Genomic DNA, 72,089 nt, shown 5'->3' with positions numbered 1-72,089 from the left:
CAAATGCCCCTGGGTTCCATCCCCAGACCTGCAAAAAAAAAAATAATTTTGCATGTAATAATTTTTTTTTGTTTTTTTGGTGGTACTGGGGGTGGAACCCAGAGGCTTTCTACCTCCGGGCTATACTCCCAGACCTTTTTTATATTTTATTTGGAAACAGGGTCTCACTAAGTTGCTGAGAGCCTCACTAAGTAGTTGAGGCTGGCTTCAAGCCTGTGCGATCCTCCTGTCTCAGCCTCCCAAGCACGGGGATTACAAGCGTGCGCCACCACGCCCGGCTGTAATAAATATATTTTATGTTTAGATTAACAGGCACCATTTTGAGAGCAAAATTGTGTGTGTGTGTGTGTGTGTTTTGTGGTACTGGGGATGAAACCTAGAGGCATTCTACTGCCAAGCTACATCCACAGATCTATTTTTTATTATTTATTTATTTTGCGGGTCTGGGGATGGAACCCAGAGGCATTTGTTCTCCGAGCTACACCCCCTGCCCAATTTTTTCTTTATTTTGAAACAGAGTCACTGAGTTGTGAAGGGCCTCCCTAAGTAGCTGAGGCTGGCTTTGAACCTGTGCAATCCTCCTGTTTCAGTCTCCCAAATGCTGGGATTACAAGCGTGAGCCACCATGCCCAGCTTATTTTCTATTTTGAAACAGGGTTACACTGAGTTGCAAAGGGCCTAAGTAGCTGAGGCTGGCCACAAACTGCAATCCTCCTGTTTCAGCCTCCCAAAGCCAGGATTACAAGCCTGTGCCACCATGCCTGGCTCAAAATTGTTGTTTTTTAAACCAATAAATAAATTACATTCAAGAAAACAAGGTAGCCGGGCATGATGGCGCACGGTTGTAATCTCAGCATTCGGGAGGCTGAGATTGGAGGATCACGGTTCGAGGACAGCTTCCCCTACTTAGTGAGGTCCTACACAACTCAGTGAGACCCTGTTTCAAAATAAAGAATAAAAAAAAAAATAGGGCAGGGGGTGTAGCTCGGAGGTCGAATGCCCCTGGGTTCCATCTCCAGACCCAAAAAAAAAAAAAGAAAGAAAGAAAACAAGGTGTTTATATCTGACATGCATCTTACAATGCATTTATGAACTAAACTTTTAAGTCACACATCTCTTCCACCTGTGTTGTTTTTTTTTTTTTTTTTTTTTTTTTTTTCCGGTACTGGGAATGGAACCCATGGGCTTTCTACCTTTGAGCTACACCCCCAACCCTATTTTTTATTCTTTATTTTGAAACAGGTCTCACTCAGTTGCAAAGGGCCTCAGTGGGTGAGGCTGTCCAAGAACCGTGGTCCTCCTGTCTCAGCCTCCAAAATGTTGGGATTACAAGCTTGTGCCACGATGCCTAACTGTGACATCCTTTTTTTTTTTTAAAAAAAGCTGTTTTTATATTTTAGAAACAGAGTTTCACTCTATGAGTTGATGTCAACCCCCTGGACTTAAGCAATCCTCTTGCCTTTAGTGTGGCTAGGACTACAGGTGTTTATCATCACTCTTTTGCATCATATTCTATCGTGTACATAGGTCGGCTGTAGTTCAGTTCAGAAGAGAAATATACAAGGTAACGACTAGAAAGAGATGAAGAATATCAGGGTTCATCTTGGTGGCCAGCATCATAAACTTTGTGGATGATTATAAATCTATAGCCTTTACTTTGAGTGAAATGAGAAGTCATTGAAGGGATCTTAGCAGAGAAATTGTCTGATTTATGTTTTAGGAAGATAACTCTTGCTGCTGTGTGAATAGACTACAGACCAAGAGAAAGATGAACTTGATGGAGTAATGGTAAATGATAAGAATTAGTGATATTCTGGATAGATTCGAAGAGAGCAAGGAGAGGATTTGCTGATGGATTGAATGTGGGATATGAGAAAAAGGAATTAAGAATGACTCCAAGGCTGGGCATGGTGGCTGCATGCTTGGTAATTCTAGTGCTTGGGAGTCTGAGACAGGAGGATTGTGCAGGTCCTAAGCCAGCCTCAGCTACTTAGTGAGACTCTGTTTCCAAATAAAACACAAAACAGGTCTGAGAGTATAGCTCGGAGGTAGAAAAGTCCCTGGGTTCCACCCCCAGTACCACCAAAAAAAAAAGAGAGACAGACAAAAAAAAAAAAAAAAAAAAAAAAAACAACTCCAGATGGCATGGTGGCTCACACTTGTAATCCCAGCATTCCGGAGACTGAAACTGGAGGATTGCGGTTCTCAACAGCCTCAGTTACTTAGTGAGGCTCTCTGTAACTCAGTGAAACCCTGTTTCAAAATAAAGAATAAAAAATAGGACTAGGGTGTAGCTTAGGGGTAAAGTTCGTCTGGGTTCCATCCCTAGTACGGAAAAAAAAAAAAAAGGGCATGGGGTGTAGCTTGGAGGTTGAGTGCCTCTGGGTTCTATCCCCATACCCACACACACAAAAAAGGGATCTTAGAGTCTTGTGTGGTGGTACATGCTTGTAATTCCAGCATTGCTGAGACCTGATGAAACTGGAGGATCATGGTTCATGGACAGCCTTAGCTAATTAGTGTGGCCCTCCCTCTATAACTTAGTGAGACCCCAACTGGGGATTTTAACTCGGGGACATTCTACCTCCAAGCAACATCCCCAGCCTATTTATTATTTATTTATCATTTATTTGTTTGTTTGTTTGTTTGCTGTACTGGGGATTGAATCCAGGGACATTCTACCTCTGAGCTATCCCCCCAGCCCTATTTTTTATTATTTATTTAGTTAGTTTGGTGGTACTAGGAGTGGAACCCATGGGCATTCTCCTCTTCTACCTCAGAGCTACACCCCCTGCTGTATTTTTTTTTCTATTCTTTGTTTTGAAACAGGGTCTCACTAAGTTGTGGAGAGCTTTACTAAGTAGCTGAGGCTGTCGGCGAACAGCCATCCTCTGGTCTCAGCCTACTGAATGCTGGGATTGTAAGCATGCGACACCATGCCTGGCTTGTTTATTCATTCTCCCCTTCTCTTTCTTTCTTTCTTTCTTTCTTTCTTTCTTTCTTTCTTTCTTTCTTTCTTCAGTACTGGGGATGGAATCCAGGGCCATTCTACCTCCAAGGTACACCCCCAGCCTTATTTTTTTAATTCTTTATTTTGAAACAGGGTCTCACTGAGTTGCAAAGGGCCTCCCTAGGCTGTCTGAACCGCGAACCTCCTGTCTCAGCCTCCCGAATGCTGGAATTACAAGCATGCACCACCATGCCTGCTGTGCAAAACATTTTTAAATGTATAATATGTTACAGTTTGAGGAAACTTTCCTGGGGACCCCTGTTAGGGTCCTAGACACAATTTCCCTCAAACCACAATAAGATAAAAAGATTTAAAAAGGCAGGTTCTTGTCCTGCGCTAAGGGTAAATACACATTAGCCCAGACTCTTGCTGAAGATTTAAAGAAGTTTATTAAAAAGATAGAAATAAGCCGGGCGTGGTGACGCACGCTTGTAATCCCAGCATTAGGGAGGCTGAGACCTGGAGGATCACGGTTCGAGGACAGCCTCAGCTACTTAGTGAGGCCCTCTGCAACTCAGTGAGACCCAGTTTCAAAATAAATAATAAAAAATAGGGCAGGGGGTGTAACTCGGAGGTCAAATGCCCCTGGGTTCCATCCCCAGACCCGCAAAAAAAAAAAAAAAAAAAGATAGAAATACAGAAGACAGTTAAAGCCCCATGCCATTCAGAAATGGCACTGGGGGGGGTGGTTCGAACGAATTCACCAAAAATCCCTGCATGTTGAGTGTTCTTATCCTGATCAAGTCTTTGGCAGGTCCTTTGATATGTAGATATCCTGCCCTATCTCTAACCCAGGTATTCTGCTCTGTCTCCAGCCAGCCAGACCCACCCCCTCTGAGGCAGGGAGGGACAGCTGTGTCTTCTGCACAGACCCCCACACCCTTTGTTACACTCCAAAATGCATTGAGTTGGTTCTCCGGAATCTGGAATTTTCTTACATCCTTGATGAACTCTGCCTCTCTTTAGACATGTAAAAAGGCCCCTTTTTTTCTGAGGAACTTCCTCTCTCTCTCTCTCTCTCTCTCTCTCTCTCTCTCTCTCTCTCTCTCTTTTTGCGGGTCTGGGGATGGAACCCAGAGACATTTGACCTCTGCGCTACAACCCCTGCCCAATTTTTTATTCTTTATTTTGAAACGGGGTCTCACTGAGTTGCAGAGGGCCTCACTAAGTAGCTGAGGCTGTCTGCGAACCACTATTAGAAATGTAAAAAGGCCCTTTTCCCTGAAGCTCCTGACTTCTTTTACTACCAAAGATATATTTTTAAAATTGGAAATCTTTCTCAACACTGGTACATGAATACATTTTTAAATCTCTTCCCCAATACTGGTACATACTTCAGTGATGTGATGTGCATATTCAAACTGTTGTGCAACCATTATCATTATCCATCTTCAGAACATCATTATCTTAGGTGGCACTTAAATTTGACCTTTTGTTACAGAACACAGTGCTTTTTGCTATGTAATGTAACTAGTTACTTCTGTGTGTGCCTTATCTTGTTTATGTTGTAACCTCATTTGTGGTGTAAATCAAAACCATTTAATTCCTCCACATGCTTAGAGTCATTATTTTTTTCCCTGCAGTACTGGGGATGGAACCCTAGGGCATTCTACCTCCAAGCTATACCCCCAGCCCTATTTTTTATTCTTTGTTTTATTTTCTTATTTTTATTTTTTTATTTTTTGGTGGTACTGGGTGTGGAACCCAGAGGCTTTCTACCTCCAGGCTATACTCCCAGAACTATTTTTATACTTCATTTAGAAACAGGGTCTTACTAAGTTGCTGAGAGCCTCACTAAGTAGCTGAGGCTGGCTTCAAACCTGTGCGATCCTCCTGTCTCAGCCTCCCAAGCGCTGGGATTACAAGAGTGTGCCACCATGCCCGGCTCCTTATTCTTTGTTTTAAAACAGGGTCTTACTGGCTAAACTCATACACTGGAGAAAAGACAGCCTTTTCAACAAATGGTGCTGGGAGAACTGGCCATCCATTTTAGAAAGATGGAACTAAATCCTTACCTTTCACCATACGTAAAAATCAACTCGAGATGGATCAAAGACTTAGAAATTAGACCAGAGACTGAAGTTATTAGAGGAGGGCATAGGCTTAACACTACAACATATAGGCACAGGCAGTAACTTTCTCAACAAGACCTACAAAGCACAGGAAATTAAAGCAAGAATTAACAAGTGGGATGGCATCAGACTAAAAAGTTCTTCTCATCAAAAGAAACCATCAAGAAAGCCTACAGAGAAAGCCTACAGAATAGGAGAACTTTACCAGCCACCACTCTGTTAGGGGGCTAATATCCAGAATATACAAAGAGTTCAAAAAACTCTACACTAGCAAAACAAATAACCCAATTAGGAAACAGGTAATTGCCAGGCATTATGGTGCACTTCTAGCTGGGCATGGTGGTGCACGCTTGTAATCCCAGCATTCGGGAGGCTGAGACCTGAGGATCATGGTTCACAGACAGCCTCAGCTACTTAGTGAGGCCCTCTGCAACTTAGTGAGACCCTGTTTCAAAATAAAGAATAAAAATAGGGCAGGGGGTGTAGCTCGGAGGTTGAACACCCCTGGGTTCCATCCTCACACCTGCAAAAAAAAAAAAAAAAAGGAAAAGAAATGGGAAACTGAACTGAATTGACACTTCACAAAAGAAGAGATACAAATGGCCAATAGATACATGAAAAGATGTTCAACAACCTTAGCCATCAGGGAGACTCAAATCAAAACTAAGCTGAGATTCCATCTAACCCCAATCAGAGGGACAAACATAAAGAAATTAAACAACAACAATTGCTGGTGAGGATGTGGGGAAAGAGGAACTCTTTTACACTGTTGGTGGGAGTGCAAACTAGTTCAGCCACTATGGAGTTCAGTGTGGAGATTCCTTAGAAAATTGGGAATGGAAGCTGGAAGTGGTGATGCACGCTTGGAATCCCAAATTTTGGGAGGCTGAGACCAGAGGATCGCAGTTCAAGGCCAGCCTCAGCTACTTAGTGAGGCCCTTTGCAACTCAGTGAGACCCAGTTTCAAAATAAAGAATAAAAAGTATGGCAGGAGGTATAGCTTGGAGTTAGAATGCCCCTGGGTTCCATCCCCAGACCCACACACACACAAAAAAAAGAAAGAAAATTGGGAATGGACCCACCATATGATCCAGCTATACCATTCCTGGGTATCTTTACAAAGGGGTTGAAATCAGAGAACTTCAGTAACATATGCATACCCATGTTCATAGCAGCACAATTCATAATAGCCAAAATATGGAAGCAACCTAGGTCTCCATCAACAGATGCATGGATTGCAAAATTATGGGAAATACACACAATGGAATTCTACTCATCAATAAAGAACAAAATCATGTCATTTGCAAGAAGATGGAAAGACCTGAGGAATATTATGTTAATTGAGATCAGCCCAGCACAGAAAGAGAAGGGACATATGTTTTCTCTAATATGCCCAAACTAGGGAGTTTTAGGAATACCAGAGGGACTTCAGATACTGGAGGGGAAACCTCAGCAAAGCTAGAATGGAAGAGTAGGAGAGGAAGAAGGTTGAGGTTGATTAATGGAGGAGCTACATTTGAGTATGTGTAAAAGTATGAATGTAGCAGCTTAACATGGACACTCATTGTTGGTAGGGGGAGGAGAAATGGGGGGTGGGAGAGTGCACTATGCACAGTCTGAATGTATGCCATTTTCAATATGATCCACACAAAAATAAAAATAATAAATAAAAAAACAGGGTCTCACTGAGTTGTAAAGGACCTCACTAAGTAGCTGAGGCTATCCATGAATCACGATGTTCCTGTTTCGGCCTCCCAAATGCTGGAATTACAAGCATGTGTCACCAGGCCTGTCTTTATTTTTTATTTTGATGCAGGGTCTCACTATGTTGTGAAAGGCTTCACTAAGTAGCTGCGGCTGACTGTGAACCTGCCTGGCTTTTATTTTTATTTGGAAACAGGGTCTCAGTAGGTTGATGAGAATCTCATTACTGGCTGAGACTGTCCTGGAACCTGTGATCTTCTGTTTCAACCTCCAAAGTATTGGGATTACAAGTGTGCACCACCATGTCTGGCTCTCAAATTCTCTTTTGGTAAATGTCAGAATCATTTGACAATGCTGGTGATAATTATGATCTGCCTCTTCAAATGAAACAATTCAGGGCACATCATCTCACTACACTAGCCCCTAAGAGCCCAAGTTTCTGTAACAAAAATTGTCAACCTGACAATCTTATAGCATATTTAAAATAAACATAGGTTTTGACAGTATTTTATGTACAAAGACTTCCTGTTTCCTTTCTGTGTGCTTTCTCTTCTTTTAATTTCCCTTCTTCCTATCCCACTCTCCCCCACTCCTTTTCTTGTCATTTCTTTCAACTTTTTCTCCTAGGAAACAAATCCAATTTTAATCTCAGTTCCATTATTATTTTTACACTTGGTACAGGGGATTGAACCCAGGGGTATTCTACCTCTGAGCTACACCCCCCCCAGAACTTTAAAACAATTTTGTTGTTGCCAGGCAGGTGGTGCACGCTTGTAGTCTCAGTATTTTGAAGGCTGAGACCGGAGGATCGTGGTTTGAGGACAGCCTCAGCTACTACTTAGTAAGGCTCTTTGCAACTCAGTGAGACCCTGTTTCAAAATAAGGAATTAAAAATAGGGCAGGGGGTGTAGCTCGAAGGTAGAATGCCGGTGGGTTCCATCCCCAGTACACAGGGGGAAAAAATGTAGTTTGTGGTAATGGGAATTGAACTTAGGGGCTTTGTACTTCTAAGCTACATCTCAGCCCTTTTCAGTTTCATAATAAGAGCTAAGAATAGAAACTTTCTATTAATGAGACCTTAAAGAGGATTTCATTAAGTTGCTGAGACTGGCCTTGAACCTGTGATCCTCCTGTCTCAGCCTCCCAAGGACTGGATTTACAGGCGAGCACCCCCGCATGTAGTTTAATTTTGGAACAGGGTTTCACTAAATTGCTGTGAACTTATGATCCTAATTAAGCCTCTCAATTACTGGGATTACAGGTGTGCATCACTGCACTCAGCTCAGTTCTCCCATTTATATCTGGGTAATCCTGGGATAGTTAATTCTCTTTAGGCCTCAGTTTTGTCTATTAAATTGATTTTTTTCTTTTCTTTCTTTTTTTTTTTTTTTTTTTTTTTTTTTTTTTTTTTTTGCAGTAGTGTGGATGGTACCCAGGGACATTCTACCTCCGAGGTACACCCCTAGCCCTATTTTTTTTTCTTTGTTTTGAAACCGAGTCTCAGTAGTAGCTCAGACTGTCCCCGAACCGCGATCTTCCAGTCTCAGCCTCCCAAATACTGGGATTACAAGGGTACGCCAACGCGCCCGGCTTTATTAAATGGATTTAATAAAGAGAAGGTGTATCTAACAGGGTTGTCAAAATTACAACAAAAGCACATGCTACAGGCCTTGCACAATGCCTGATCTGTGGTGAAAACTGAACATGTTCGTTCTCTATTCTTTTACCTCTATTCTACTGTTCAACCTCAAAGTCCAGCAGGTAGGAAGTCGTGGGAAAAAACACATCCTCCAAGCTAAAAGAGGAAACGCCAGAGCTAGGGGCGGGGACTGCAAGAGGCCCACTGCGCATGTGCGTCCCTTCGGTCAGATCTGGTTTCCCACTGGGGGGGGGAGGTGCGGTGGGGGGGGGTGAGGGGGACTTCGTTTTTTTAAGCTGCCCCCTCCCAGCTCCGGGAAGTGGCGGGACGTCGGCGGAGACCGGAGCGGGCGGGCGCGGCGCTGGAGCAGCGACGCCCAGGCGTGAGGGGTAAGTTCAAAATGGCGGAGGGGGGAAGAAGGAGGGGCCTTGCTGGGCGGAGGCTGACCTCCCAGAGGGGAGGTGGAGAGGAGACTGTTGGGCCCAGTGGCTTGGCCCGGGCCCTGGAGACTGACAACCTGCGCCTGGCGTTGCCTCAGAGGCCCTGACGTGGACGGACTGGAGGTTTCCCAGCTCCGCGTTCCTTCGAGGGACCGGCTGGTCGGTGGAGGCAAGTGAGGGAGACGGGGGACTTCCGTTTCCTTGTAGGCAGGGGCCCGGGCGCTGAGCGCAGTTGGCATCTCCAGATTGGTGCTGCCGCCTCGTCTCCGGGACCCTCCCCTCGGGACCGCGCGGATCGCCGCGGGCGGTTGGGGCGGCTTGCCTGGCTCGGTGGGTAGCGCTCGCGCGGGCTTCCCCTCCCCCCCGCGGCCCCGCGCTGCTAGGGAGGGCGGGAAGGCCGCGCCCGCGCCCCGCGGGCTGCCCGGCTGTGTCTCCAGGCCCTGGTTTCCGGACCACGCAAAGGAGGCATGGGTTGAGGGGCGGTAGCTTCAGGTCTGCTTCCTTGGACCCCATGACATTTAAGGTAAATCGAGTCAAAGAACTTTTAATGAGATCAAAGACCCCCCCCCCCCCCAGTCCGAGATCAGTGGCTTGTCTGGGGAAGGGTGGAGCGTGTCTGGCAAGCGCTGGTGAAACGGAAAGAATGGGGGCCAAAGAGCTTCCGGAAAAGGAAATTAGCAAGTAATTCTTTCCAACCTTTGCTCCCCGGGTCACCTCCCCGTCAGAGTCTCAAAACAAAACGTCAGATTGACCTCTAATTTCAATATTTTGAAAACTCCACAATTCACTTAAATTGTTTTTTGTTTATGTCCAGGGAGAGGAGGCATTGCTGAAACTAAGCAATAGCCCTCTCCACCTACAAGAGAAAAAAGTCCTTCAAAGCTTTGTAAAAAACCTATCATATTTTAATAATTTACTACTTGGCCTTCAAATACAATTGTGGCACGAGTTCTGTGGTAACTCTACCTTGATATTTATTTTTGCGGTACCGGGGATGGAACCCAGAGGCATTCTACCTCCGAGCTGCACCCCCAGTCCTATTTTTTTATTCTTTTTATTTTGAAACAGGGTCTCACTGAATTGCTCAGGGCCTCAGCTGAGGCTGTCCGCAAACCCGGATCCTCCTGTCTCAGCCTCCCAAATGCTGGGATTACAAGCGTGCGCCACCATGCCCGGCTACCATTTATTTATTCGTTTATTTGTTTTTGCAGCACTGGGGGTGGAACCCAGGGGTGTTCTACCTCCAAGCTACACCCCAGACCTATTTTTTATTCTTTATTTTGAAACAGGGTCTCACTGAGTTGCAAAGCGACTCACTAAGTAGCTGAGGCTGTCCATGAACCACGATCCTGTCTCAACCTCCTGAATGCTGGGATTACAAGTGTGTGCTACCACTCCCAGCTTAATAATTAACTTTTTTTTTTTTTTGGTGGTGGTACTGGGGTTCCTGGAAGCCCTTCTACCTCCGGGCTACACTCCCAGACCTATTTTATATAATTTTTTATTTGGAAACAGGGTCTCTTAAGCCAGCGAGGCTGGCTCCAAACCAGCGCAATCCTCCTGTCTAGCCTCCCAAGCACAGGGATTACAAGCGTGCGCCACCACGCCCGGTTTAATAATTAACTTTAAAAGGTGAAGGATCTGAGGATGTAACTTGGTTCGTAGAGCACCTGCCAACTGTGCACAAAGTCCTGGGTTCAATCCACAGGAAAAGTCAGTAGTGATTAGGAATTTAGTTCTTTAATTTTTACAAATAGATTAAGATCCAGAGATGAAAATGTGAACTGCCCAAAATTAATAATAATTAATAATATTTGATTATTATATTTTACTTAAAAAAAAAACTTGGGAATCCAGGCATGGTGATGAAGGCTTATAATCCCAGTACTTCGGAGGCTGAGACAGGAAGATCTCAGGTTTGCAGCCAGCCTCAACAACTTGTGAGGCCTTCCAAAACTTAGTGAGACCCTGTTTAAAATAAAAATTAAAAATTAAGGCTGGGGGCATAGCTCGGAGGTAAAATGCCCCTGGGTTCCATCCTCAGAACTGCAAAAAAAAAGGGGGGGGGAGTATTAGGGATAAAACTGGGCATTTTACCCCAGAATTACAGCCCTTTGATTTTATGTTTTGAAACAGGATCTAAGCTACCACATGCTGGCCTCAAATTTGCTATCCTCCTGTCTCAGCCTTTCAAGTACTGGAATTACAGGCATGTACTACCACTCCCTGTTTAACATCTGATTATTAGCAGAGTTTGGACTATGGTCTAGGTTCTAGTCCAGTGTCTCTTGTACTCCACCTGTAATTTTATTGTTTTCTAGTGCATTCAATAATTCCAACTAGGCTAACAAAAGTAATGCTGACTAAAGGTTAGTCAGACCGATTTCAAAGGGCAAGAATTATTGTAATTAATGTACCAGTTAATTTGTGTAGTTTTTTGTGGTACTTGGGGGTGAACTTAGTGGTATTTTACCTCTGAGCCCTATTTTATTTTATTTTGAAACAGGGTCTAAGTTGCTAAGGGCCTTGCTAAGTAGCTGAATCTGGCCTTAAACCGGCTATCCTAACTAGACTTGGTGGCGCTTGCTTGTAACTGCAGCATTTGGGAGGCTGAGACAGGAGGATCGTGTTCACGGACAGCCTCAGTTACTTAGTTAAGCCCTTTGCAACTCAGTGAGACCCTGTTGGAAAAAATAAACAATTAAAAATAGGGCTGGGGGGTGTGTGGCTTGGCAGTGTGGAATGCCTCTGGGTTCCATCCCAGTACTGCAAAAAACAAAAGCAAAAACAAAAAAAAACCCTGCTATCTTCAAGTCTCAGGCTCCCAGGTTCCCAGGTACTGGAATTACAAGCAAGAACCACCACATCCCGCCTTATATTTTATTTTGAAACAGGGTCTCCCTAAGTTGCAGAGGCCATCACTAAGTTGTTGAGGTTGGCCAAGAACTTGTGATCTTTCTTTCTCATCCCTGTAGTATTCAAAATATTTTATTAGCAGGGCGTGGTGGCTAATGCTTGTAATCCCAGTGCTTGAGAGCCTGAGACAGGAGAATCACACAGGTTCAAAGCCAGCCTCAGCTACTTAGTAAGGCTCTCAATAACTTAGTGAAATTCTTTTTTCAAGTAAAATATAAAATAGGAGCCGGGCATGGTGGTGCACGCTTGTAATCCCCATGCTTGGGAGGCTGAGACAGGAGGATCGTGCAAGTTCGAAGCCAGCCTCAGCTGGCTTAAGAGACCCTGTTTCCAAATAAAATATAAAATAGGTCTGGGAGTGTAGCCTGGAGGTAGAAGGCCCCTGGGTTCTATTCCCAGTACCACCAATATATATATATATATATATATATATATATATATATATATATATATATATATATATATATATTAGGATAATAGGATATAATAGGTCTGGGGGTATAGCCCAGTGGGAGAAAACCCCCTGGGTTCCATCCCCAGTACCACACACAAAAAAATTTATTAGCTGGGTGTTGCGGTGCAAGCTTGTAATCCTAGTACTTGGGAGGCTGAGACAAGGAGGAACACAGGTTCCAGGACAGCCTCAGCAAGTAGTGAAACTCTCATCAACCTAGGAAGACCCTGTTTCCAAATAAATAAAATGGGGCCAGGGTTGTAGATTAAAGGTAGAATGACTCTGGGTTCAATTCCCAGTAACACACACGCACAAAAAAAAATTTATTAACATCGATGTTAGTAGCTGGACATTCATAGTGCATGTTTGTAATCCAAATACTTGGGAGGCTGAGACGGGAAGATCTGGGTTCGTGGTCAGCCTGTCAGCCTCACCTACTTAGTGAGGTCCTTTGCAACTCAGTGAGATCCTGTTTCAAAATAAAGAATAAAGAATAGAGCTGGGGGTAGAGCTCGGAGGTAGAATGCTCCTGAGTTCCATTCCCAGTACCACACACAAATAAAAGAAGGAAATATAGGGCAGGGGGTGAAAATTGGAAGTAAAATGCCACTGGGTTTCATCCCCAGTACCACAAAAAAGAATCATGTTACCCCTATGTTTCATTGTAAACATTATTTGTTTAGTAAATCCTCTGTTTATATTAATGCTTGGAGGCCTCAAAAGTAATGTTGAGATTTCACTCTTTTTCTTTGATCTAATATTTCTATCTCGTAGCTAGGACTAGCAAGGAAAAACCGCATGATTTATTTTAAAATAAATATATATTGAGCTTCTACTTTGTGCCAGACATTGTAACTTGTAGTCAGTCTGGTTCTAAGGATAAATATGGTAATATAGATGTCCTTGTTGTTTTGAGGTTAGGAGATTATCATAAGCTGTCAATTATTAAATTTTATCTCTGTGGTGTAATCTGATAATAGTATTATAAAATATAACCTGTTAGTACTATTTAAGGTCACTCTGTGAGTAGATTTCAGTAGATAGAAATGGTAGTGGTATATGATAATAAATTAATATTGAATTTAACAAATACATGGTACAGTAGAAAGTACCCTGGATTAGATGCCAAAGAACCTGAGTTTTGTGATTGTACCTCTCTTATTCAGAACATTTTTTGGGGGGGGGGGTCTGAGGCTGGAACCCAGAGGCATTCTACCTTCGAGCTACACCCCCTGCCCTATTTTTTTATTCTTTATTTGAAGATCTCACTAAGTTGCAGAGGGCCTCACTAAGTAACTCACTAAGTTGCAGAGGGCCTCACTAAGTAACTGAGGCTGTCTGTGAACCTAGATCCTCCTGTCTCAGCCTCCCAAATGCTGGGGTTACAAGAGTGTGCCACAAGCCCAGTTGGTATTTTGAATATTTTAAGCAATAAAAGAGATGTGTTAGCTGGGCGTGATGGTGCACACTTGTAATTCCAGTATTTGGGAGGCTGAGACAGGAGCATCCCAATTTGTGGACAGCCTCAGCTACTTAGCTACTTAGCTTGGAGGTAGACTGCTCCAAGGTTCCATCCCCAGTACTGCAGAGGGGTGGGGGGGGGAGACGGACGGAAGGACAGAATGAGAATGAGAGAGATGTGTTGCCTGTCCTGGTGAGGATCGCATAGGTTCAGAGCCAGCCTCAGCTACTTAGTGAGGCTCTCAGCAACTTAGTGAGACTGTTTCCACTCCAAATAAAGTATAAAATAGGTCTGGGAGTATAGCCCGGAGATAGAAAGCCTCTGGGTTCTACCCCCAGTACCACCAAAAAAAATAAAAAGACGAAAATTAGGGCTGGGGTGTAGATCGGAGGTAGAATGCCCCTAGGTTCAATCAATCAATCAATCAATCAATCAATAAAATTTAAGCCAGGCATGGTGGCTCATGCTTGTAATCCCAGCATTTAGGAGACTGAGACAGGAGGATCGCAGTTCACGGCCAGCCTCAGATACTTAGTGAGGCCCTCTGCAACTCAGTGAGACCCTGTCTCAAAAAATAAAGAATAAAAAATAGGGCTGGGAGTGTAGCCCAAAGGTAAAATACCCCTGGGTTTCATCCCCAGGTGTGTAAAAAAGGAAGGAAGGAAGGAAGGAAGGAAGGAAGGAAGAAAATTGAGCCTGTGATCCTCCTGTCTCAGCCTCCTAAGAACTGGGATTACACGTATATGTCATCATGCCTGGTTTAGCTTAAATTTTAAATAGTTTTCCATTAAATGGAATAAGGTAGAACAGCAGAGTGGTGCATGCTTGTAATCCCAGTACTTGGGAGGCTGAGACAGGAGGATCACAGGTTCGAAATCAGCCTCAGATGCTTAGTGAGGTCCTCTGCAACTTAGTGAGACCCTGTACACCCTTCTCTGTTTCAAAATAAAATAATTGGGCTGGGGAAGTAGGATGCTTCTGGGTTCAATACCCAGTACTACACACACACACACACACACACACACACACACACACACACACACAAAAGCATAGGGTATAATAATGACTAGTAGACTCTTGAGCTGGAAACCTGTATATTATTTATGCAAAACATTTTTTGGTGGAACCTGATCCCAAAATTTGTTGAAAAGATGAAGAAAAATAGCCAGGCGTGGCGATGCATGCTTGTAATTGCAGCATTCAGGAGGATGAGAAAAGACAAGAAAAGAAAATATTCTTCATGATTTCAAGAACTTCAGTAGTGTAAAGGAATAGTTTGACTAAAAGTTGGTCTTTTATGTAAATGTATCATTATATAAAAGCTGAATTTTAAAAAATGATCTGTGTGAGCCGGGCGTGGTGGCGCACACTTGTAATCCCAGTACTTGGGAGGCTGAGACAGGAGAATTGCATAGGTTCAAAGCCAGCCTCAGCTACTTAGTGAGACTGTCAGCAATTTAGTGAGACCCTGTTTCCAAATGAAATATAAGCCTGGGAGTGTAGCCTGGAGGTAGCAGGCCCCTGGGTTTCATCTACAGTACAAAAAAAAAAAAAAATGGGGTTAGGTGTGTAGATCAGAGGTAGAATGCCCCTGGGTTCAATCCCTAGCACCATAAAATGTTATGTATGCCCTTTTTGTTCAGGGCATATAGTTTTAAAGTCTACCTTTTTATACAATGATTTATTTCCATAGATACAATTTCCCAGATACTGCAACAATGTTTATTTTGTAAATCAAAATGCTATTTCTAAACAGGGAACCTTCAACATTAAGATCATTAAAAGAGGAATTAACCTCCATTGGGTCAGGAAGAATGTTGCTTATTCAATAAGTATCTCTATCCTAGATCTTCTGTAAGGAAAAAAGGAGACTAATGAGGAAAACATGTAATATTTCTGCTAGTGATGAGCAAAGACAGAATATCAAGATAAATTTAAAATTATAATCTTTTTTGGCATTTCTGAAGATAGAACCCAGGGGCATTTGACCTCTGAGCTATATCCCCTGCCCTATTTTTTATTCTTTATTTTGAAACAGGGTCTCACTAAGTTGCATAGAGCCTCACTAAGTAGGCTGTCTGCGAACCGCAATCCTCCAGTCTCAGCCTCCCAATTGCTGGGAATACAAGTGTGCGCCACCATGTCAGACTTTAATGGTGCATTTTGATTAACTAAATTTTTTTGTTTCTATAAAATTTTAAGTACTATATATATATATATATATATATTTACAATTCTATGGATTGAGCTCATGGGTTCTTTGCCACTGAGCTATATACCTGGCCCTTTTTATTTTTTATTCTGAAAAAAATCTCTGTGAATTGCATAGGTTAGCTTCAAACTTGTGATCATCTTACCTCAGCCTCCTAAGTAGCTGAGATTACAGGCATGCACCACCATGCCCAGGTGAATATTGTCCAATTTGTGACTTTAGTTTTTGTTTGTTTGTTACATACTGGGAATTGAACCCAGGGACATTCTACCTCCAAGCAACACCCCCAGCCCTATTGTGTGTGTGTGGGGGGGGGGTGGGTACTGGGGATGGAACCCAGCAGCCTTCTACCTCCTGGCTACACTCCCATACCTATTTTTATATTTTTATTTTGGAAACAGGGTCTCACTACATTGCTGAGAGCCTCACTAAGTAGCTGGGGCTGGCTTGGAACCTATGTGATCCTCCTCAGCCTCCCAGGTGCTGGGATTACAAGCATGAGCCACTATGCCCGGCTCCCCCAGCCCTATTTTATTTTTTATTTTGAAACTAGGTCTCACTAAGTTGTGGAAAGACTCACTAAGTAGCTGAGAACCTGTGATTCTCCTATCTCAGCCTTCCAAGTACTGGGATTCTAAGAGTGCACTATTATGACAGCTCTCAGTCTTTGTTTCTTATTTATTTATTTAGTTTTGGGTGGGGGAACTTGTAATATTTCTGGAACTAGGAATGGAACCCAGGAGCATTCTACCTCTGAGCTACACACCCAGCCCTTTTTTTTTAATTCTTTTGAAACAGGGTCTCACTGAATTGCAAAAGAGCCTCCCTAAGTAGCTGAGGCTATCTTCGAAACATGATCCTTCTGTCTTAGCCTTCCAATTGCTGGTATTGCTGGGGTTACAAGCGTGGGCCACCACCCCTGGCTCACAGGCGTGTGTGTGTGTGTGTGTGTGTGTGTGTGTGTGGTACTAGGATGGAACCCAGGGGCTTTTCTACCTCTGGGCTATACTCCCAGACCTATTTTATACTTTATTTGGAAACAGGGGCTCACTAAGTTGCTGAGAGCCTCACTAAGTAGCTGAGGCTGGCTTCGAAACTGTGGGATCCTCCTGTCTCAGCCTCCCCAGCACTGGGATTGCAAGCATGCACCACCACACCCTGCTTTCCCAGGCCTACTTTTTTTTGTGTGTGTGTGGTACTGGGAGTAGAACTCAGGGGCTTTTCTACCTCCAGAATATACTCCTAGACCTATTTTATACTTTATTTGGAAACAGGGGCTCACTAAGTGGCTGATAGCCTCACTAAATAGCTGAGGCTGGCTTTGAACCTGTGTGATCCTCCTGTCTCAGCCTCCCAAGCGCTGGGATTACAAGCATGTGCCACCACACCCGACTTTCCCAGGCCTGTGTGTGTGTGTGTGTGTGTGTGTGTGTGTGTGTGTGGTACTGGGAGTAGAACCCAGGGGCTTTTCTACCTCCAGGCTGTACTCCCAGACCTATTTTATATTTTATTTGGAAACAGGGTCTCACTAAGTTGCTAGCTGAGGCTGGCTTCGAACCTGTGCAGTCCTCCTGTCTCAGCCTCCTAAGCACTGGGATTACAAGCCTGTGCCACCACGCCCTGCCCCAAGCCTATTTTTAATTCCTGGTTTTTTTTTCTAGTGGGGATTGAACACCCTGGAGTATTTTACCTCCAAGCTATACCCAGCTCTATTTTATTTTTATTTGGAAACAGGATCGCACAAGGCTAATGAGAGTCTCACTACTTGATGAGGCTGTCCTGGAACCTGTGATCCTCTTGTCTCAGCCTCCCAAATACTGGGATTAAAAGGGTGTGCCACCATGCCAGCTTGTTTGTTTGTTTAATTACAAAAGAATTACATCATTTGGGTTGCATATTATTTCTTAATTTAGCCACATTTTGTAGGAAAAGTGACACATGAACAGTTTTTTTTAAAAATATTTACGGCAGTCCAGGGATGGTGGTGGGTGCAATGTGGGATATATTTTTTAATATTCACACTGTCCAGGGATGGTGATGGGTGCGATGTGGGATAACAAGAGTAGCCTAATAGAGGTGATTCAATATTCATTATTTTGTCTAACATTTAGTAAGCATTTTCCTGTGTCATACATGGCTATAGGCTTTGGAAATACAATATAATAAGAAATGGCCCTTGCCATAAGGGACTGTCATCAATCTAACAATGATGCACATACTAGTTTACATATATGCACACAGAAATTACTAAATCTTATTCTAATATAACTTGGGTGATCAGAAAACTGTATAGATCGCTGGGCGTGGTGGCTCACGCTTGTAATATCCGGGCTTGGGAGGCAGAGGCAGGAGGATCGCGCAGGTTGGAAGCCAGCCTCACTGGCTTAAGAGACCCTGTTTCCAAATAAAAATATAAAAAATAGGTGTCTGGGAGTGTAGCCCGGAGGTAGAAGGGTTTCTAGGAACCCCAGTATCACCAAAAATAATTAAAAAAAAGAAACTGTATATATATGTGTACAAAGAGTAGTAATTTTTGTTCTTTATTTTATACAGCCAGGCATGGTGGCACATGCACATCACAGGTTTGAGGCCACTTGGTAAGACCCTGTTTCAAAATAGAAAATAAGCCGGGCGTGGTGGCTCACACTTGTAATCCCAGCATTTGGGAGACTGAGACAGGAGGATCGCACAGGTTCAAAGCCAGCCTCAGCTACTTAGTGAGGCCTTTGCAACTCATTGAGACACTGTTTCAAAATAAAAGAATAAAAAATAAGGCTAGGGGTGTCACTCAGAGGTAGAATGTCCTTGGGTTCCATCCCCAGTACCACACACACAAAAAAGATTGAAAATAAGGCTGGGGTTTTAACTTGGAAGTAGAATGCCCCTGGGTTCAATCCCTAGTAACCACAAAAACAAAATTTAAAAAAGGAGTCATTTACTGAAGTGTGTGTGTGTGTGTGTGATTGAGAATTGAACCCAGAGGCATCCATCTCTTTGCAACACTCTCAGATTGATTTTATTTCTTACTTCGAAACAGGATCTCACTAGGTTGCTCAAAGCCTCACTAAACTTCTGAGTCTGTCTTCAAACTTGCTATCTTCTTGTCTCAGCTTCCCAAGTACTAGGATTACAAGCATGTGCCACCACACCCAGCTCTACTGGAGTTATGAGAGGAAGAAGCAGCAATGATGTCATAGATGAGATTTTAAAAATACATATTTTCTGCTGGGTACAGTATCATACTCCTATAATCCGAATACTTGGGAGGCTGAGACAGGAGGATCTCAGGTTCTAGGCCAGCAACTTAGCGAGACCCTGTTTGTTTTTCTTCCTCTCTTCTTGCAGTACTGGAGATTAAACCCAGAGTCATTTTACCTCTGAACTACACCCCCAGCCCTATTTTTTATTCTTTATTTTTAAACAGGACCTCACTAAGTAGCTGAGGCTGGCCATGCTGAGATTTACAAGTGTGTACCACCATGCCCAATGTGAGATTCTGTTTCAAATAAAAAGGGCTGGGTGTATAGCTCAGATAGATTGCCTCTGGGTTCAATCCTCAGTTGCAAATAATAGCAAAATATAATAATAATACATATTTCCTGAGTTTTCAACAAATAGCTTTAATCACGTAGTGTATTTCATTCAGCATAGTAATAGAATAGAAACGAATAGGTTTATGTCACTCGCGTAATTCCTGTGTGTGTGTGTGTGTGTGTGTGTGGTACTGGGAATTGAACCCAGAGGCATTCTACCTTCAAGGTACACCCCAGACCAATTTTATATTTTATTTTGGAAACAGGGTCTCACTAGGTTGCCGAGGATGGCTTTGAATCTGAGATCCTCTTGTAGCCTCCCAAGTACTAGTATTACAAGTATGCATACCACGCCCAGCTTCCTGTTATATTTTTAACATAATTATATTAGTGTCTTAGGGCTGCTACAAAATGCCACAAACTGGGCTTAAAACAACAGAAATTAATTCTCTCCCATTTCTGGATGCAAAAAGTTATAAATCAAGGTGTCAACAGGGCCATGCCATTCTCCTTGAAGGCCTTAGAGGAGAACCTGTTCTCTGGTTTTTTTTTTTTTTTTAGCTTCTGGTGTTGCTGTTGATTCTTGGGGTTCTTTGACTTGTAAATGTATCATACTAATCTCTGCCTCCATCTTTATGTGGCATTTTTTCTTCTGATTCCTGTGTCTGAATCTCTTCTCTTATCCTAAGGATACCAGCTACATTGGATTAGGGCAGACACTGCTGGCCTCATCTTAACTGGATTACATCTGCAAAGACCTTACTTCCAAATAAGGTCACAGTTAAGAACAGTGATTTGTTTTACAGTGTTATTTTGAGTTTAAAAACATTTAGTGAGTATTTTTATTTAATTAATTAATTAATTTATTTATTTTTGTGGTGCTGGGGATTGAGCCCAGGGGCATTCTACCTCCAAAGTACACCCCCAGCCTGAGTTTTTTATTCTTTTTTGTTTGGGGGGGTACTGGGGATGGAACTCAGGGACATTCTACCTCCTAGCTACACTACCAGCCCTATTTTTTCTTCTTTATTTTGAAACAGGGTCTCACTGAGTTGTAAGGAGCCTCACTAATAGCTGAGGCTGTCCTTGAGCCTTGATCCTCCTGTCTCAGCCTCCCAAATGCTGGGATTACAAGCATGCTCTACCACACCCGGCTTTTTCTTCATTTTGAAATAGGGTCTCACTAAGTTGTGGAGGGCATCACTAAGTCGCTAAGGCTGGCCACAAACCTGGATCCTCCTGTCACAGACTCCCAAGTACTGGGATTACAAACATAAACCACCACGCCCAGTTTAGTGGATATTTTTATTTATTTTATTAAATTTTTTGCTATACTGCGGAAGGAACTCAGGGGCATTCTACCTCTGAGCTACACCCCCAGCCCTATTTTTTTATTCTTTATTTTTGAAACTTTTTTTTTTTTGAGACCGGAGTCTCGGCCTCCCAAATGCTGGGATTATAAGCATGTGCCACCATGCCCTGCTTAGTGGGTATTTTAAAGGTTAATTTTTAGTTCTTAGTGTTCTAGTTAACCTCGCCCCCTCCTTTTTGCCATACTATGGATTAAACCCAGGGACATTCCACCTCCAAGCTATACCCAAGCCCTATTTCTTTCCTTTCTTTTCTTTTCTTTTTCTTTCTTTCTTTCTCTCTTTCTCTTTCTTTCTTTCTTTCTTTCTTTCCTTCCTTCCTTCTTTTTTTTGTGGTACTGGAGATGGAATCCAGGGACATTCTACCTACGAGCTGTACCCCCAGCCCTATTTTTTATTCTTTATTTTGAAACAGGGTCTCACTCCATTGTAGAGGGTCTAAGTAGCTGAGGCTGTCCGCAAACTGCAATCCTCCTGTCTCAGCCTCCCAATGCTGGGATTACAAGCTTGCGACACCACAGACCTCCTGCAATAAGCCAGGGCATAAAGATTCCTGGAACTTTAAGAGATATATTTTTTCCCCTTAGACTGAAATCATTTAAGGTATAGTGCCCTATATGAACCCTGCAATGAGTTTCTGGGGAACATCCTCATCTGTAATAGAAAACATTGGTCTAAAGTCTTGGAGTATACCAGTGACTGATGTGGCCTGTTTCTGTGGTTGACAGAGCAATATGCATCAATTAAAGTATTTTTCTTCTCTGTCAGAGTACTGATATCAAAGGCATCTTGCCTCATTCTTCCTTCTCTTGCATAAAAATTCTAAACAGTGGTTTGGCTGTTGAAACAATTTTATGATACTTATCATTACTTATAAGGTTTTTTTGTGGTATTGGGGATGGAACCCAGGGACATTCTAACTTTGAGCTACACTCTCAGCCCTATTTTTATTTTTTTATTTTGAAACGGTCTCACTGAGTTGCAGAGGGCCACACTAAGTACCTGAGTCCTTGAACCTTGATCCTCCTTTCTCAGCCTCCCAAATGCTGGGATTACAAGCATGCACCACCATGCCCAACATAAGGTTTTTTTTTTTCTGTGTGCCACTGAAGATTGAACCCAGGGACATTCTACCTCTGAGTTATACCTCCAGACCTATTTTACTTTTTTTATTTTACTAATTTTTTTTTTTGAAACAGGGTCTTGCTTGGTTGACGAGAGTATGAAAGTCTCTCCACTGCCACACCCACAACTTGGCTGGAGCCTGACCCAGGCAAGTGGGGCAAACTTGAGGAATTTTAAGTGACAATATTCTGGAGAGCCGAGTGTGGTGGCACATGCTTGTAATCCCAGCATTTGGGAGGCTAAGACAAGATGATCCGGGTTCAGGGCCAGCCGCAGCTACTTAGGCCCTACACAACTTAGCGAGACCCTGTTTCAAAAATTAAAAAGACTGCCAGGAATGGTGGTGCACGGTTGTAATCCCCGCGCTTGGGAGGCTGAGACAGGAGGATCGCACAGGTTTGAAGCCCAGCTACTTAGTGAGGCTCTCAGCAACTTAGTGAGACCCTGTTTCCAAATAAAGTACAAAATAGGTCTGGGAGTGTAGCCCGGAGGTAGAAAGCCTCTGAGTTCCACCCCCAGTACCACCAAAAAAATAAAGAATAAAAAATAGGGCTGAGGGTGTAGCTCGGAGGCTTCAGGTATTGCTTGGAGGTAGAATGCCTCTGAGTTCCATCCCCAGTACTGCAAAAAAAAAAAAAAAAAAAAAGAAAGAAAGAAAAAGAAAAAAAGAAAAAAAAAGGGAAGAAATAAAACATTCTGGAGATAAAGATTGCCTGTAATCTGGCCCTCTTAAGATTTTATTTTTAGTTTATTAAGTACTGTCCTCTGAGGTCTTTTCCATATGTATATATTTTAACACAGTGGAAGTTGGATGTACATCTTATTTTATATCCTTATCCTCATTAAAATAATCTTTATTCTACACGTTTGAAAACTAATAATAAAAAATTGACCCAGGCATGGTGGCGCACACTTGTAATCCCAGCATTTGGGAGGCTGAGACAGGAAGATTGTAGTTCGAGGACATCCTCAGTTACTTAGTGGAGCCCTTTGCAACTCAGTGAGACCCTGTTTCAAAATAAAGTATAAAAAATAGGGCTGAGAGTGTAACTCAGAGGTAGAATGCTCCTGGGTTCTATCCACAGTACCGCCAAAAAAAAAAAAAAATTGAGAGTAGAAACATTCATATTGTCTAAAGATACCAAGTTGGTGGGTTTTCTGTTTGTCTCTACCTGTTCTCCATGCACCATTGCTTGCTGATCTTTCCTGTGTCATTATTGGCTTTTGTATTGCTGTCTTTCTCAACCACTGCTCACCACCAGATTCCTGACTGTGTGCCCCCGCCATGGCAAAGCCTTCTTTGACATCTTTCTTCCTGTCTTTTCACCTTTGACTTACCCAGAAAGCCTGAATATGCTTTCACAAAGCAGTTTTAAATTATCTCAGCATACTTTATTATGCTGACTTTTTCATGTACAAACTCTTTCTTCCTCTAAGTCAGACCCCATTTTCTTCTTTTTTGGGGGGGAGGTCTGGGGGTGGAACCCAGGGTCATTCAACCTCCAAGCTACACCCCCTGCCCAATTTTTTATTCTTTATTTTGAAACAGGGTCTCAGTGAGTTGCAGAGGGCCTCACTAAGGAGCTGAGGTTGTCTGCGAACCACAATCCTCCGGTCTCATCCTCCCGAATGCTGGGATTATAAGCGTGCACCACCACACCCGGTTTTGGATTAAATATTATGCAGCTATAATTTTGCAGCTTTAATGAGGCTGCCAAATTTTCTCTCATTTGGACAGATTGTTCTTTGCCCACGGAAAATTGAAAGCAAAATTAACTTCAGTTAGGTCTTCAAACACTTAAAATTTTCCCTAAGACACTTTCTAGACTGCAGTATTCTATATCCAAAATTACCTAATTCCAACAAAAAAGGGGCTTGTTTATATAGCAGGAAAATAAAAAGCATTTGATATTCTTAAAAAGTATATTGGAGCCGGGCGTGGTGGCGCATGCTTGTAATGCGCACGCTTGTAATCCCCGCGCTTGGGAGGCTGAGACAGGAGGATCACACAGGTTCGAAACCAGCCTCAGCTACTTAGTGAGGCTTTCAGCAACTTAGTGAGACCCTGTTTCCAAATAAAATATAAAAAAGGTCTGGGAGTATAGCCCGGAGGTAGAAAGCCTCTGGGTTCCACTCCTAGTACCACCATAAAAAAAGTAAAAGTATATTGGGCCAGGCGTGGTGGCGCACGCTTGTAATCCCCATGCTTGGGAGGCTGAGGCAGGAGGATCACGCAGGTTCGAAGCCAGCCTCAGTTACTTAGTGAGGCTCTCAGCAACTTAGTGAGACCCTGTTTCCAAATAAAAATATAAAATAGGTCTGGGAGTATAGCCCAGAGGTAGAAGGCCTCTGAGTTCCACCCCCAGTACCACCAAAAAAACCCAACAAAACAAAAAGTATATTGGAACTGGGCTTGGTGTCACACACTTGTAATCCCAGCATTCAGGAGGCTGATACTGGAGGATCACGGTTCATGGACAGCCTCAGCTACTTAGGCCCTCCACAACGCAGTGAGACCCTGTTTTGTTACCGACTAGCTCAGTTCTTGTGGGGGGGGGCAAGTCCACTCGCGACCGGGAGCCTCAGAAAGATGGGGCAAAAGGCAGGTGATGTCCTGCAGAAACCTATCTGCAACAATTCCTTCCCCTCTATGAATTCCCTAAGTTTTTGGGTACGACGTTTGGGAAGGAATTTGAGGTGGACAAAGGCTTCTTGAACCAATGACACTTTATTACAAAAACTCCAAGAAATTTATACCCTTCACCAGTAAGGTTAATAATAAGAGAAAAGGGGGGTGAATGCAATCACTGTGAAATGATAATGAATGACATGTAAACAAAGGTAATAAAACTAGTCCTTCAGCTGGCTGTTGATCTTCGAGAGATTAACTCCCTTCGGATTCTTTCTCAGGTTTTGCAGATAAGCAGTTCCAAACAGGCATGCCCAAGGCTTGGCGGTTTCTCGGGGAATCTTCTTTAACTTTCCTGGAACTTTCCATCTTTTGGGCTCAGTTCATATAGCAAGTGTGGGGAGATGTGGTGATTCAGGTGGATGTGATAGAGTTTTTCCAGGTGTTGGCATCTTATCTTCTTAATCTGAAAGCTTAAGCATACTCACAACACAGTTTTGCAGACAAAATACCACAAACAACACCACAAAGTTCTTGGTTTTAATTGTCCTTAACTGCTGAACACTCTTCTTTAGACAATAAGCCTATTAAAAGCCTACTCATCTTTAATAATCCATTTCTCTGTCACAAACCCTCTGCAACCTGCTTCTAACTTTCTAATTCCTTCCTTTCCCAGTTGGGACTTTCTTATGATAAGCTCTTCTTCATGCAAAAATGCTTTTCTTACTCTTACGGTATTTCTTTTCCTTCATACATATATATTTAGAACGTCTGTCCTTTATTTAGTCATATTTATTTCTAACCCTGCGGTCAGCCTCTCTGTCTTCAGGAATATTTACACTGGGCGTAAAAGTCACCAATCTTTTTCCTTGAGTCTATTGTATTTGGGCAACTAAGTTGTTTATCAACTAAATTGCTTTAATGTCACACACAAGGTTTTTATCTCTTCTGTCTCTAGGCAGGATCTTAAGGGTAAACAAAGTTTCCTTAAACTGAACTACCTTACCTGAGTTAATAGCTTAACCTAAGTTAGTGATAGTGAGGGTCAGAGACCCTTTGTAATTGCTGCAGCTGGAATGCTTATCACAGCATCTGAATTCTGGCCAGTTTTTATTATTATTGAACAAAGCCAAGGACGTTTATTTCCACGGACTCAGTTTCTAATTATAGTCCTAATTTCACATCACTGGAGCAATTCGTGTAGAAAGTTAAAGGAAATATTAATAGTCATGAAGGGTAAAAGTGTGGGATATTTTGGCCAGAGACGATACCTCTTTCTCGGGGCGTTCTGCCGATAACTATGTGGAGTGGGGTCTTCAACACATAGATGCCGAGGCAGCAGGATGTCTTGGCACTGTTTCAAAATAAAGAATAAAAAATAGGGCTGAGGGTGTAGGTCAGAAGTAGAAAGCCTCTGTTTCATCCCAGTACCATAAAAAATAAAAAGTATATTGGACTAGCTGGGCGTGGTGGTGCACATTTTTAATCCCAGTACTTGGGAGGCCGAGACAGGAAGATTCAGGTTCGCAGCCAGCCTCAGCTACTTAGTGAGTCCCTGTTTCAAAAATAAAGAATAAAAAAAATCAGGCTGGGGTGTAGCTCAGAGGTAGAATGCCCCTGGGTAAGTCCCCAGCATCACACAAAAAAGTATATTGGAGACAATATTGTGAATAAAACCACTTTTTTCTTAAGCAAAAAGTAAAGAAATATTAAAAATTAGCTCATTAACTTTTTGATCATTTCGTGTGTGTGTGTGTGTGTGTGTGTGTGTGTGTGTGTGTGTGTGTTACTGGGAATTGGAGATGTAGCTCGGAGGTAGAACGCCTCTGGTTCCAGTTTTATACCTTCTTTGGAAACAGGGTCTCACTAGGTTGCTGAGAACCTTGCTAAGTTGCTGAGGCTATCCTTGAACCTGCAGTCCTCCTCTCTTAGCCTCCCAAGTACTATGATTATAAGCATGTTTAACCATGCCTCGCTTTGAACATTTCTTTTTAAATTGTAAATACTGAACTTTGCCTTGAATATACAATAATCCATTATAACAAGTATGTATAGACTTTAAGAATCTGCATATTTTATGCTTCTTTCCTGTTTTTCCTAATTTATGATTTTACATGTTCAATAATTATATATCACATAGTTTCCATATTTATATAAAATAAGTACTTAAAATTAAGTTTGTTCTACTTGCTTAAATATTACTTTTCTCAGAAAGAGAAAGCTGGTTGAGTATGGTAGCACACATCTGAATCCCAGTGGCTCAAGAGGCTGCGGCAGAAGGAATACAAGTTCAGGGCTAGCAAGTTCAACTTAGTGGAACTCTGTCTCAAAATAAAATAAAAAGTGTTTGGTTTTGGGTTCAATCTTAGCACCACCTGTGTGAGCAAGCAAGTGAGAAAATAAACTTGTGATATAGCTCAGTGGTAGAGTAATTTTGGAAGCATGAAGCCCTGCGTTCAATTCCTAGTACCACAAAAAAGAGAAAAAAGAGAAAATAAGAATGCTAGACTGTATTTTATAACTTGAATGATGTAGTAATATAGAATTCTAATTTAGAATCAGAATGTTTCATGGTGCTTATGTAATTCTATATCAGTGAACAGTTTGTTAGCTCATAATGTCAAAAGTATATTGCTTAATGTTTCACATTTTGGATTTCCTAATGTAATGTTCTTTCTTTAGAAAAGGTGGACAAGTCCTATTTTCAAGAGAAGATGACTTTTAACAGTTTTGAAGGATCTAAATCTTGTGTACCTGCAGACATCAATAAGGATGAAGAATTTATAGAAGAGTTTAATAGATTAAAAACTTTTGCTAATTTTCCAAGTAGTAGTCCTGTTTCAGCATCAACCTTAGCACGAGCAGGTTTTCTTTATACTGGTGAAGGAGATATTGTTAGGTGTTTTAGTTGTCATGCAGCAATAGATAGATGGCAATATGGAGACTCAGCAGTTGGAAGACACAGAAAAGTATCCCCAAACTGCAGATTTATCAACGGCTTTTATTTTGAAAATAGTGCTGCACAACCTATAAATCCTGGTATCCAAAACGGTCTCTATACAGTTGGAAACTATTTTGGAAACAAAGATCATTTTGCTTTAGACAGGCCATCTGAGACTCATGCAGACTATCTTTTGAGGACTGGACAAGTTGTAGATATATCAGATACCAGGTACCCAAGGAACCCTGCTATGTGTAGTGAAGAAGCTAGACTAAAGTCATTTCAGAACTGGCCAGACTATGCCCACTTAACCCCCAGAGAGTTAGCTAGTGCCGGACTCTACTACACGGGTATTGACGATCAAGTGCAGTGCTTTTGTTGTGGTGGAAAACTGAAAAATTGGGAACCTTGCGATCGTGCTTGGTCAGAACACAGGCGACACTTTCCTAATTGCTTCTTTGTTTTGGGCCGGAACACCAATGCTCGAAGTGAATCTGATGTTGTGAGTTCTGGTAGAAATTTCCCAAATGCAACAAATTCTCCAAGAAATCAAGCCATGGCAGAGTATGAAGCACGGATCATTACTTTTGAGACATGGATATACTCAGTTAACAAGGAGCAGCTTGCAAGAGCTGGATTTTATGCTTTAGGTAAATTTAACCCCCAAAATAACTTTACAACTATTCCCAGGCTCCTAAAAAGTAAATCAATATTCTTAAATCCCTGAACTGGTAAATATTTGGGTATAATAAGCTGGCACAATTATTTATATCAGTATTATTCTCTGAACTCTTGTTGAATCTGAAATGTAACTACCAAATTTATGTAAAAAAGACTACCATTACCTGGGCATGGTGGAGCATACTTGTAATTCCAGTACTTGGAAGGCTCAGATAGGAGAATCATGCAAGTTCAAAGCCAGCCTCAGCTACTTATTGAGGCTCTCAACAACTTAGTGAGATCCTGTTTCCAAATAAAATATAAAATAGGTTTGGGAGTGTAGCTTAGAGGTAGAAGGTCCCTGGGTTCCATCCCTAGTAGCACAAAAAAAAAAAGACTACCATATTTTTATGTTCATGTAATTGTTTGTAAAGCAGAGTTGACATGGAAATGATGGTAGATATTTCTAAAAGCAAAATGGGTCTGATAGTAATACTATCATTTATTGTACATCTACGATATGCTCAATACATATATTACATGAATTTTCCCTAAGTCTCACAACAATCCTATGAAAAAATCTAACATTCAAGAGTTTAGTTTTAGCCAGGCGAGGTGGCACACACTTGTAATCCCAGCATTCAGGAGGCTGAGACTGGAGAATCGCAGTTTAGTGTCATGCAGCTATAACCCATAGAGAAATTTATCTTGAGTTTCATTATGCTAAACTTCATTATTAATTCTTGAAATATAACTTGTTTTAAAGTTTAATAGTTTGAGAGTGCAATATTGATGGCCCAAATACACGAAGAAGAATGTAACAATTAGTTTTTAACATAAAAATTGATCAATTTTATTTTTAGCTATCTTTTATAAAATACTTCAGAGTCAGTGAATTTAGTGTATATTTCCTCCTGAAAGTGATAAAGATTATTTCTATTATTTAGGGGTTTTTTTAGGTATTGTGCATGGAACCCAAGGGCATTGTACCTCTAAGCTTACACAGCCCTAGTTTTTATTTTCAAAAATAATAAAAAATATTTTTGAGACAGGGTCTCACTGCGTTGTGAAGGGCCTCCCTAAGTAGCTGAAGCTGTCTGCGAACCACAATCCTCCTGTCTCAGCCTCCCAAATGCTGGAATTACAAGCTGGCAGCACTATGCCCAGCTTCTATTCTTTTTTTTCTTTCTCGTGATACTGGGGGTGGAATTCAGGGGCTTCCCTACCTCCAGGCTATCCTCACAGGTCTGTTTTATACTTTATTTGGAAACAGGATCTCACTAAGTTGCTGAGAGCCTCAATGAGTAGCTGAGGCTTGCTTCAAACCTGTGCGATCCTCCTGTCTCAGCCTCCCAAGCACTGGGATTACAAGCGTGTACCACCACGCCCGGGTCCGGCTTCTATTAAAGATGAATGTCTTCTCTGAAGCTGTGAGGTTTTTATGCCATTTAGACATGCTTAATTATTAAGTATTAGAATGAAGTTTTTCTGTAAGCTTCTGATTGCACGGATACATATATTTTTACATGTATGTTTTCTTAGGTGAAGGTGATAAAGTAAAGTGCTTTCATTGTGGAGGAGGGCTAACTGATTGGCAGCCCAGTGAAGACCCTTGGGAACAACATGCTAAATGGTATCCAGGGTAAGATGTGTGTGTGTTTTTTGTTTTGTTGTTTTTGTAGTAGTGGGGATGGAACCCAGGGGCCTTCTACCACTGCGCTATACTCCCAGAGCTATTTCATGTTTTATTTGGAAACAGGGTTTCACTATGTCACTGAGAGCCTCACTGAGTGTCTGAGACTGGCTGCAAACCTGTGCGATCCTCCTGTCTCAGCCTCACAAGTACTGGGATTACAAGCTTGCACCACCACACCTGGCTCAGGGTAAGATGTTTAATTGTTAATTCAGTAACAGGCAAGTTGGACAGTATGCATTGGAAGACTTAAGTTACTTTCACCAAAACTAATTTTTCCTTCAGTGGAGCTTGAAATTTGTACCAGGTTTATAAAAATGGGAAAATGGGATCACCTTTTTTTTTTTTTTTTTGCGGGTCTGGGGATTGGAACCCAGGGGCATTCGACCTCCAAGCTACACCCCCTCCCCTATTTTTTATTCTTTATTTTGAAACCGGGTCTCACTGAGTTGCAGAGGGCCTCACTAAGTAGCTGAGGCTGTCCACGAACTGTGATCCTCCAGTCTCAGCCTCCCAAATGCTGGGATTACAAGCATGCGCCACCATGCCCGGCTTGGGATCACCTATTTTATAAGGAAAAAATACCTTAGCCTTTTCTAGTGACCAGAAGATTTATTGCTTATATATCACATCTATGACATTCAGATGGCTCCATTTCTACCCTTTTTTTGTATGTATGGTACTGGGGGTGATATCCAGGGGCTTTCTATCTCCAGGCTATGCTCCCAGACCTATTTTATACTTTATTTGGAAACAGGGTCTCACTAAGTTACTGAGAGCCTCACTAAGTAGCTGAGACTGGCTTCAAACCTGTGCAAGCCTCTTGTCTCAGGTGGGATTACAAGAGTGCACCACCATGCCCAGCAGTAGATGGCTCGATTTCTAAACACCAAATTAGGCAATATATACTTTTTTGTGTGTGGTGCGGGGAAATGAACCCAGGGGTATTCTACCTCTTAGCTACACCTCCAATCTCATTTTTCATTTGGAAACACAGTTGATACAAACCTCATTGAATTGCTGAGGCTGGCTTTATATTTGCAATTCTCCTGTCTCAGCCTTCCAAGTATTAGGATTATAGGTGTGGTCTGCCATGCCCAACTCAATATATATTTTTATGCCAGGTGTGGTGGTGTACACTTGTAATTCTAGTACTTGGGAGGCTGGGACAGGAGAATTGCAGGTTCATGGCCACCTCAGCAACTTAGTGATGCCCTCCACAACTTAGTGAGACTCTGTTTCAAAATAAAGAATAAAAAATAGGGCTGGGAGCCGGGCGTGATGGCGCACGCTTGTAATCCCAGCATTTGGGAGGCTGAGACCTGAGGATCACAGTTCGCGGACAGCCTCAGCTACTTAGTGAGGCTCTCTGCAGCTTAGTGAGACCCTGTTTCAAAATAAAGAATAAAAAATAGAGCCGGGCGTGGTGGCGCACGCTTGTAATCCCCGCGCTTGGGAGGCTGAGACAAGAGGATCACGCAGGTTGGAAGCCAGCCTCAGCTACTTAGTGAGGCTCTCAGCAACTTAGTGAGACCCTGTTTCCAAATAAAATATAAAATAGGTCTGGGAGTATAGCCTGGAGGTAGAAAGCTTCTGGGTTCCACCCCCAGTACCACCACCAAAAAAAAAAAAAAGAAAAGAATAAAAAATAGGGCTGGGGTATAGCTTGGAGGTAGAATGCCCCGGGTTCAATCTTCAGTACCACACACAAAAAAGTATAGGCTTTTTTTGTGACAGCATGCAAGCCCATGTTGCCAAGAAAGAATCTCAAAGAAGCTGTTGAATGTCCTAGGAAGTACTAATATGTCTCATTGATTCTAAGACTTGCAGTTGTTCACGTTTTAAGACCTTTTAAATCAGAACACATCTGGTGATGGGTCATAACTTAATTAGCAGCAGTTTAAGGTGGTATATAAACATGCTTCTTACATTCAGTGGCAGCTTAGGATAATGAGAGGACCTAAATGTCTCTTTCCCATCTTGCCGCTTTAAAAGAAGATGAGTGATTTGACTTCGTGATGTGAATTCCTGCCCTACACAACTTTGGAGCAATCATCTGAAAAGATCTTAGCTGGTGTGGTGGAACATGCTTGTAATCCCAGTATTTGGAGGCTAAGATAGGAAGATCACAGATTCGAAGTCACCCTTGACAATTTAGCAGGGCTCTCCCTCTGAAACTTAGTGAGACCCTGTTTCCAAACAAAAAATAAAATTGGTTGGGAGGCTTAGGATTGTGATTGGTGGTTCGTGGACAGCCTCAGCTACTTAGTGAGGCCTTTTGCAACTCAGTGAGACTCTGTTTCAAAATAAAGAATAAGCTGGGTGTGGTGGCACATGCTTGTAATCCCAGTGCTTGGGAGGATAGCACAGGTTTGAAGCCAGCCTCAGCTACTGAATGAGGCTCTTGGCAACTTAGTGAGACCCTGTTTCCAGATAAAGTATAAAATAGGTCTGGAAGTATGGCCCGGAGATAGAAAAGCCCCTGGGTTCCACCCCCAGTACCACAAAAATAAAGAATAAAAAATAGGGCTGGGAGTGTAGTTCCGAAGTAGAATGCTCCTGGGTTCCATCTCCATTATCACAAAAAAAAGAAAGAAAATCGGTTTGGGGGTATAACTTGGAGGTAAAAGGCCTCTGAGTTCAATCCAATGCCTCTGGGTTCAATCCCAAGTACCTCAAAAAATACCTTAGCCTTAAACAACCTTAAAAAGAAAGATTGAAAATGGAGATTTTAAATGTACAATTAGTTAATCCTCTAAATAAAGGCCTGTTAAGAAGATTAAGTACTTTAAACTTTAAAAAATAAGTCAAGGTGCTAATTCAGTAACTCTTGCTTAAAAGTTGAAAGTTTTCAAGTTGATATTTTTGCTCTACTAACATTAGCATAAGTAGTATAAGAAACACTTTTTAACCTTAAAAAGTGTTTTTTTATACTACTTAAAAAGCATAAGTAGTATAAGGAACACTTTTTTAACCTTAAAATGACAAGTTGGATAGGCAGTTGGATAACATTCTATACTTTGTGGCCCCTTACAAAAAACAACAGAAAGCCAGCTAATGGAAATAATTTGATGTAGATTTTAAATATTTGACTAATTAATCAGCTACTAAAGTTTTTTTTTTTTTTTTTTTTTTTTGGTGGTACTGGGGGTGGAACCCAGAGGCTTTCTACCTCTGGGCTATACTCCCAGACCCATTTTTTGTATTTTATTTGGAAACAGGGTCTCACTAGGTTGCTGAGAGCCTCACTAAGTAGCTGAGGCTGGCTTCCGGACCTGTGCAATCCTCCTGTCTCAGCCTCCCAAGTGTGGGGATTATAGAGGATTATAAGCCTGGGCCACCACGCCCGGCTTTATTCTTTATTTTGAAACAGAGTCTTCAGTGAGTTGTGGAAGGCCTTACTAAGTACCGGAGACTGACCTTGAACCTGTCTTAGCCTCCCAAACACTAGGATTACAAGCTTGCACCGCCACACCCAGGTAATCAGCTACTAAAGTTTATCTTTTATTGTATAGGTGTAAATATCTGCTGGAAGAGAAGGGACAAGAATATGTAAACAATATTCATTTATCTCATTCACTTGAGGAATCTCTGGTAAGTCCCTTATTGTGTTATATATTTTTTTAAATATTATATCCTTTGTTTTACAATTCTTGCCTCATGTAAAATTCATGGTATTGTGTCAAAAATTAATGTATGGTGAGCTTTAAAGGTGAGAACTCAAAGAGGTTTGTAAATTTTTTTTTTTTTTTTAGGTACTGGGATGGAACCCAGGGGCATTCTACCTCCAAACTACACCCTTAGCCCTGTTTTTTATTCTTTATTTTTTGTTTTTTATTTTTATATTTTTGTGGGTCTGAGGATGGAACCCAGAGGCATTTGACCTCCGAGCTACATCCCATACCCAGTTTTTTATTCTTTATTTTGAAACAGGGTCTCACTGAATTGCGGAAGGCCTTACTAAGTAGCTGAGGCTGGCCTTGAACCGTGATCCTCCTGTCTCAGCCTCCCAAATGCTGGGACTACAAGCATGTGCCACCACACCCAGCTGAGTTTTTTATTATTGAACTGAAGCAAATTTGTGAAAAGGAGATCAGGATGAACTGATTTAAATTAAGTAACTTTATAAGCAAAAATAGGGTTGAAGAACCAAACAACCAAAGTCTCTTAGTCTTCTGAAAGTAGATCTTCATATAATGTATTTTGTACTTGTAAGTAGTTTAAACCTTTATAAAGATCGTATTTTTCAAAAATATATCTAGGCTGGGCATAGTGGCACAAACCTGGGAAACAAAGGCAAGAGAATGGAAAGTTCAAGTCTAGTCTCAGTAATTTAGTGAGACCATGTCTCAAAATAAATTTTTCAAAAAAAGCACTGGGAGCTGGGCATGGTAGTACACACTTACAATCACAGTACTTGGGAGGCTGAGACAGGAGGATTACAGGTTTGAGACCAACCTCAGCAATTTAGCGAGACTTTGTTTCAAAATAAAAAATAAACCAGGTGTGGTGGTGCATACCTGTAATCCCCGTATTTGGGAGGATGAGACAGGAGGATTATAGGTTTGAGGATAGCCTCAGCATTGTAGTGAGACCCTCCACAACTCAGTGAGACCATGTTTCTTTTCTTTTTCTTTTTCTTTTTTTTTTTTTTTTTTTGCGGTACAAGGGGTGGAACCCAAGCTAAACCCCCAGTCCTATTTTTTCTTCTTTATTTTTGAAACAGAGTCTCACTGAGTTGCAAAGGGCCTCACTGTGTAGCTGAGACTATCCACAAACTGTGATCCTCCTGTCTCAGCCTCCCAAATGCTAGGATTACAAGCATGCGTCACCACACCCAGCTCGAGACAATGTTTTAAAACAAAAAATAAAATAGGGCTGGGGGTATAGTTCAGAGGTAGATTGCCCTTGGGTTCAATCCCCAATACCACAATAAATTAATTAATTAATATAAGATAAAATCGGGCCAAGGATGTAGCTCAAAAGTAAAATACCCCTGAGTTCAATCCCCAGTACCAAAAATAAAATAAAGCACTGGGAGCCAGGTTTATGGCACACACTTGTAATCCCAGTACTTAAGAGGCTGAGACAGGAGGATGGCAGGTTCAAGGCCCTAATTGGTGATGTCATCTGCAAAATAGGACTAGGGTGTAACTCAATGGTAGAATGCCCATGGATTCAATCCCTAGTATTCTCCCAACCCCAAATAGCACTGGAGTGTAGCTCAGTGGTAGAGCATATGCCTTCCATGTTTGAGGCCCTGAGTTCTACCTGCAGTACTGCAAATATTTTAAAAATGTATCTAAATTGTTAAGATCAACAAGGTAGTCAAGACATTAGTCATATGGGGAAAGAATCATGGTCTAGAATGAAAGATTGGAGTGACCACTACAGCTCTACCATTAATTGTATTGCTTACATGAAGTAATTTAATCTCCTTTGGCCTAAGTTTCTTCTCTGTAAAGTGAAGGAATTGGATTAGATCTTTTAACTTCCTTCTATTCCACCAGGCTATGCCTCTTGTGAATATCCATATTTTGAATTTGAATAAAGCCAATTTATTACAAATTTGTGATTAGTATGACTTTTCAAATTGAGGTAATTGCTGTCTATCAAAAGAATTCTTACTTACAGTTAATATTTCTATTTTAGGTAAGAACTGCTGAAAAAACACCATCACTAACTAAAAGAATTGGTAAATATGCTTATTAAAGTAATATACTTTTAATTTCACTACCAATTTTTTATTTATGGGGTAAAAATTAAGCATATTCTTTCAAAGGCATCATAAAGTTAGATATGACACTGGTATAAACTGAATGAAATGCTTATAAATTTCAATCAGATATTTCTATATATTAAGAATGTTAAACCGGGCATGGTGGTGGACACTTGTAATCCCAGCATTCAAGAGGCTGAGATGAGGATGCAGGTTCAAGGCCAGCCTCAGCTATTTAGTGAGGCTCCTTTGCAACTCAGTGAGACCCTTTTTCAAAATAAAGAAAAAAAATATGGCTAGGGTTATAGTTTGGAGGTAGAATGCCCCTCGATTCCCCCAAGAACCGAAAAAAAAAAAAGTGTTAATACAAGGTCAGGCATGGTGCCACACGCTTGTAATCCCAGTACTTGGGAGGCTGAGACAGGAGGATCACAGGTTAGCAGCTAGCCACAGCTACTTAGTGAGGCCTTCTGCAACTTAGTTAAGACCTTGTTTTGAAACATAGACTAAAATATAGGGATGGGGGTGTAGCTCGGAGGTAGAATGCCCCTGGGTTCAATCCCCAGTACCACAGTAACACACAAAAAAGTGAAATGTACGGCCAGGCATGGTGGAACATGTTTGTAAACTGTGGTTCATGGACAGCCTCAGCTATGTAGTGAGGCCCTTTATATTTCAGTGAGATCCTGTTTCAAAATAAAGAATAAAAAATAGGGCTGGGGGTATAGCTTGGAGTTAGTTACACCTGGGTTCCTAGGGTTCCATCCCCAGTACCACACACATAAAAGCAAGTTAGTACAAAGCCGGGAGTGGTGGCACATGCTTATAATCCCAGCATTCAGGAGGCTGAGACCAAAGGATTGTGGTTCACGGACAGCCTCTGCTACTTAGTGAGGCCCTCTGCAACTTAGTGAGACCCTGTTTCAAAATAAAGAATAAAAGCAGGGTAGGGGGTATATCTCAGAGGTCGAATGCCTCTGGGTTCTATCCCAGACCCGCAAAAAAAAAGTACAAACCAGGTGTTAGTACATGCCCATAGTCTCAACTATTTGGGAAGCTGAGGCAGGAGGCTCACTTGAGTCTAGGAGTTCAAGGCCAGCTTGGGCAAGATAGTGAGAACATGTCTCTAAAAAAAATTTTAAACAAGGATTATAAATGCCAGGCATGGTTGCACATGCTTGTAATCCCAGTAGTTGGGATGCTGAGATAGGACAATTGCAAGTTTGAGGATAGTATCTCTACAATAGCCAGACTCTCAGCAACCTCATGAGACCTATTTCAAAGCAAAAAGTTTTTGAAAAGGGCTGGGGATCTAGCCTGAAGGTACAATTGCTCCTGGGTTCAATTCTCTGTAAAATCACACATGTACACAACTCTATATTGTAGTCTGGGCATGGTAGTACATTCCTGTAATCTCAGTATTTAGGAAGCTGAGACAGGGAGATTGGAGAATTGCAGATTCAAGGTCACCCTCAACTGCTTAGTGATGTCCTCAGCAAATAAGTGAGGCCTTGTTTCAAAATAAAAAATAAAGCTAGGCATAGTTGCACATGATTGTAATTCTTGGGAAGCTGATATAGGAGGATCTCAGGTTTGCAGCCACCTCAGTAATTTATTAAGGTCCTCTACAACTTAGTGAGACCCTGTTTTTTCATACTAAAAAAATAAAATAGGGCTGGGGGTGTAGCTCAGAGGGAGAAAGCTCCTGTTTTTGTTTTTTTTTTTTTTTTTTTTTGTGGTGGTGGTACTGGGGGTGGAACCCAGAGGCTTTCTACCTCCGGGATATACTCCCAGACCTATTTTATATTTTATTTGGAAACAGGGTCTCACTAAGTTACTGAAAGCCTCACTAAGTAGCTGAGGCTGGCTTCGAACCTGTGCGATCCTCCTATCTCAGCCTCCCAAGCGTGGAGATTACAAGCATGTGCCACCACGCCCGGCTGAAAGCTCCTGGTTTGATCCCTAGTACCACAAAAAAATAAAGTAGGGCTGAGGGTGTAGCTCAGAGGTAGAATGCCCCTGGGTACATTCTCCAGTTCACATACAAAAAAGGATTATTGGACAGCCATTGGATAGTTAGATTTTCCTTGTTTTAGGAGGAGTCACAATAGATTGTCCTATCACCATTTATTTCTGCTAAAAACACAAAACAGAGTGAGGTACTATGTAAGTGAGGATTGAGAATCTACTAATGTGCCATCATATAGATCATTCCTATCCAATCTATTCTATCCCATGCTATCTTTGGGCTTTTCCTAATTTCTTCACACAAAGAGTAAGATTTGTTTTGTTTACCCTTCTTTTTGTTTTGTTTTGCAGTACTGGAGATGGAACCCAGGAACATTATACCTCCGAGCTACACTCCCCGCCCTATTTTTATTCTTTATTTAGAAACAGGGTCCCACTGAGTTGCAAAGGGCCTCACTAAGTAGCTGAGTCTAGCCACGAACCGCAATCCTCCTGTCTCAGCCTCCTGAATGCTGGGATTACAAATGTGTGCCACCATGCCCGGCTTCCCCTATTACCTTTTGAAGAGGTAGAGATTTATATCACAAAGATTGGTTATTCATTATATACATCTTTCTTTTGTGGTACTGGGGGTAGAACCCAGGGGCTTTTCTACCTTCAAGCCATACTACCAGACCTATTTTATACTTTATTTGGAAACAGGGTCTCACTAAGGTGCTGAGAGCCTCACTAAGCAGTCGAGACAGGTTTCAAACCTGTGCAATCCTCCTATCTCAGCTTCCCAAGCGCTGAGATAAAAAGCATGTGCCACCACGCCTGGCATCATAGACATCTTAATAATAGAAGTAATGAGCCGAGTGTGTAGCTCCCTGGTAGAGCACTTTCCTAGCATCTATAAGGCCCTAGGTTTGATACCCAGTGCCACAAAGTAAGAAGGAAAAAAAGAGAAAAAGTGGGCAGAAAAAGAAACTATGTTAAGCAAAGAAGATATTGTTACCCCTGCTTTTACTGAAGATTGAACCCAGAGGTATTCTAGCTCCAGGATAAACCCTTAAAACCCTCAGCCCAAGCCGGGCATGGTGATGCACACTTGTAATCCCAGCATTCGGGAGGCTGAGACTGGAGGATCACAGTTCGTGGACAGCCTCAGCTATTTAGTGAGGCCCTCTGCAACTTAGTGAGACCCTGTTTCAAAATAAAGAATAAAAAATAGGACAGGGGTTGTAGCTTGGAGGTCGAATGTCCCTGGGTTCCATCCCCAGGCCCACCCCAAGAAAAAAATCCTGAGCCTGATTTTTATTCTTATTTGGAAACATGGTCTCAAGGTTGATAAAGGCCTCACCACGTTAATGAGGATAGCTTTGAAACTGCCATCCTCCTATATCAGCCCACCAAGTACTAGGATTACAAATTTGGGCCACCATGCTCCGTTTACCTCCACTTTTCACAAGAAGAAACAGAGATTAAGTGGTCTACCCATAGTCACATTATAAATCATTAGTTGAACTAGAATTATAAACAAGGTCTTCTAAATTCTTTTTTTTTTTTTTTTTTTTTTTTTTTGGTGGTACTGGGGATGGGACCCAGGGGCATTCTTCCTCTGGGCTATACTCCTCAGACCTATTTTATACTTTATTTGGAAACAGAGTCTCACTAAGTAGCTGAGGCTAGCTTCCAACCTGTGCAATCCTTCAGTCTCAGCCTCCCAAGTGCTGGGATTACAAGTGTTACACCACCACACCCGGCTTATTCTTTCATTGAAACAGGGTCTCACTGAGTTGCACAGGGCCTAGCTAAGTAACTGAGGCTACCTGCAAACCATAATCCTCCTGTCTCAGCCTCCTGAATACTGGGATTACAAGCGTGTGCCACCATGCCCGGCTTTCTAAATTATATATTTTAATTGAAGATCTTATTTTCAATTTAGGCAGCATGTTTTAAAAATAGAAAGCTTAATTTAGAATATGTCTGGTAATTCCCCACTCCCTATGCTTGTAGCATCATCTATTTAGTATCTTAAGTATCACAAGGCAAGAGAATATTTGATATTACTTATTATGGGGTTTTAATGTGCATAAACCACACAATTTAAGAAATCAGTTAAAGCAGGGCATGGTGGAGTGCGAGAACAAAATTCAGCTGCCCTCTAGACATCTTCACCTAGAAATCTCAAAAAAATTTTGAATTCAGCATTTCAAAATCACCCAGAGATGGATGCTGTCATGCATGACTGTAATCCTAGGACTTGGGAGCCCTAGACAAGAGGGTTGCAGGTTTGAGGCCAGCTTCAGCAACTTAGCAAGACCCTGCTTCAAAATTAAAGAATAAAAGTGCTAGGGAGCCAGGCATGGTGGCACACACGTGTTAATCCCAGTATTAGGGAGGCTGAGACAGGAGGACTGCGGGTTCAAGGCCAGCCCTCTACAATTTAGGCCCTCTACAACTTAGTGAGACCCTGTCTCAAAGACTAAAAAAAATAGGGCTGGGGGTATAGCTCAGAGCTAGAGCACACCCCTGGGTTCTACCCCCAGTTCCATCCCCAAAATAACAAATAAATACCACTCAGACTGAGTCCAGATCTGTTCTTTTTCTTCTACATTTGTTAACAGTATCACAGTTTACAAGGTCACCCAGTAATTTGTTTATTTTTTTCTTTTTCATACTGGGGATTGAACCCAGGCACATTCTATATCTGTGCTATACCCCCAGGCCTTTTTTTTTTTTATTTTTTGTAGTACTGGGAATGGAACCCAGGGGCATTCTACCTCTGAGCTATACCACCAGACCTATTTTTTGCTTATTTTGAAACAAGGTCTCACTAAGTTACAGAGGGCCTCACTAAGTAGCGGAGGCTGACCTAGAATTTGCGATATTCCTGTCTCAGCCTCCCAAGTACTGGGATTACAAGCATGCACCACCATACCCAGCATGCCCGGACCTTTTTATTTTTTTATTTTCAAACAGAGTTTTACGAAATTGCTGAAGATCTTTTTTTCCGGGGGGAGGGGTCTGGGAATGGAACCCAGGGGCATTCAACCTCCGAGCTATACCCCCTGCCCTATTTTTTATTCTGTATTTTGAAACAGGGTCTCACTAAGTTGCAGAGGGCCTCACTAAGTAACTGAGGCTGTCCGCGAACTATGGTCCTCTGGTCACAGCCTCCCAAATGCTGGGATTACAAGTGTGCACCACCATGCCCAGCTCATTTGCACTATTGTAATACTGTCCTAACTGATCTTCTGTCTGCATTATAACCTGTGAACAGAATTTTTCTTTATCAAATATAGGTCTCATTGGGCGTGGTGGCGCACGCTTGTAATCCCCGCACTTGGGAGGCTGAGACAGGAGGATCGCGCAAATTCAAAGCCAGCCTCAGCTGGCTAAGAGACCCTGTTTCCAAATAAAAAATGTAAAATAAGTCTGGGAGTGTAGCTTGGAGGTAGAAGGTCCCTGAGTTCCATCCCCAGTACCACCAAAAATGAAAAAAATAATAGGTCTTAAATTACTTTTGTTACCTATTGTATAGTGTTCCTTAGAGTCAAATCCCCTTGTGCCTCCCTTACCTGCCTTCACTCTTTTTAAAAACATTTAGTTGATATAGCTTAGTAGTAGAGTACTTGCCTTGTAGCATGCATGAGGCCCTAGGTTAAAACCTTAGTACTGCAAAAAAAAAAAAAAAAAACTTCCCAGACAATATGAAAAGAGTCAGTGGATGAATAAAATGCATTTAGTGAGGGGTTGGGTATGTGGCTCAGTGGTAGAGTGTTGCCTAGCTGTGTGAGGCCCTGGGCTCATTTTCTAGCAGTGCAAAAAAGTTAAATAAAATGAAATAAGCATTTTTGAGGTATATTATGGCATAATATACATATAGTAAAGAGATTAATGTACACTAGTTTTTACCTTGGCTTTTAACACTTATATACAATTATGTGACCACATAGATCAATGTAGATCAAGATGTGGAACAGTTCTACTTCTCCAGAAAACTCATTCCAGCCCCTTATATTTTGGCTTCTGTAACAAGATTGGTTTTGTCTATTATCACAGATTAGTTTTGAAATTCTTGAATGGAGAGGCCGGGCGTGGTGGTGCACGCTTGTAATCCCCGCGCTTGGGAGGCAGAGACAGGAGGATCGCGCAGGTTCAAAGTCAGCTGCGTGCTCTGGCTTAGGAGACCCTGTTTCAAAAATATAAAATAGGTCTGGGAGTGTAGCCCGGAGGTAGAAGGGCTTCCAGGAACCCCAGTACCACCAAAAAAAAAAAAAAAAAGAAAGAAAGAAAGAAAGAAAGAAAGAAAGAAAGATTGATTCTTGAATGGAAGCATGCAGTATGTATTCTTGTGTCTGGTTCATCATTATGACATTTTGCTCATCATATCTATGAGATGCATCTATGTTGTTTATGGTAATTTTTTGTTGTGTTGTATTTGAATATACCGCAACTTATTTATTTCTCTGATAGTGGACATTTGAGTTGTTTTCAGGTTCATGTTAGAAATAACACCACACCAGTCAGGCGTGGTGGTGCATGCTTGTAATCTCAGCAGTCGAGAGGCTGAGACAGGAGGATCGTGGTTCATGTGGTTCGCGGACAGCCTCAGCTACTTAGGCCCTTTGCAACTCAGTGAGACTGTTTCAAAATAAATAAAGAAGCCAGGTGTGGTGGCGCACGCTTGTAATCCCAACGCTTGGGAGGCGGAGACAGGAAGATTGCACAGGTTCGAAGCCAGCCTCACTGGCTTAAGAGGCCCTGATTCCAAATAAAAAATATTAAAATAGGTCTGGGAGTGTAGCCTGAAGGTAGAAGGGTTCCATTCACAGTACCACTGAAAGAAAAGAAAGGAGAGAGGGGGGGGGAGGGAGGAAAGGAGGAAGGAAGAAAAAAATAAAAAATAGGGCTGGGGGGGTGTAGCTCAGAGGTAGAATGCCCCTGGGTTCTATCCCCAGTACCACAAAATAAATAACACTGCTGTAGCCAGGCGTGAAAGCATATGCTTGTAATCCCAGTACTTGGGAGGCTGAGACAGGATTGCAGGTTCGAGGACAGCCTCAGCAAGTAGTAAGACTCTTACCTAGTGAGAACCTGTTTCAAAATAAAAATAGGGCTGGGTGTGTAGCTCGGAGGTAGAATGCCTCTGGGTTTAATCCCCAGTGCCACAATAAAACAAACAACACTGCCACAAATATTGTTGTGCATGTCTTTGGCTTTATCTAGTCCGACTCCCTCAGGTGCAAAAACTGACATTTAGGAAACTGATACATTCGGTGTCACAGACTAGTAGGGTATCCCCTGATTTTCCATGCCATTTTTGAAAATAATTGTTCATTACTCAGTAACATATACTTTGTGAGTGTGTGTTACTTTAGCTACACCCTCAGTCCTATTTATTTATTTATTTATTTATTTATTTATTTATTTATTTATTGGAGGTAGAACCCAGAAACATTCTACCTCTGAGCTATACTCCAGCCCTATTTTTTATTTTTTTATTTTAAAACAGAGTCTCACCGAGTTGCAAAGGGCCTAAGTAGACACTGAGATTGTCCACAAATGTGTGCTCCTTCTGTCTCAGCCTCCCAAGTACTGAGATTACAAGTTTGCTACCAGCCAGCTCAACACCTACATTTTAAGTACATTAGATTAATTGTTTGTGAGTGCAGCTGGTTTGAAAAGCATTTATTTAGCTTTGCCAAGCACTTAATTATTTCCTTTCTTTTCTTATTTTATCTCATCCTATGCTAGGGATGAAACCCAGAGCCCCTAAAATGCTGGGCAACCCCCACCCACCCACCTTAGTTACATCCTCAGGCCTATCTCTTCAAAGCTCCAATCTTCATCAGGCGTGGTGGCGCACACTTGTAATCCCTGCGCTTGGGAGGCTGAGACAGGAGGATCGCACAGGTTCGAAGCCAGCCTCAGCTACTTAGTGAGGCTCTCAGCAACCTAGTGAGACCCTGTTTCCAAATTAAAAAATATAAAAAATAGGTCTGGGAGTATAGCTCAGAGGTAGAAAGCCTCTGGGTTCCAAATAGACACTTCACAAAAGAAGAGATACAAAGGGCCAATGGATACATGAAAAGATGTTCTTCATCACTGGCCATCAGGGAGATGCAAATCAAAACTACACTGAGATTCCATCTAACCCCAGTCAGAGTGGCAAGCATAAAGAAATCAAACAACAAATGCTGGCGAGGATGTGGGGAAAGAGGAACTCTTTTACACTGTTGGTGGGAATGCAAACTAGTTCAACCACTATGGAGATCTGTGTGGAGATTCCTAAGAAAGGTGGGAATAGATCCACCATATGATGCAGCTATACCACTCCTAGGTATCTTTCCAAAGGGGTTGAATTCAGAGAAATACAGCAACATATGCATACCTATGTTCATAGCAGCACAATTTGTAATAGCAAAAATATGGAAACAGCCCAGATCACCATCAACAGATGAATGGATAGCAAAACTGTGGGAAATACACACAATGGAATTCTATTCAGCCATAAAAAAGAACAAAATTATATCATTTGCAAGCAGATGGAAAGCCCTGGAGAACATTATGTTAAGTGAGATCAGCCAAGCACAGAAGGAGAAGATACATATGTTTCCTCTAATATGCCCAAACTAGGAAACACAAAGGATACCAGTGGGACTCCAGACATTAGAGGGGAAATACTAGTCAAGTTTGAATGGAAAGATAGGAGAGGAGGAAGGCCGATCTTGATTAATGAGGGTCTACATCTGAACATGTGTAAAATTATGAATAAGACATGGTTAACCTGGACAACCATTGGTGGAAGGGGGGAAGGGAAAACGGGGACGGGGGGGGGGGAGAGGGCACCAAATATAGTTTAAATGTATACTATTTATGTTCAATAAAAAAATTGTTAAAAAAATAAAAATAAATTTAAAAAAAGCCTCTGGGTTCCACCCACAGTACCACCAAAAAAAACATAATAAAGCTCTATATTTTTTTTTTGTGGTACTAGAGATTGAACCTAGAGGCATTCTACCATTGAGCTACACATACCTCAGCCCTCCTTTTTTTTTCTGGTACTGGAGATGGAACCCAGGGGAATTCTACCTCCATGCTACATCCCCAGCCCTACTTTTAATCCTTTGTTTTGAAACAGGTTCTTACTAAGTTGCAGAGGGCCTCACTAAGTAGCTGAAGCTAGCCATGAACCTGGATCCTCCTGTCTCAGCATTCCAAATACTGGGATTACAAGGGTGTGCTACCATGCCCAGCCCAATTTTATTTCTTTTTTTTCTTCTGGTCTGGGGATGGAACCCAGGGCCATTTGACCTCCAAGCTACATCCCCTGCCCTATTTTTTTTACTCTTTATTTTAAAACAGGGTCTCACTGAGTTGCAGAGGGCCTAAGTAGCTGAGGCTGTCCTGAACCAGGATCCTCTGGTCTCTGCCTCCTGAAAGCTGGGATTACAAGTGTGCACCACCACACCCAGCTTTATTTCTTATTTAGAGAAGTTTTTGCTAGGTTGATGAGAGTCTCACTACTTGTTGAGGCTGTCCTTCAACCTGTGATCATCCTGTTTCAGCTTCCCAAGTACAGGGATTATAGGTTTGTGCCACCATGCCCTGCTCTTTTTTTTTTAATTTTGAAACATGGTTTCACTAAGTTACTGAGGGCCTCACTAAATTGCTGGGGCTGGTATTAAACCTGCAGTCCTCCTGTCTCAGCCTATACCCAGTTTTAAAGACCTAATTTTGAATAATCCATACTCACTGCATTTACAGTGAGTCAGAAAATTCTGAAAGCAATAAAAATACTTCAGTGCCTAAATATTCTTTAAAAATTCCTTACAAAGTAGCTTTGGTTTGCCAGTTTTTATTTGCTTGCTGCTTAATTTTTTAAAACTAACTTGCCATTGACTTTTGTTCATAAAATTTATTTCTACTCTGTGTTTTCTTCCTTACAATTTTCATTCAGATGATACCATCTTCCAGAATCCTATGGTACAAGAAGCTATACGAATGGGATTCAGTTTCAAGGACATTAAGAAAATAATGGAGGAAAAAATTCAGACCTCTGGAAGCAACTATATATCACTTGAGGTTCTAGTTGCAGATCTAGTGAGTGCTCAGAAAGATAATACACAAGAAGAATCAAGTCAGATTTCATTGCAGAAAGGTATGCATGGCTGTATGTATGTATGTATGTATTGTGGTACTGGGGATGGAACCCAGGGGCATTCTGTCTCCAAGCTACACCTCCAGCCCTGTTTTTTATTCTTTATTTTGAAACAGGTTTCACTGAGTTGCAAAGGGCCTCACTAAGTAGCTCAGGAGGACCATAAACCTGGATTCTCCTGTCTCAGTTTTCCAAATGCTGGGATTTACATACATGTTCTATCGCTCCTGGCATGGTATGCATGGCTGCTTTTATTATTTTTTTATTGTTTATATTTTTCGCAGGTTTGGAGATGGAACTCAGGGCCATTTACCTCCAAGCTACACCGCCTGCCCTATTTTTTATTCTTTATTTTGAAACAGGGTCTCACTACGTTGTGGAAGGCTTCACTAAATACCTGAGGCTATCTGCGAACCACGATCCTCTGGTCTCAGCCTCTCAAATGCTGAGATTACAAGCATGCACCACCACACCTGGCTGCATGGCTACTTTTATTTGTTTGTTTGTTTGTTTGTTTGTTTGTTTTTGCGGGTCTGGAGATGGAACCCAGGGGCATTCGACCTCTGAGCTACATCCCCTGCCCTATTTTTTTTTTTATTCTTTATTTTGAAACTGGTCTCATTGAGTTACAGAGGGCCTCACTAAGTAGCTGAGGCTGTTCATGAACCGCGATCCTTCCTGTCTCAGCCTCCCGAATGCTGGGATTACAAGCGTGTGCCACCACGCCCGGCTTTGCATGGCTGTTTTTAAAAAGCAAGCAAACAAGCTGGGCATGGTGATGCACGCTTATAATCACAGCATTTGGGAGGCTGAGAAAGGTAGATGGTGGTTCGCGGACAGCCTTAGCTACTTAGTGAGGCCCTTTACAACTCTGTGAGACCCTGTTTCAAAATAAAGAATAAGCCAGGCGTGGTGGCACATGCTTGTAATCCCAGCATTTGGGAGGCTGAAACAGGAAGATTGCGCAGGTTTGAACCCAGCCTCAGCTACTTAGTGAGGCCCTTTGCAACTCATTGAGACCCTCTTTCAAAATAAAGAATAAAAAATAGGGCTGGGGGTATAGCTCAGTGGTAGAATGCCCTTGGGTTTAATCCCCAGCAAAAAAAAAAAAGGCAAGAAAACCTAACAGCACTAAATTATAGATAGCATTTTCATGTGACTTTGTAGTCTACTCATTTTCCTTCTCTCACATCCCCCTTAGGGTAAATGTTTTTTATTGTGAAAATTTTTAGAAATGCACCAAAGTGGAGATAATGGTATAATGAATCTCATAGACACATGAATCAGCTTTGGTAATTATAAACACTTTCCCAATCTTGTTTCCTCAATTTTTTTGCTATAGTACTTCAAAATATATACTAGATATCCTATATATTACTACCTATAAATACTTCAGTATATAGTGAACAGACAAAATTTTTTGTCTTGTTTTTGGTACTGGGAATTGAACCCAGGAGCATTCTACCTCTGAGCTATACCACCCTCCAGCACTATTTTTTCTTTCTTTCTTTCCTTCCTTCCTTCCTTCCTTCTTTGTGTGTGTGTGTAATACTGAGGATAGAACCCAGGATCATGCTACCTCTGAGCTACACCCCAGCCCTATTTTTATTCTTTATTTTGAAACAGGGCCTACGTTGCAGAGGGCCTCACTTAGTAGCTGATTCTAGCTATGAACCTGCAACCTTCCTGTCTCAGCCTCCCAAATACTGGGATTATAAGCAGGTGTCACCATGTCCTGATTTTTTTTTTATTTTGAAACAGGGTCTCACTGAGTGCTGAAGGCCTCACCAAATTGCTGAGGCTCGTATCAAACCTGCAATCCTCCTGTCTCAGCCTACCAAGTACTAGAATTATGGGCTTGCACCATCACGTTGGGCTTACTGATGTTTTTTAAACAGAACCTTAATGTTGTGTATTTATCTTCTCAGGCTGCTATAATAAAATACCACAGAAAGGGTGGCTGAAACAATAGATATTTATTTCTCACAGTTCTGGAGGCTAAGAAGTCCAAAACCAGGGTGCTCCATTTCCCCTGAGAGCTACCTTCCTGCTGTATCCTCCCTTGGTGGTTGGAGGAAGGGGGTAGTGCATAAGTGCTCTGAACTTTCTTCTACTTATAAGGACTCTAATCCCCTCAGGAGGCTCTCATCCTCATGACCTCATCTGAACCTAATTATACGAATGCCTCGTGGAACAATGGGGACACATTCTCAGAAAAGTGCTATAAAGCAGTTTCATCATTTTGCAAATATCATAGTATGTATTTAGAATAAAACCTAGAAAGAAGTCAAGTGTGGTGGTACACACTTGTAACCCCAGTACTTGGGAGGCCCATACAAGAGAATTGTGGTTTTATAGCCTCCCTCAGCAACTTAGTAAGCCCCTGTTTCTAAATAAAGCATAAAAAATAGGGTTGGGGTATGGTTCAGAGGTAGAAAGCCCTTGGGTTCAATCCCCAGTACCACAATCAGTCAATCAAATAAATAAATACCTAGAAGAGCCATTTGTGGTGGCACATGCCTATAATTCCAGTACTTGGGAGGCTGAGAAAGGAGGATCGCGGTTCACAGGCAGCCTCAGCTACTTTGTGAGGCCCTCTGTTATTCAGTGAGATCCTGTTTCATAATAAAGAGTAAAAAAGTAGAGCTGGGGTTGTAGCTCTGAGATAGAATACCCCTTGGTTCCATCCCCAGTACCTCAAAAAGAAAAAAATAATTGCCTTGTATGATGGCACCTATAATCCCAGTACTGGGGAGGCTGAGATAGAAGGATCACAGGTTCGAGGGTCCTGCACAATAAGACTATCAGCAACCTAGAGATCCTGTTTCAAAACAAAAAGTGCTGGAGGTTTATCTTTAGGTAGAATGCCCTGGGCTCAATCCTGGTTTGAGTTTAGCATATGGTAACTTTTAGCAAGGCCTTGTTTCAAAGTCAAAAATAAACTGCACGTGGTGGTGCACGCTAGTAATCCCAACATTTGGGAGGCTGAGACCGGAGGATCGTGGTTCGCACACAGCCTCAGCTACTTACTGAGGTGCTTTGCAACTCAGTGAGACCCAGTTTCAAAATAAAGAATAAAAAAAAAATAGGGCAGGGGGTGTAGCTCGGAGGTTGAATGCCCCTGGGTTCCATCCCCAGACCCGCAAAAAAAAAAAATAAAAATATAAAGGTCTGTGAGTCTGGCTTAGAGATAAAACACCCCTGGGCTCAATCCTCAGTATCACAAAAAATATTACAATATGAAAGCTAGGCATGGTGGTACATGCTTGTAATCCCAGTACAGGAGGATCTGGGTTCAGGGCCAACCTCAGCTACTTAGTGAGGCCCTAAGTAAAAAATCAGCTAAGGGTATAGCTTGTAGGTAGAATGCCCCTGGGTCCAATCCCTAGCACCACAATAAAAAAATTACAATATGAGATAAAGCTATTAACTTAGCATATGTGCTGAGACATTTTTTAATCCACATATATAATAGTCAACCCATATTCATCTCTTATCTATCCTTCCATGTGTATCTGCTGTAATATCCATGTATTCTAGAGGAGGTTTAGAATAATATAGTAAAAATATGAGCAAATAATATCAAAATCATCTAGATATTTCCTTTATTGCTTATGTGCCTGGAACCTCCTGATCTAGAAGATGGCCTTGTGGGCAATAAAAGGGATAGTATATGCAGAGTGTCACCATCTCAAGTAAGTGGCTGTATACAAGGTTAACAAGCAGAAGGAGAATTGATATGAATGTTTAATAGACATCTCATCCCATTGCGTCTATAAAATAGAATTACAAACATAACTAAAAGGAACCTTAATGATCTCATTGCAGTCAGGTGCCATGATGCATACCTGTAATCTTCTCAGTTTCAGAGGCTGAACTTGCAATCCTGTCCAGTCTCCCAAATACTGGGATTACAAACATGTGTCGCCATGCCTGGCTAAACTTTTTCTTTTGGCTTCATACTGGAGGTCAAATACAGGGCTTCCCACATGCAGTACCACTGAGCTACCTGTTCATTCTCAGTTTGAGCCTGTAGATTTTGCTTAGAAGGTTCCTTGTGTGTGTGTTAGGTACTCATGATTGAACCCTGGGACATTCTACCTCTGTTATTCTACCCAGTCTTATTTTATTTTATTTTATTTTATTTTTGCGGGTCTGGGGATGGGACCTGGAGGCATTCGACCTCCGAGCTACAACCCTGCCCTATTTTTTATTCTTTATTTTGAAACCGGGTCTCACTGAGTTGCAGAGGGCCTCACTAAGTAACTGAGGCTGTCTGCGAACCGCGATCCTCTGATCTCAGCCTCTCAAATGCTGGGATTACAAGCGTCCACCACCACGCTCGGTTCTATTTTTTATTTTTTTTTTTTTATTTATTTTTTTTTTTTTCAAATTTCCCTGATAATTTTTTTTTTATTTTTTATTTTTTATTGGTGCACTGTATTCATACATCATAGTGGGATACAAACTTTTGTAGACATACATGCACACATCGCCCAGTCAGCCCCCACCCGATCCCCACCCCATTCTCTCCCCATCCCTCCCTCCCCTGCTTGGCTTAGTGGTTGACATCTAGTATTATAGCAATTTATCCAAAATTAAAAATGATAATCTCACATAACAGTTTCATTTGTCTGATACCAAGCTTTTGATGACTTAAAGATAACATTTCAATATTTCTTTTTGCTTTCTTTCTTACCAGAGAATATTTTTTTCTTTTTTTTTAGGTGAAACTATCATATATTTATTTTTCAGAAAAAAATCTATCCTGATATGGAATATGGACTCTAGATACCCAAAACAATCTCGAAGCAAAAACAAAGCTAGAAGATGTATATTTTCTGATTTCAAACCATATAAAGCTACAATAATTGAAACAGTGTAGTACTGTTCTAAAGGCAGATATATAGACCATTGGAGTTAAATACAAGCCTAGAGCTAACTTCTTCCCTATATTGTCAAGTTATTTTTGACAAGGTTTCCACGAACATTTGGTGGTGGAAGTAATAATCTTTTAACTAAATATTGTTGAAACATAATAATTACATGGAAAAGAATAAAATTGGACCCTTACCTAATCCCACATACAAGTATTAACTCAAACTAGATAAAAGACCTAAATATAAATCTTAAGACTATAAACTTTTAGGAGAAAATCTGGGTCATAAAACCTCACAACATTGAAATTGGCAGTGATTTCTTGGATATGATTTCAATGGCACAGGCAACAGAAGAATATACAAACTCCCTAAAAAATAAAAGAAAATATTGTATATCCAAAGACAATGTAAACAGAGTTAAAAGTTACTAATAGAATTGGATAAAATATTTCCAAATGCTATATCTGAAGGTATATTAATATTCCAACTAGACATCCTAAAAATTAACAACAATAAAGGCAAACAATACAATTTAGAGATAGGTAAAAGACTAACATAAATAATGAATCTCCACAGATAACCAATCTTAGTTGTCTGTTGGATGGAAACTCTTGTTTCTCTGGTTCTGGTGTGTGTTACCTATTTCTTCTTTGTAGTTAATCTCTTTGAGTATTTTCTCTAGCGCTGGTTTTGAAGACATAAATTCCTTCAGTTTCTGTTTGTCATGGAAGCTTCTTATTTCTCCATCTAATTTGATAGAAAGTTTTGCTGGATAGGAAATTTTTGGCTGGAAGTTGTTTTCTTTCAGAGTTTGGAATATGTTACTCCAAGCCCTTCTGGCTCTCATGACTTGGTTTGGGAAGTCTGGAGTGATTCTAATTGGTTTGCCTCTGAATGTCACTTGGCCCTTTGTTTTTGTTGCCTTTAAGATTCTCTGCTTGGCTTCCACATTGGTCATTTTGACAATTATATGGCGTGGGGATCCTTTTCTCGGATCCTGTCTAAAGGGAGTTCTATAAGTTTCCTGGATCTGTGTATCAACCTCTTGCTCTATATTTGGAAAATTTTCTGCTATTACTTCCTTGAAGAGATTGTTGATCCCTTTGGTATCACTTTCTTTTCCCTCCTCTATTCCAATTATTCTTAGGTTAGCTCTCTTAAGATGGACCCATATTTCTTCAATGTCAGATTCCTGCTGTTGGATATCTTTTTCTAGATTAGAAACTATGCATTCATTTTTGGATTGCTCATCTTCTAAGAGCGAGATTCTGTTCTCCATGTGGTCTAATCGGTTGTTTGTGCTTTGAATTGAGGCCTTTACTTCATTAATTGCATCCTTTATCTCTTTTTGGCTCTCTCTGAGTTCTTTTCGAAGCACCTCTATTATTTCTACAGTTATTTTCCTGATTTGATCTTCTAGAAATCTCTGATTTTCTGTTTTATCAGGTTCTGATGTTGTGGGGTTGTGCACATTCATTACTTCAGTGTTATTCCTCTTTCCCATGATTTCGGAGGTTTGTGCCCTCTCTGGGTTCTTCCCTTGGGTCACTATGGCTTCACTTAAGGTGCTCTGGATCTCGAGTCTGTATTATCTCAGACCCTACTACTCCTTTACTGGGTTGTATCACAGAGTCTCCGACCCAGGGAGTCGATAGAGGCTGCTTTAAACTATGGGGGGTGCCAGGTTGCACGCTCTCCTATGGTGTGATATCTCTGCCACCACCACTCCCTCACTGGGTCAAGTCCCAGGAGGCACAATACTGGGATTTCTCCTCTGTGGCCCGCAATTTGACTCACTGTTCTTGAGTACGTAGATATAGCTGTACTGGACTCGGTGAATTCACTGCTGCTGCCGCCGCCGGTGGCAATATGGTGCCTCTGCCACGCCCTCGGCCATGAGGCTGGCGTATTTTTTCTTCTCTGGTTTTGATTTCTACTCTGAATCCCTGCAGCGTGTGCTGAGCTCAGCCACTGGGAGCTTTAAATGCTGTCTGCGCCGAAAAATCCCGCCTAGCTGTTCCGCATCGGCTCACCTCGGCTTGCAGTAGCTGTCCGCTGAGTTCGCCGCTGCCGCCGGCAGTATGGCGCTGCTGCCGCGTCCTCGGGCGCGTGTGTCTCCTCTGTGGCCCTGAGCTCTGTTCTCAGTCCGCTTTCTCTCTGGAGCCTGGTGGTTTTTTTGTTTTTCTGGTGATGGTGTTTTCTGGCTATGAAAGGCGCTCTTTTTGTGGTAATGGAGATTGGTTGTTAGCGGGACTCTTAAGCCCCGCTTTTCTTGGTCGCCATCTTCCCGGAAGTCTCCTCGGTTCTATTTTTTAAACAGAATCTTACTAAGCTGTTGAGGGCCTATCTAAATTGCTGCGGCTGGCCTTGAACTTGTGATCTTCCTGCCTCAGCCTCCCAAGTACTGGGATTACAGGCATGGGCCACCACATTTGACTAGGTTGCTTTTTAAGAAAAATATTAAATAATCTTTTCCTCAACCATCTAGCTAGAGAAACATCCCCGAGCACAACGTGTTCATCTCCAGTTTAAAATCCTTCATTGGCTCCCAGGATCAAGTTCAGATTCCTTCACATGGCTTGCCAAATCTTAGGAGCAGCCTCTTCATAACCTCTGTATCCTTATTTCATGGTATTTTCCCTTCAACTTCAATGTTCAGGCTTTCTTTCTCTGTGAACTTACAGGCCATCTTCTGCATCTCCCCTTGAAGCTTGCTTCTGTTATTTCCTTTACCCAGAACACTGTTTTCTCACTACCCCCAGCCTCTTTTTTTGGGGGGGTGATACCGGGAGTAGAACCCAGGGGCTTTTCTACCTCCAAGCTATACTCCCAGACCTATTTTATACTTTATTTGGAAACAGGGTCTCACTAAGTAGCTGAGGCTGGCTTCGAACCTATGCAATCCTCCTGTCTCAGCCTCCCAAGCGCGGGGATTACAAGCGTGCACCACCACGCCCAGCTCTGTGGCCTTTTTTCTCTCCTAGTTAATTCCTAGACATCCTTTAGGACCCAGTTTAGGTACAGTTTCCTCCAGCAGGCTTTCCTTTATACATGTGTACACACAGAGACATGTTCACACACCCTTCCTGTGTTCTTCATAACACTGTAATTACCTTTGTCACCATAGCAAATTGTAATGTATTGTTTACTTGTCTTCCTGACTTGTCTGTGAATTTGGGGGGACTTGGAGTCTGTATTTTATTGTATTCTTAGTGTCTAGAACCTAGTTAAGTATCTAATAAATATTTGTTGAATAAAATTATTACACTATTGTATCCCAAAGATGTTTTCAAGATAGTGTTCCCTGGTATGTTAGAAGAGACCCCATGAGAAAGGAGCTTCATATTTATTTATTTATTTATTTGCGGGTTTGGAGATGGAACCCAGGGGCATTCAACCTCCGAGATACAACCCCTGTCCTATTATTTATTCTTTATTTTGAAACCGGGTCTCACTGAGTTGCAGAGGGCCTCACTAAGTAGCTGAGGCTGTCCGCAAACCGCGATCCTCCAGTCTCAGCCTCCCTAATGCTGGGATTACAAGCGTGCGCCACCATGCCCGGCTCAGGAGCTTCATATTTAAATAGGGAATTGCATTATCTATTTCAAAGATGGGGCATATACTATACTTACTATACTGCACTGTATATGATGGTTTCCAAATGCTAGTATACCTGCTAACCCCAGAAATTTGAGATCCAGTGAATGATTCTCAGGAGTCTATTGTACAAGATTGTCCCAAGGGCTGGGCCCCCTGGCACATGCCTATAATCCTAGCACTTGGGAGGCTAAGACAGAAATATTAAAGATTTAAGGCCAACCTCAGCAATTCATACAGAACCTCAGCAACTTAGACACTGTTTCAAAATAAAAAATAAAAGAGCTGGGCACAGTGATACACACCTGTAACTCCAGTATTTGGGAAGCTGAGACAGGAGAATCACAGATTCCAGGCTAGCCTCAGCAACTTAGAGGCCCTTAGCAATTTAGTGAGTCCTTGTTTCAAATAAAAAATAAAAGGGCTGGGGTTGTACTTAGGGTATAATGCCTTTGGGTTTGATCCCCAGTACAAAAAACAAAGAACTAAACTAAACTAAAAATGTCCCAGAGGCTCTTTGGTAGAGCAATTGCATAGTGGGCACAAGGTCCTGGGCTAATCCCCAGCACCACAAAAAGAAAAGAGCCCCAAGTAATTTTCATTTGAAGCCAGATTTGTAAATCATTAGTATATAGTGATTAAAAAGATATTTAAAATATATAATGCATTTGGAATAGTGCCTAACAAAAGTATTTATGCTCTATTGCTCTAGACTGCTGTTTCTACTGTTATATTTCAACATGACATACATTTATGTGGCATATTTCTTAGCATTTCACAAAACCAGTTTTGAGAAAAGCTAAATTAAGCAAGTGTTTCAGTGTCACTTTTATGCTGATAACACCTAAATCTCTGGTCCTGACTTCTTCTGACCTCAACATTTGATTCTCTACTTACCCTGCAAACACCACAAAAACATCTGCAAATCCCAAACCTGTACCTCCTCTTATAATTCCTATAGACATCACCATCTCCTTGTCTGCCAACCTAGCAATTTTGGAGTCAACCTTAGTTCCTCTTTCTTCCTCAGGCCTCAAATCCAGCCAACATTAAATCTTACTTGTTTAGAAGTGTTCCTCAAATCTATTCCTTTCTGGGATGTTTTGCCCTTTCTATATGTTATGTGTTACATCAGTTACCTAACCCTTGCTTTTCTGCCTGGCAAATTGCTGTCCATGCTTAAATGTCACTTTTCCCCTGTCCTCTTCACCAACTCATCTGAACAGAACAACTCATTCATGTCCCAGAGCACTTTGTACATAACTTTATTATAGCACTTATCACTTTGTACTTTGTGCTTACTATAGCCTCATCTTACATCCTCTGCCACTAGCATGCAAGCTATTTAGGAACACATACCATGAGTGAGTCATCCTCTTATCTCCAAGAACTTGAATGTCTAGAAACACAGTAGGGGTTCCATAAATGTTTCAATGCTTAATTTAAGCAAATAAGTCTAAAACCTAGTATATTTTTTCTGTCCCTGCACAGATATTAGTACTGAAGAGCAGCTGAGGCGCCTGCAAGAGGAGAAGCTTTGCAAAATCTGCATGGATAGAAATATTGCAGTAGTTTTTATTCCTTGTGGACATCTGGTCACTTGTAAACAGTGTGCTGAAGCTGTTGACAAATGTCCCATGTGCTACACAGTCATTACTTTCAAGCAAAAAATTTTTATGTCTTAATCTAACGCCACAGTAGGCATATTATGTTCTTATTACTTTGATTGAATGTGTGATGCAAAGGAACTGAAGTAATTGGCATTGAGTTCCATTAGAATTTGCTACCAAGTAGGAAAAAATCATTAACGGTGGTGTTTTAGTTGGCAACCTAAATTTCAAACTTCTAAATGCTCCAGATTATCTGTATGATTTATCCAATTTTTATTATTGTTTAATTAAAACTATAGATTAAGAAGTATCATTATAAGTGATCACAATGTATATTTGTAATACACTGACTTAGTTTCTAAGTGTAAGCGAATTAATCATCTGAATGTTTCATTCTTTTTAGATGGGCTTTAAAGTGGAGCATTCTGTGTAAATGTGGAGATTAGAGTTAATCTCCCCAAATCACATAATTTGTTTTGTGTGAAAAAGGAATGACTATTCCACGCTGGTGGAAAGATTGAAATTATTTTTAGATGTTTGCCTTTGTATTTTTAGGATTCTGTCCATTTTCTTTTAAACTTATAAACATATTTGTGTGGATGATTTTTTTCAAAAGAGGTTTTGCCATTTGTAAAAGGATATTTAATGATAGAATACCATCTAGCTAACATGTACCGACATGGAAAGATGTCAAAGATATATTCAGTGTAAAATGCAAATGGGCAAAACACTATGTATAGTATGAGCCAAATCAAGGTGTATGTATTTTGTATCTGTATAGAACAAAAAATTTGGATATGCAACCAAACTGTTAATTTTTTTTTAGGAGTAGGAGGATGGGTCCCAGAGGGATGTATGGGGGACCTTAACTCTTTTTCATTTTGTTCTCTTTGATTTTTTTTAATAGTATGTATTACTTTTGTAATTGGAATTTTTAGGAAGTACTTTACTGATTTAAAGGCTTAGGCATGTTCAAACGCCTGCAAAACTACTTATCACTCAGCCTTAGTTTTTCTAATCCAAGAAGGCAGGACAGTTAACGTTTTTGGTGCCAGTGTGACATTTAAATGTTTTTATGTTTAACCTGCTTTGTGGATGCAAAATATTTCTGAGTGGTAGTTTTCTGACAGGTAGACCATGTCTTCTTATCTTGTTTCAAAATAAATATTTCTGATTTTGTAAAATGAAATATAAAATATGTCTCAGATCTTCCAATTAATTAGTAAGGATTCATCCTTAATCCTTGCTAGTTGAAGCCTGCCTAAGTCACTTTACTAAAATATCTTTGTTAACCCAGTATTTTAAACATCTGCTTATGTAGGTAAAAGTAGAAGCATGTCTGTACACTGCTTGTAGTTATAGTGACAGCTTTCCATGTTGAGGTTCTCATATCATCTTGTATCTTAAATTTTCATGCAAGTTTTTTACTGTTAGAATGGTTAAGATGTATATAGGAGAAAATGTTAAAGTCTTTCCTATACCTAATTTTTTGTTGTTTCCTTGACTAGTAATAGTAGTAGATACTTCTTTTAAAAATGTTCTCTTAAGATCCTAATTCTTGGAGATTATAAAATACTGACAAGAGAATAATTGTTTAGATTTTTTTTAAAGAACTTGAATTCAAGAATCAGTATGGGTAAACAATGGAAGTTTAAAAATGCTTCATAGAACATCCAGGATTTACACTAGAAGGTTCTCATGACAGCTACTGTAGAGGGGAGTGGGACACTTACTGCAGAGAACAGTTTGAGAGTAAAACTATAAAAAACTATATTTTTGTTATATTTTCTAATAGAGAGTATTGTTATGTTCTCCTAACCTCTTTTGACTACTTTGTAAGTGATACTCATTTAAAACATTGAAAATTTAAATGAGAATTTTACAAAGTAAATAATGATTGACCTATTTTCGTCTTATTATGTAAATCCTCATTTCCTCTCCTTTGCCCTGTGTTCCACTTGGGTTTGGTTATATGGCTATTAAGTTGAATTTGGTCTGAATTGTCTAAATTTTACATTTGATTATACCTATCTCAATACATAAGGATAAAAAAGTGTTAGAGTTTTTAAAATATGGTTTCCTGGATAATTAAGCTCCAAGGCATGTAGGTAATTTAGTTCAGCTGTTAGCCAGGGACTTGAGGACTGAATTGTTTTAACATAAGGCTTTTCCTGGTTGGGAGCCTCAGTTCATGAAAACTTTTCCTTTAAAACTTGTGTGTTTAGAGTTAAGTAAGTCCTTTTTTTTCTCTCCATGAGTTGTGAAATTTAATGCATGAAGCTGAGGTGGCTAACAAGTTTATTTTAAGAACTGTTTAGAAATGCTGTTGCTTCAGGTTCTTAAATCACTCAGCACTCCAACTTCTAATCAAAATTTGGAGACTTAGCGGAGTTTGTCTGAATTCACACTACAAAAAAGTTTTAGATCCTTCCCATCTAATTGTGCAAAAATTTATCATTTACAAGGTTAATAATATAACCAGATCCAAATCTCCACAGTTCTTACTATCCACATGTAGACAGTTTCCTTGTGTGTAAGGTTCACTCTAGGATTTTGGGAAGTCACTCTATTTTATTACATTTTAGTCATGTGAAGATTGAAGTTATTTTGTAATAATTTGGTGTGCTGATGAAAAGCTTGACTTCACCTTTGAGCAAGGAGCTTAGCATTTATAAAATTCCAGTTTATTAATTAATGACTCCGAATTGCCTTCCCTGCTAGATTTGGTTTTTCTCTCCTCCCTTTGATTAGGGACTGAGGTTGAGTGGGTGAGTGTATATAATGTGATTTGGCCATGTGCATTATGATATTTTGTTGTTTTATTGTTATATTATTTAAATTTGTTTATTTTTATTTTCATTTTAGTAGATGGAATTTGTATTTTGAGCTCTCAAAATAGTTACTACCACCCTAGCATTAGTGGCATATATTGTTCCTTTTGGACCCAAATCATTGTTTGTTTATTTTTTTTGTGGTCCTGGGGATGGAACCTAGGGGCCTCTACCTCCAGGCTGTACCCCTGACCTATTTTATATTTTATTTTGAAACAGGGTCTCACTAAGTTGCTGAGAACCTCACTAAGTAGCTGAGGCTGGCTTCAAACCTGTGCGATCCTCCTGTCTCAGCCTCCCAAGTGCGGGGATTGCAAGTGTGTGCCACCATGCCCAGCTCAAATTATTGTTTTTTTATTACCCAGGTGTTGAATGAGGATTGGTTGTGTGTCACTGCCATTAGAGAAAGAAGAAAATGAGAGAAAGTATTTGACACATATTCTTTTAAGTCAAATCATTTTGTTGTGGGGGGTACTGGGAATTGAACCCAGGGGCATCCTACCTCTAGGCTGCACCTACACCCCCAGCCCTATTGTATTTCTTATTTTGAAACAAGGTCTACGTTGTGGTGGGCCTCACTACGTTGCTGAGGCTGGCTGCACACTTGAAATCCTCCTGTCTCAGCCTCCCAAGTACTGGGATTACAGGCATGTACGACTATGCCTGGCAAAATTGGCTTTTGCTTTTATAATGGTAACCATTTCATTATCCATGAAATGAGAGTGATACCTATTTTCCAAGGTTATGAGTGTTGAGAGAAACCATATCTGTACAGCACCTGCTATAAGTGTTAATTTCCATCCTAACACCCTTTTATTCTTCCATGGGTTTGCCTTGATCTATCTAGAAGTTCTGTGGGGGGTGTTTTGTTTTGTTTTGTGGTACTGGGGGTGGAACCCAGAGGCTTTTCTGTGTCTGGGCCATACTCCCAGACCTATTTTATACTTTATTTGGAAACAAGGTCTCACTAAGTTGCTGAGAGCCTCACTAAGTAGCTGAGGCTGGCCTCGAAACTGTGCAATCCTCCTGTCTCAGCCTCTCAAGGACTAGATTACAAGCGCACACCACCACTCCCGGCTTGCCTTGACCTAGAAGTTTGAACTACAGTTTAGAAAAAAATTCTTACATGATTTACATGATAACTCTTTCAGTGACTATTAATCAGCTTTTGGGGGACATTTCTCATAATGCTGGGATCACAAGCGTGCACCACCCATACCCACCTTAATAATCTGAATTTTTACTTAATTTTTGGAAAAAATTATACTTGCCAAATTCAATTGAGCTTTTTTTTTTTTTCTGGTACTGGGGATGATGGAACCCAGGGGCATTCTACCTCCTTGCTACACCCCCAGCCCTATTTTTTATTCTTTATTTTGAAACAGGGTCTCACTGAGTTGCATAGGGCCTCACTAAGTAGCTGAGGCTGTCCATGAACCACGATCTTCCAGGTCACAGCCTCCAGAATGCTGGGATTACAAGCGTGCGCCACCATGCCCGGCTTCTATTGAGCTTTTCTAATACAAGAGTTGACTTATTCCCACCCTAATAATCAGTTTCAATTGGACTCTTGGACACAACATGATATGGACTCCTTCCTCAGCATACTACAACCATAGAGTATGAGAACTGGACGTACTTAGAGAGTGTCTACTTCACTGGGTGCAATAACACATTCCTGTAATTCCAGTACTTGGGAGACTGAGATAGGAAGGTTCAAGGTTTGAGGCCAGTGTGTGGTGACATAGTGAGATCCTCTTTCAAAATAAAAATATAATAGGTCTGAGATGTAGCTCAGAGTCTTTCATTTATCCTTCTCATTTCACAGGTGAGGCAACTAAAGCTCAAAGGAGAGGTAATTTGTCCAGAGCTAATTAGTGGCAGAGCCCTGACTGGCACATATATTTTATTTAGAAACAGGGTCTCAGTTGCTGAGAACCTCACTAAGCTGCTGAGGCTGGCTTTGAACCTGTGCGATCCACCCATCTCAGCCTCCCAAGCACGAGGATTTACAAGCGTGCATCACCACGCCCAGCTTCAAATGTTTATTTTTTAACTATTCTTTTAGGTCTGCTTTCACTACATATTAAGTGACACTTTATGACTGATACAGTAGGACAATCTTAAATACAATATCTTCAAATTAGATAATACTAGATTAATGTTTGGGTGGTAAAATTCTGTTTTGAAGTGTGACATTTGCAGATATGCATACAGATTGCTGGCATTTACTATATGCTTTTGTATCCTTAGTGTAATATTCAAAATTCCTATATATCTTGCCATTTTGTCGATTCTTAGTAAAACATTTGCATTTTTATTTTTGTAACAAAGGCTTTAATGTGATTTCTGTTAGATTTTACATGTTTTCATTACTGTTATACTTAACTTGAAGAATGACTGTTAATGTCATTGTATTAGTATTGTTGATAAGCGTGAAATGTTTTGAGACAGTACTATATTTGTGAATATAATTCTATGGCTTTTTTCATTTAGTAGGAAACATCAGTATGGAAAACTAAGAAAATTGCTTTCTGCGCTATAATCTGGCATTTGTTGTAGATTAAAGCTTATTTTTCTGTGAACAAAACTTAATAAAGTATTATTCTTTAAAATGATATAACTTTGTATCTATTTAACTTTCTTAGAAAAAATTAAATAGCCCCCCTTTTTTTCCCCGGTACTGGGGATGGAACCCAGGGGCATTCTACCTCCAAGCTACACCCCCAGCCCTATTTTTTATTCTTTATTTTGAAACCGAGTCTCACTGAGTTACAAAAGCCTCTACTGGGATTACAAGTGTGTCCCACCACCCGGCTTGAACACTTGTTAATAACCCTCTCCCCACAAAGTTTGCCCTTGCTGTCCCAAGAGATCTATAGATCTTGAACGAGTATGTAGCAGTGAACCTAAGAAACAAAGAGGCAGCAAAGGAGGATTTTTGTGCGTCTGAAGAGGCAGATGCCCAGATTTTTTTTTTTTTTTTTTTTTTTTTTTTGTGTGTGTGTGTGTGTGTGTGTGGTACTGGGGTGGAACCCAGAGGCTTTCTACCTCCGGGATATACTCCCAGACCTATTTTATATTTTATTTGGAAACAGGGTCTCACTGAGTTGCTGAGAGCCTCACTAAGTAGCTGAGGCTGGCTTCGAACCTGTGCGATCCTCCTGTCTCAGCCTCCCAAGCACAGGGATTACAAGCGTGCGGCACCATGCCCGGCTCAGATGCTCAGAATTTTAGAAGCTGCAAACAATCTGGTGTGATAAAGAGCAAGAGAATAAAAGTCCCTTTGGCAGAGAGAACTTTAATTTTTTTTATTTTCATTTTAGTATTTGTCCTTTTTTTGGTATTGGGCATTGAAATTGAGGGCATTCCACTTCCAAGCTACACCCCCAGCCCTATTTATTATTCTTTATTTTTAAATAGGGTCTCAGTTGTAGAGGCCTTAGTAAGTACCTGAGGCTGGCTTTAAACCTGTGGTCCTCCTGTCTCAGCCTCCCAACTACTGAGATTACAAGTGTGTGCCACCACACCCGGCTCATTTTTATTTTTATTTTTATTTTTGTGGTACTGGGAATTGAACCCAGAGGTATTCTATCTCTGAGCTACACCCCAAGCCCTATTTTTTATTTCTTATTTTGGAAACAGGGTCTCACTGAGTTGCAAAGGGCCTCACTAAGTAGCTGAGGGTGCAGCTCAGAGTGTGATGCTCCTGTCTCCCAAATGCTGGGATTACAAGCCTGTGCCACCATGCCAGGTTGATTGCTAAATTTTAGTAGACATTGAACCCATCAAAATCAAGCTGGGCAAATAATAATAATAAACCCGCCAATAATAATAATAATGGGCTAAGGGTATAGCTCAGAAGTAGAATGTTCCTGGATTCAATCCCCGGTATCAAATAAAGAAATAGATAAAAAGCAATATCTGATAAGTCCCTTCTGATTCTATTTTTTGTTTGTTTTTGTGGTACTGGGGATTGAACCCTGGGCCCATTCTACCTCCAAGCTACAGCCCCAGCACTACTGTTTATTCTTTTTTTATTTTTATTTTTTTGTGGGTCTGGGGATGAAACCCAGAGGCATTTGACCTCCGAGCTACACCCCCTGCCCTATTTTTTATACTTTATTTTGAAACAGGGCCTCACTAAGTAGCTGAGGCTGTCTGCGAACAGCGATCCTCCAGTCTCAGCCTCCCGAATGCTGGGATTACAAGCGTGCACCACCACGCCTGGCAAAGAGAAACTTGTTTTTTGTATTTTTTTATTTTTGGTACTGGGAGTGGAACCCAGAGCCTTCCCAAACCAATTTTACATTTTATTTGGAAACAGGGTCTCACTAAGTTGCTGAGAGCCTCACCAAGTAGCTGAGGCTGGCTTTGAACCTGTGCAATCTTCCAGTCTCAGCCTCCCAAGCACTGGGATTACAAGCATGCACCACCATGCCCGGCTTGTTTATTCTTTATTTTGAAATGGTCTCACTGAGTTTTAAAGGGCCTCTCTAAGTAGCTGAGGCTGTCTTCAAACCACAATCCTCCTGTCTCAGCCTTCCAAATGCTGGGATTACAAGCATGCACCACCACGCCTGGCTTTCTATTTTTTTTTTTACAGTATTTGTCAGTAATTTATTAAACTGTCCAGAGCTTCACATTCACCCTCCCTTTAATATTCAGATCATTCCTCATTGTACAGAGAATTCAACCCTATTTGAAACTGGCTCACATGCTATATAGCAGACTACAAGGCTGTGAGGCCAGCTTCAATAGTAATTTTCCTCCTTTTATGACTGTACCAGTATTGGGAACGGCCTAGGAAGATTTGGGAAAGCTCTGATTATTAATATATTTCAAAAGAAAATAATTGATATATTTCAAAATAATTGTGTCAAAATGGCAGCAGGCCTGGAGAGAGAAAGGCTTGGCTTTGGTCAGGAAGTAAACAGCTACTGAAACTTAGATTGACTTAGCTACATGTAATTAGCAAGTCAATAGGAGAGGAGAACTAGGCCTTTATCTAAAGACAGCTCTTAGGAGAGAACTAGGCCTTTCTCTGTCTAAAGACAGATCTACATGATTGGATAAGCTAGCTAAGATGGTAGGAGGGGTCGACCTTCACGAAAGGAAACACCTTGCCACACCTTACTGGGGTGAGGTACCTTACAGGGTAAGGGGAGGTACCTTACAGAGACATTCACTACGTCAGAATTATGTAAACAAGATGGAGGTCATGGGTATAAAGGTCCGTTCCACGTGCGGATCCCTTTGGTGTATTCATTTTGAGTCACCCCTCCATGCTAGTCTGGTATGGAGCTGTATTTCTATCTTTTCCTCTTTTTCTGTTTTTTTGTTTCTCTGGGGAGTTTTGGGGAAATTATTCCCGGGGGTCTAACAAAGATACCTGGGGACAGTTTCCCAAACCATAACAAAGACCACGAAGGAACCAGAGGGTTTAATTCTATTTTCCAAAAACTTTCAGCCAGGTGTCATGGCACAGGCCTGTAATTCCAGAGACTATGGGAGGCCGAGGCAGGAGGATTGCAAGTTTGAAGCCAACCCAGAAAACTTAATAAAAAAAAAGATGCTGTCTCAAAGAATAAAAGGGCTGAGGATGTCGCTCAGTGTCAGAGCACCCCTGGGTTCAAACCTCAGTACCACATACACAGAGAAAATAAACTTTCTTGCATTACAGTACATCTTTGAGCTTAGGTTTTCTTCTCTTTCCTTCCTTCCTCCCTCCCTCTCTCCTTTTTCTTCCTTCTTTCTTTTTTATTTTTGTAGTACTGGGGATTGAGCCTAGAGGTCTCTGCCAGTGAGCCACATCCCCAGACCTTTTTGTTTTTTTTATTTTGGGAGAGTTTTGCTAAATTACCAAGGCTGGCCTCGAATTTGTGATCTTCTTAGTTCAACCTCAATTTGCTGGGATTACAGGCATGTAACCATTGTGTCCACCACTTACTGTGTGTGTGTGTGTGTGTGTGTGTGTGTGTATGTGTGTGTGTCTGTGTGTTTGGTACTAGCGGTGGAACCCAGAGGCTTTTCTACCTCTGGGCTATACTTCCAGACCTGTTTTATATTTTATTTGGAAACAGGGTCTCACTAAATTGCTGAGAGCCTCACCAAGTAGCTGAGGCTGGCTTCGAACCTGTGAGATCCTCCTGTCTCTGCCTCCCAACCGCGTGTGCTACAGCACCCAGCTTTGTCCACCACCTTTGAACTATTTTTTGGCACTGGGGAGGGACCTCAGGACCTTGAGTATGCTAAGCAAGCACTGTATCACTAAATTACACCCCCAGGTCTTTTGTTTTGAGAGACTATTGTTAAATTGCCAGGGCTGGACTGGAATTTGTGATTCTCCTGCCTCAGCCTCCCAGTAGGTGAGATTTCAGGTGAGTGCCACCATACCTGGATCACTTTTGAGCTTCATAATAGAGAATATTTTAACTCCTTCATTGCTGAGTTCAGAATAGCCCTCCATTACTCATTGCCATTAATCTATCCTCCAAGCCGGGCGTGGTGGTGCACGCTTATAATCCCAGCATTCGGGAGGCTGAGACAGGAGGGTTGCGGTTCGAGGACAGCCTCAGCTACTACTTAGGCCCTTTGCAACTCAGTGAGACCCTGTTTCAAAATAAAGAAAAAAAAATAGGGCTGAGGGTGTAGCTCGGAGGTAGAATGCTCCTGGGTTCAATCCCCTGTACCGCAAACTATCCTCTAAACAAGCAATGAAAGAGTTAAGTATTTGAAGACTCATTCAGCAGTGCTGGTACAATAGCAATCAGTTGAGATTGTACAGAACAGATCTGCACTTCTGGAGAAAGCCAAATTGAAGTGAGATTTGGAATAAGAGTTTCAGAGTTGGAAGGAGTGATCCTCTTCAATTCATAATTAACAGTTCTGAATATTTTAGTTCTGTGTGTGTGTGTGTGTGTGTGTGTGTGTGTGTGTGTGTGTGTGTGTGATTGGGGGTGGAACCCAGGGGCCTTCTACCTCCAGGCTATTCCCCTAGTCGTATTTTATTTTTTTATTTGGAAATAGAGTCTTGCTAGGTTACTAAAGAGCCTCATTAGTTTGCTGAGACTGACTTCAAACCTGTGATTTGCCTTTCTCAGCCTCATTGGGATTACAAGCTTGTGTCACCATGCTCAGCTAGTTCTGAAAATTTCAAGGTAATCTTTGGCAAAAACGAACCAAAGATGGTACAATAGGGGTCTTAGGCCTCTAAAGATTCTTAGAGAAGCCGGGCGTGGTGGCACACGCTTGTAATCCCAGCATTCAGGAGGCTGAAACCGAAGGCTTGCGGTTCGTGGACAGCCTCAGCTACTTAGTGAGGGCCTCTGCAACTCAGTGAGACCCAGTTTCAAAATAAAGAATAAAAAAATAGGGCAGAGGGTGTAGCTTAGTGGTAGACTGCCCCTAGGTTCTATTCCCAGACCAGAAGAAAAAATTTTTTTTCTTATAGTTGTAGAACCCACATTTGTAGGTATATATTGGCCTTTACATGCCAAAAATAAAAATCCTAAAATAGGTAAATAGGTGTGAGGCTAGATGACAGTCAATTTACTTGGTTTTCTTTTCCCCAAAACTAGTGATTTATTTAAAGCAAATACTTGCATAACCTAGACATTTGAGTAGATTTAGTCTGTTTAGAGCATTGTTTGTTTGTTTGTTTGTAGTACTGGGGATGGAACCCAGGGGCATTCTACCTCTGAGCAACATCCCCAACCCCAATTTTTTTTTTTTTTTTTGTGGGTCTGGGGATGGAACCCAGGGGCATTCTACCTCCAAGCTCCACCCCTATCCTATTTTTTATTCTTTATTTTGAAACAGGGTCTCACTAAATTGCGAAGGGCCTAAGTAGCTGAGCCTGTCCGCAAACCGTGATCCTCCTGTCTCAGACTCTGAAATGCTGGGATTAAAGGCTTGTGCCACCACACCAGGCTTATGTTTAGAGTATTTTAAGAATCTTATTCTAATCCGGGCATGGTGGTGCACCCTTGTAATCCCAGTTAGTGAGGCCCTCTGCATCTTAGTGAGACCCTGTTTCAAAATAAAGAATAAAGCTGGGCGTGGTGGCGCACACTTGTAATCCCCGCACTTGGGAGGTGGAAACAGGAGGATCGCGCAGGTTCGAAGCCAAGTCGTGCTGCCTTAAGAAACCCTGTTTCCAAATAAAAAGTATAAAATAGGTCTGGTGAAATGGGGGTTTCTTGCGAGAAAACCCCGGTGAGTTCTTGTCTACGGAGAGCGAAGAATGACACCCGCAGACCTCAGGAAGGGGAGTAAAAGGTTTATTGGAAGCAGCAGGGAATAGGGCAAGGGTGGCTGAACACCCCCAAAGGGGCTGGAACTCTGGGTCCAGCAGCTGCCTTCAGGACAATACTTGAGAGTAGCCCAAGCCGAATTGCCTTCAGGTGCAGGCTGCTTTCTTCCTGAGTCCACGCGATCTGCCAGAAGGGAATAGAGAAAAGTGGCCGAACACCCCATAGGGGCGGTCGGAACTCCGGGGTCCAGTAGCTGCCTTCAGGGTCACTACCTGAGTGTCACCCGAGCCAAGTGCCCATCAGTTGCAAACTACTTTCTCCCAGAGTCCACGCGATCTGCCAGAAAAGAGATACAGGTCACCCCTAGGGGCCTGGCCAGCCTTGATGTCCAGCAGAGGCCTTCAGGTCACTACTCAAGAGTCGCCCGAGCCACGTGCCAGATGCACTCTGCCTTCTCTCAGGGCAGCTCCCCAAAAGGGGAGGAGGTCCCGAGTGGGAAAGTGCCCCGCTTTTGCCATCTGACTGGCCGATGCCTGACTGCTTGCAAGTCCATTTATGGTTAGGGTGACTCCAATGAGAATTTGCATAGGACATTTGCAAGTTCTTTGAAGGGTCTCCTTTCAGGAATGCCAGACTTGCTCGGTGGGTTTGTTGATTAGGAAACTCAGGATGGCTTTGTGAAGCTCTGGCCTTCTTATCTCCTGAGCCTTTGGAATTTCAGGCATTTGTTGCCCCTCAGGAAACTCAGGAAATTAGCTTTTTTCTACCAAGGCCTTTTCCCTATCTGCCTATTTCCTTTCTATCTCCTCACTGAGAGTGTAGCCCAGAGGTAGAAGAGTTTCCAAGGGACTCCAGTACCACCAAAAAAAAAAAAAAAAATAGGGGCTACAGGTGGTGGCACATGCTTGTAATCCTAGCATTCAGGAGGCTGAGAACAGAGGATTGCTGTTCACAGCCAGCCTCAGGTACTTAGTGAGGCCTTTCAAAACTCAGTGAGACCCTGCTTCAAAATAAAGAATAAAAAAATCGGGCAGGGGGTGTAGTTCGGAAGTCAAATGTCTCTGGGTTTCATCCCTAGATCCGTAAAATAAATAAATAAATAAAATAAAATAAAATAAAATACAGCGCTGAGAAGCCGGGCCTGGTGGTACACGCTTGTAATCCCAGCATTTCGGAGACTGATACTGGAGGATCGCGGTTCATGGACAGCCTCACATACTTAAAGGCCCTCTGCAACGTAGTGAGACCCTGTTTCAAAATAAAGAATAAAAAATAGGGCAGGGAGTGTAGCTCGGAGGTCAAATGCCTCTGGGTTCCATCCCCAGAACCCACAAAAAAAAAAAAAATAGGGCAGGGAATGTAGCTAGGAGGTAGAATGTCACAGGCTTCATTTTACACACACACACACACACACACACACACACACACACACACATGAATAAAACCAATGTAGGCATGTAATTCAGCATTAAGACTTACCTAGCATTTGAGAGCCTGAGACAGGAGGATCGTGGTTTGAGGACAGCCTCAGCTACTTAGTGAGGCCCTGTTTCAAAATAAAGAATAAAATTAGGTGTGTGGGTGTATGTAGCTCGGAGGTAGAATACCCCTGGGTTATATCCTGTAAGAGACCCTTATTTCAATCTCTAGCACAACAAAGAAAAAAACTGAAAGAAAAGCTCTCATCGTTATTTTTCCTGTTTTAATTTCCCACAATTTAAATTTACAAAGAAAGACTATGATATAATTAATTGAGATAATATGTATTAAAGCAATGAACTGCCTTCAAAATCTAAATCCTTTTTTTTTTTCTTTACGGTACTGGGGATTGAACTCAGGAACATTCTAACTCTGAGCTACACCCCCAGCCCGTTTTTATTGAAACAGGGTCTTACTAAACTGCAGAGGGCCTTACTAAGCAACTGAGGTTAGCCTCAAACCTGCAATCCTCCTGTCTCAACCTCCCAAGTACTGGGATTACAAGTACCACCATGCCTGGCTGTCAAAATCTAAATTCTAATTTCTTCTTGTGTGTGGCACTGGGGACTGAATTCAGAGGCATTCTACTTTTGAGCTACACCCCAGCCCTAATTTATTTTGAAACAGGGTCTCAGTAAGTTGCAGAGGGCATCACAAAGTTGCTGAGGAGGGCCGTGAAACTTATTTCAATAGACCTTTTTTTTTTTTTTTTTTTTTTGGTGGTGCTGGGGATTGAATCCAGCTACTCACAAATGCTAGCCAGGCATTCAATCACTGAGCTACATCCCAACCCCCAAAACATATTTCACATGCAAAATTACAGTCCATAATTATGTACACTTTTATTTTGATAGCCATTGTTATTTGTGTATGCTGTGTTTCTTTAGTTTTTTTCTGTTACTAGGCACTAGGGATTTATTTTTAATTCTATTAGCTTGAATAACGGTTTTGCATTTTTGGCTAAGGAATCAAAAATATATTTTCTCATTAAATACCAGAATTTTGTTTGGCAGACATTAGGCTCTGCTTCTGCCAGATTACTGGCAATTGTATTGAAGGAAAAAAAATACATGAGTATGTTCATAAACACTTGACTGGCTTTAGAGGAACTAGCATTAAAAAGACTTAAAGGGGCCAGGATGTAGCTCAGTGGCAAAGCGCCTGCTTTGCAGGTGTGGCGCTCTGGGTTTGATCCCCGGTTCCAAAAAAGACAAAAAAAAGAACCCCTTTAAAAAAAATAAGCTAAGAACAAACAAACAACAACAACAAAAAAGGCTTAAAATCTCCTCTCCCCATAAAATTAACCTGAAAATAGAGAAAAACTTGCCAAAATCTTATTTTTCATTAAACAAACAGTACACATGGATTTCTTAGTAGAAATTTTAAAAGGCCTGGGTTAATCATTAAGTAAAGAGAATGACCTAACTCATCTGGAAAAACCTGTTTTTCTTTCAAAAAAAATTATATGATATTTGTTATGGTGAAATATGTTGTGGTGTGGGGATGTTATGGTTGTGGGGAAACTGTTCCCGGGGACCCCTGTTAGGATCCTGGACACAATTTCCCTCAAACCACAACAAAACTCAAATCAACCAAAAACAAAACCGCGGGTTCTTGTCCAGAGCAAAGGATAAGTATACATAGCTCAGACACTTGCTGAAGATTTAAAGAAGTTTATTAAAAAGATAGAAATACAGAAGATCGTTACAGCCCCATGCAAATGGCATGGGGGTGGTGGTTCGAGCCAATTCACCACCCAAAGATACAGTCCGTGGACTGGACTTTTTATACCCATGACCTCCATCTTGTTTACGTAATTCTTACGTAGTAAACATCCCTGTAAGGTACCTCCCCAAGCAAGGTGTGGCGAAGGTGTCTCTTTTCATGAAGGTCAAAGGTCTATCTTAGCTAGATTATTCTGTAGATCTGTTTTTAGAAAAAGGAAGCCCTAGCTCCCCTCTCCTATTGACTTGCTAATTACTTTTAGCTAAAGTCAATCTAAGTTTCAATAGCTGTTTGCTTCCTGACCAAAGCCAAGCCTTTCTCTCTCCAGGTCTGCCATTTTGACACAATTATTATTAATAATCAGAGCTTTCTCAAATCTTCCTAAGCCATTCCCAATACTGGTACAATACTGGGGATGAAATCCAGGGGCATTCTACCTCCAAGCTACACCCCCAGCCCTATTTTTTAGTCTTTATTTTTTTTTAAGTCTCATTGAATTGCAAAAGACCTCACTAAGTAGCTGAGGCTGTCCTTGAATCGTGATCCTCCTGTCTCAACTTCCCAAATGCTGGGATTACAAGTGTGTGCTACCACTCCCCGCTCTCAACTTGTTGTTTGATTACTAAAACAAGAGTACTCTGCTATCCTTATACTTTTCTTAGATAAGGCTGTGACAGGAGGATCCATGTTCAGGGCCAGCCTCAACTACTTAGTGAGGCCCTTTGCAACTCACTGAGACTGTGCTTCAAACTAAAGAATAAAAAATAGGGCTGGGGGTATAGCTCTGAGGTAGAATGCCCCTGGGTTCCATCCCCCGTATGGAAAAAAAAATTTCAGATAAATGATATTTTATGTGATATAGGAATGAGGTAAAAAGACCTAAAAATCAGTATCTACTCTGTTATATGAAACGCAGCATGACAATTGATGAAGCATGACATATGACATATGTTATATGAAATGAAGCATGGAGAGAAGAACCCCCATTCCACCTATCTTAGAGGATTGTTGTGAGGACAACATGAAAATGTACATGAAAGAGATTTAAAATATATAAACTCTTCTGGGAATGGTGGTGCACACATACAATCCCTGCGCTTGGGTAGATGAGACAGGAGGGTCGCGCAGTTTCAAAGCTAGCCTCAGCTACTTTTTTTTGGGGGGGTACTGGGGGTGGAACACAAAGGCTTTCTACCTCCGGGCTATACTCCCAGACCTATTTTTTGGAAACAGGGTCTCACTAAGTTACTGAGCGCCTCACTAAGTAGCTGAGGCTGGCTTTGAACCTGAGTGATCCTCCTGTCTCAGCCTCCCAAGTGCGGGGATTACAAGCGTACACCACCACGCCCGACTCCAGCCTCAGCTACTTAGTGAGGCTCTCAGCAACTTAGTGAGACCCTGTTTCCAAATAAAATACAAAATAGGTCTGGGATGCCGGGTGTGGTGGTGCACACTTGTAATCCCCGCACTTGGGAGGCTGAGACAGGAGGATAGCACAGGTTTGAAGCCAGCCTCAGCTACTTAGTGAGGCTCTCAGCAACTTAGCGAGACCCTGTTTCCAAATAAGTATAAAATAGGTCTGGGAGTATAGCCCAGAGGTAAAAAGCCTCTGGGTTCCACCCCCCAGTACCACCAAATAATAAATAATAATAATAATAATAATAATAATAATAATAATAATTAGGTCTGGGAGTATAGCCCAGAGGCAGAAAGCCTCTGTGTTCCACCCCAGTACCACTATATATATCCCTCTATATAAACCTAAGGAATCATTTTTCTAACTACAGTTTCATTACATGTTCGTTTCACACAAAGTAAAACAGATGTGGACCAGTGTCTGATTAATCGGGGGTAAGATGATAAAATTCATTGATACAGTTTCTCATCAATGTCCATATCGCTCCAAACCTGTCCCATAAATTATGTCTTTGCCTTCCACTCTGTACGTGGTTACTCTGTGTTTAAATCAGAAGTACACGGGTAATAGCATGAGGCTAATTGGAGAAATTGTTGCTG

General features: G+C 41.4%; 1 protein-coding gene across 1 annotated transcript; it reads left to right on the top strand.

Moving 5' to 3' along the window:
- Positions 1 to 27,253: 27,253 nt before the first annotated feature.
- On the top strand, positions 27,254 to 55,858 carry XIAP (X-linked inhibitor of apoptosis; the record flags this gene model as incomplete). Its single annotated transcript, XM_080719500.1, has 6 exons — positions 27,254 to 28,157; positions 29,710 to 29,809; positions 33,376 to 33,454; positions 35,513 to 35,555; positions 45,496 to 45,696; positions 55,665 to 55,858. The coding sequence occupies exons 1-6, from the start codon at positions 27,281 to 27,283 to the stop codon at positions 55,856 to 55,858; spliced, it is 1,494 nt and encodes a 497-aa protein (XP_080575626.1). The 5' UTR covers positions 27,254 to 27,280.
- Positions 55,859 to 72,089: the final 16,231 nt, after the last annotated feature.

This window comes from Muscardinus avellanarius (genome assembly GCF_963383645.1).
Source record: "Muscardinus avellanarius genome assembly, chromosome: X".
In the NCBI taxonomy this organism is placed as follows: Eukaryota; Metazoa; Chordata; class Mammalia; order Rodentia; family Gliridae; genus Muscardinus; species Muscardinus avellanarius.
The sequence above is the reverse complement of the archived record's forward strand: the minus strand, read 5'-3'. Positions and strand labels throughout refer to the sequence as shown.